We start from the raw sequence: 72,089 nt of genomic DNA on the forward strand, positions 1-72,089 counted from the left end.
TGTTTCAGGATCTGGTAAAATGACGACGTGTACGAAATACCCGTTTTATCATCAGAAGAAAGGGTGGAAGCCTGCTCTGGTGTGAGCGGATACGTTCAAAGCTGGTGCCTTTGATCGGTTGACAACTTCAACAACATTAGTCACTCCCATCGCCACCTACTTCGTCGCGTTTTCGGCTTCGAGCGCGTTACCTTGCGTGTTGATACCGGCGGCAACGGATTAGCGTTGCTTCGAGAATGTCGAAATCCTTCACAAATCCGAGTTAATTTTTTTAGATCTGCGCTGTTTTTCGGATCTGAAATTGGTGAGAGATTGTGCGTCGATTCTGGATTTGTAACTTGAACAACGATGGTTGGTGGAGTCGAGGCCGGCTTCCCCTTCTCCTTCTGTGGTGGATCATTCTTGTTTGAGTCGTCGGGACTGGTGGTGGTGCGAACCACCGTGAGAGGCTATTCGGTGAGGACGGACTTGCCATTGCAGGAGAAAAATCCCCAGTTTCCGGTGAAAGTTTCTGGATGGTGGGGTGGGATGGGAGGAAGAAGATAGGAATAAGGTTGTATTTTTTAGTGATTTTTAATTTTAAAAATAAAATAAAAATAGTTATGATTTTTTAGTATTTACATTATTTTAAATTTTAAAAGTTAACAGAAAATTATTGTTTTTAATAAAAAAAATTAAAAAATCAAAATAATTATTTTAAAAACATAAAAAATTAAAATTAAAATTTTAAAACTTAATTTATCAAAACAAAATAACTATATAAAATATAATGAATCCAAATTAATATTAAACAATTTTTTTTAAACAATGTGAAAAAATTATACAGTAAAAAAATAATGACATGTTTTTTCACATGATTTTTAACATGTTTTCAGTAATAGATGTTTTAATAGTATAAAGATCTTTTATATTATTATCTAATTAAAAATTTCTCTTTAAAGCAAATTTGTTAATTTATATAATACTTCAATATTTTAGAAATTTTCTCTTTAAAGTAAATTTGCTAATTTATATAATACTTCAATATTTCTGACTAGTTGATAGTTTAGTAAGGAAATTACATTTTAGTCCTAAATTTTGGACAAAAACATACAAACATTTTATTAATACTTTTCATTATTTTTTTCTACTGTCTTTTTCTTGTTATATTGACGTATTTTCTAAAAAATAGTAATTCTTTTTTTAAGAACCATGCATGCCCTTGGACTGAACTCCCGCCCTAAATCAAACCTCAGTTCCTAATGGCGTGTCTCTTCCAAGTTGAAACAGCTAACAACAATTCTCCAAACTTGTTTTGTAGGCAACATGATCGGAGTGTGAGTTTCGAACGCCAAGAAGATGCACTTGCGACTTCGAGCAGCCACTTCCACTGCGAACCCATTCATCCCACCCGCTCACCTCATCCACTCCATCCCTCAATGGTTCTCCATCCTCCGCCACGCCATCGCCGCCTCCGACTTACCCCTCGGAAAGCGCGCCCACGCCCGCATCCTAACTTCCGGCCACCACCCCGACCGCTTCCTCACCAACAACCTCATCACCATGTACTCTAAATGCGGCTCCCTCTCCTCCGCCCGCAAACTGTTCGACACAACGCCCGACACAAGCCGTGATCTTGTTACCTGGAACGCCATCCTCTCCGCCCACGCCGACAAAGCGCGCGACGGCTTCCACCTCTTCCGCCTCCTCCGCCGCTCCTTCGTCTCCGCCACGCGCCACACTCTCGCCCCCGTCTTCAAAATGTGCCTCCTCTCCGCCTCCCCCTCCGCCGCCGAGTCCCTCCACGGCTACGCCGTCAAGATCGGCTTACAATGGGACGTGTTTGTCGCCGGTGCTTTGGTCAACATTTACGCCAAATTCGGACGAATCAGAGAGGCACGCGTTCTGTTCGATGGAATGGGTTTGAGGGACGTTGTTCTCTGGAACGTCATGATGAAAGCTTACGTCGACACTGGTCTCGAATACGAAGCGCTGCTTCTCTTCTCTGAGTTTAACCGAACTGGACTCCGTCCCGATGACGTCACTCTCTGTACTCTCGCGCGGGTTGTGAAAAGTAAACAAAATGTTTTGGAATGGCAGTTGAAGCAGCTTAAAGCTTATGGAACGAAGTTGTTTATGTATGATGATGATGATGATGGTTCGGATGTTATTGCATGGAACAAGACACTGTCTTGGTTTCTTCAGAGAGGTGAAACTTGGGAAGCTGTTGATTGTTTTGTGGATATGATTAACTCGCGTGTTGCCTGTGATGGCTTGACTTTTGTTGTGATGCTGTCTGTGGTTGCCGGTTTGAACTGTCTTGAGCTGGGGAAACAGATTCACGGCATTGTTGTGAGGTCTGGGTTGGATCAAGTTGTCTCTGTTGGGAATTGCCTTATCAATATGTATGTTAAGACTGGCTCCGTTTCTCGTGCAAGGACAGTGTTTTGGCAAATGAATGAAGTGGATTTGGTATCGTGGAACACCATGATATCTGGTTGCGCGCTGAGTGGTTTGGAGGAGTGTTCTGTTGGGATGTTTGTTGATTTATTACGTGGTGGTTTATTGCCGGATCAATTCACTGTTGCGAGCGTTTTGAGGGCTTGTTCCTCTCTTGGAGGAGGTTGCCATCTTGCCACACAGATTCATGCTTGTGCAATGAAAGCTGGTGTTGTCTTGGATTCATTTGTTTCAACAACTCTGATTGATGTGTATTCCAAGAGTGGGAAGATGGAGGAGGCGGAATTTCTTTTTGTTAACCAAGATGGATTTGATTTGGCATCTTGGAATGCTATGATGCATGGATACATTGTGAGTGGTGATTTTCCTAAGGCATTGAGGCTTTACATTTTAATGCAAGAAAGTGGAGAGAGAGCGAATCAGATTACTCTGGCGAATGCGGCTAAAGCTGCTGGGGGATTAGTGGGGCTTAAACAAGGGAAGCAAATTCAGGCTGTTGTTGTGAAAAGGGGGTTTAATTTAGATTTGTTTGTCATTAGTGGTGTTCTTGACATGTATCTAAAATGTGGAGAGATGGAAAGCGCACGGAGAATTTTCAATGAAATACCTTCGCCTGATGATGTTGCTTGGACTACTATGATATCAGGATGTGTGGAGAATGGACAAGAGGAGCATGCTCTTTTCACGTACCATCATATGAGACTTTCCAAGGTGCAGCCTGATGAGTATACCTTTGCTACCCTTGTCAAGGCTTGCTCTCTTTTAACGGCATTGGAACAAGGGAGACAGATTCATGCAAATACTGTAAAGCTAAACTGTGCATTTGATCCTTTTGTAATGACCTCACTTGTTGACATGTATGCTAAGTGTGGGAATATAGAAGACGCACGTGGTTTGTTTAAAAGAACAAACACGAGTAGGATTGCCTCATGGAATGCCATGATAGTAGGATTAGCTCAACATGGAAATGCTGAGGAAGCCCTTCAGTTTTTCGAAGAGATGAAATCTAGGGGAGTAACACCAGATAGAGTTACTTTTATAGGGGTTCTTTCTGCGTGCAGTCACTCTGGTTTGGTATCTGAAGCCTATGAGAATTTTTATTCCATGCAGAAAATCTATGGTATTGAACCTGAGATTGAGCACTATTCTTGTCTTGTTGATGCCCTTAGCCGTGCAGGGCGGATACGAGAAGCTGAAAAGGTGATATCATCAATGCCTTTTGAAGCTTCTGCTTCAATGTATAGAACACTGCTTAATGCTTGTAGGGTTCAGGTAGACAGAGAAACAGGAAAGCGTGTAGCAGAAAAGCTTTTGGCCTTGGAGCCATCTGATTCAGCTGCTTATGTTCTTTTATCCAATGTTTATGCGGCTGCTAACCAATGGGAAAATGTGGCGAGTGCTAGAAATATGATGAGAAAAGCAAATGTGAAGAAGGATCCAGGGTTTAGTTGGGTAGATTTGAAGAACAAGGTGCATTTGTTTGTAGCTGGTGATAGGTCACATGAAGAAACTGATGTTATATATAATAAGGTGGAGTATATCATGAAGAGGATCAGAGAAGAAGGATATCTCCCTGACACAGACTTCGCACTTGTTGATGTAGAAGAAGAAGATAAAGAGTGTTCTTTGTATTATCATAGTGAGAAGCTAGCAATAGCTTATGGGCTTATGAAAACTCCACCATCCACTACATTAAGGGTTATTAAAAACCTCAGAGTGTGTGGAGATTGCCATAATGCAATCAAATATATATCAAAGGTTTTTGAGCGAGAGGTTGTTTTGAGAGATGCAAATCGATTTCATCATTTCAGGAGTGGGGTTTGCTCTTGTGGTGATTACTGGTGACAATTGAATATTTCCCTTAACACTACCCCATTATTTAAGTGGGCTTATGTGAGAGCCATCAGCTAACCTTCCTTTTCTTGGCTCCTCTTTGTCATTGACTTCCAAAGTAAGTACTAGCTAGGTATAGAGATACACTTGATTTCAGTCTTTACAACATTGTTGTTAGGACCGGACCAAATAGGTCGGTTCAACCAAAATTCAGTTGCTAGGCCAGTTTGATCAATCTTTAAAACTGGTCTTGTAAAGAATTAGTTCAAAATCAGCTAGAACCAATCCGGACTTGTTTGTTGAAAAAATATTTTTTAATAAAACATTTAATAGTATAATGATTGATACAATTTTATCTTAATATTATGATAATGGAGAATTATTTGAAGCAGCAGTTACTATAACTAAAAAGCTCATTGTCATTGTGTGGCCTAACGGAGAGAAATAGGGGAAGATGAAAATAAATAAGAGAAATAGGTGGTAAATATAGTAAATTTCAAGAGTATTTGATTTGATTATTTTAAAAAAGTGTTTGATTTGAGGGAAATAAAAAAGAAATTGGGTAGATAGAAATAGAAAACAGAATAAAAAAATTATTCACAATTGATTGTTTTTTAAAATACTCTATTGTTTAAAATGAAAGTTGATTATTTTTTCGTAATATACACTGTGACAATCAATTGTGAGCAAAAAATTATCAATTACTTTGATTATATTTTAGAAAATTTGTCTTATTGAGCAAGAAAATAAGAAGTGTAGGACTCTCAATTTGTGGAAGGAACCACCGATTGCATGATCATGACTGAAGGCCATTTTCCCCTACAATGTCATTACTATCATTTAAAACAAGAACAAAGTTGTTACTTGATAGGAGTACTCTCAAATCAAACATTCTTAAAATTCACTACATTTGTCTTCAAAAAGAAAATTCACTATATTTTTTTATTTATTTCTCTTCTTTATTTTCTTTCACTTTTCCACTTCTTTGTGACACACAGTGTGCCAATGAGTTTGTGTGTACAGCCTCAGACTCAAAACCTAATGAAATTATGTTCTGGCTCGACTTGATGCTATTGCCACTAGTTTGTTCAATCTGGGGGGATGACTCGGGCTTGGCTCTTGGTACAAGGAGTGTGGCCAGATGGATGCACCCTCCTCAGGGGCGGTTGAAACTAAATTGCGATGCATCTGTGAGTTTGAAATTCTTCTGCTTTCATTGCCAAGAGGTCTGAGTTGCCTTCATTATTTTTTGAAAGACATAAAATATTATTAACTGGCATAGTTGGAACACAAATGCAGCCATCCCAGCAGAAAGTACAAGCAAAAGGCAATACAATACAATCTCAAATCCTGTCCCCTTTTTACAACGTGTATAATACTCCAACCCAACCCAATGCTTCCAAAGAGAAATACAATTGAAGTTTTTTAAGTACTTTTTACAGAGGTTGAAATCTTAATGGAAAAAAATATGAATTGATTGATATTAACACGTTAAAGTTGATACAGTAGTTTTAACATTAGTCAATCACTGAAATTGGTTTGAAATGTATGCAGTGAAAAACAATTTTTAGTGGCCATGTGAACTGCTGATACTATTGCCGCTACAAGTACTTAATTTTTTCCGGCAAAAGAGGCATTTACCAGCAGCCATAGTAATCTAATCACCGGTAATAGCTTAGGATATGCCCCCTTATTTTTAATTGCCGATTAATATATTAGTGGCTATATTTATTGCCGCTAAAAGATAAAATGATTCCCATTAAAAGTCACTTTTGGTGTAGTGATATAACATCCAATGTCTATATGAGTGCCATCATTATATATTGACGTGTGGCTAATATAATGAATAAGGCTTAAAAGCTCACTTTCCTGCCAAGTCAACCTAACTGGTATCATAAATTTTCTGATGCCAAACTGAGAGAACTGTATGGAAATTAACCATGTACTCCCGTATCAATATATACCAAAGCTTCTAGTGCTGCTTGAAATTTGTGTTTCTATGCACCATGTGTGTGCTTGGACCAGTTCAAGTCAAGTGTTTGTGTACAGAAAGGAATTCGGTTTCCTTTTTGATAATGTTATTCTAAGCTTCTAATTATGTAAGCTTTAAGGTTATTATTGTCAATGGAATGCGGCCTACCATGGACGACCGAGCCCGAGGGGTGCCCTCACCCACTTTGCTTCTCATATTTGGATATATGCTTTCGATCTAAGGCTTGCATAGTATTAGAGTTAGGAAGAAATTGGCTACTTCAGTTAGCTTTTCTGTTAATACTAGTTACAATTATCATTTTTATGCGTATATAAATTTGACATCATGAACTGTCAACAGTGTGAGATATCATTTTCTACAGAATATTAATAGTGTTTTCTCTCTCTTATTGGTGTTTCCGTTGTACTCGTGATATATAACATCAGCTGTGTGTGGACAAGCTCGAAGTGAAACTTGTTGGCATTGATGGTGGGGTACGCTTTTTGTTGTCACAAATCAGAGTCAGGGGGTTGGGTATTTATATTGGAGAAATGATAAACAAGAGGAAGAAGGGTTGACAAAGAAGCTGAGAAAGGGGGTACAAGACAAGGGCTGAGGAAAGATAGAGAAAACAAAAGGCTTCACATATTGCGTCAGTATTAAAAAAAAGTTATTCTTATCTTTCTAAAATTAAAGGCTAAAATAAAAAAGAAAGAAAAAAAAAACTTAAAAAGAAAAAACTGGAAAGGAGGAAAGAGAAAAGGTTAAACAAAAGTAGTGAAAGTACCAAGTAATTAACAAAATTAAAATGGAAAGAAAAAAAAATAAAGAGAGAAAATGAATGAGAGGAAAAAAAAAATCCCAATTATGACACCTGCCCAATCAAGGGAGGAGTTTATTTTCCTATATAAGCTCATTTTATTCCTTATATTTTTACTAAAATTTGTTTTGATTCTCTATTTTTAAAAATTATTTTGATGTTTATCTCTCAGATTGAGGTTAACGTTATCCTTTTAAAATTGTAATGATTTTCAAATTTTCAACTTTTTTTTAATTCATACAACTTATCACATTAAAGTCATCTACATAAAACATTTTAGAAGTCCAATTAACGTTTGAATAAAAAAGAACTACAAACATCATGAAAATAACATAAAAAATGAATCATACAAGTAACTAGAAAACTCAAAAATATAATATCATTTTTTTTCTAATTTGTAAAAAATCACTTTTCATTGTAATTTTCAACTTGCTTACAATCTTTTATGATTAAAACATTAGTTGGGTTCCATATGCTTTATGAGGGACTTCTAATAAAACAAGTATCATATCTATCTTAAATTAGTAAAAGAAAAAAAGTTCAAAATTATGTCCCAAAATAAAAAAAGATTTAATTATTATACACTAACAGTGTAAATATTTTTTACATTATCAATTAATAACAAAATGTCACATTTTAAAATGTGAGTATTATCCTAATTACCTTAAAAGTCACATATATCATGAATTATGATTTATTAACTGTGTAAAAAAATCTTACACAACCGTGTATAACAATTAAACTCAAATAAAAAAGGATCACTATTTCATAAAGATAACATTGATTCAAATTGAAAAAAAACAAAAACAACAAAATGAAAATCTTTTAAAGATAAAAAATTAAAATAAAATAAAGTGAAAAGATAAAAGATAAAAAATATATATTATGAATACTATTAAAATATACTCATCATGGGACGACTACATACTATTAAAATATATTTATGGGACAATTATATAATAACATGTGAATTGTTATAAATCTTTAATACTTGAATTTGATTGATAAAAAAAAACTCATTGATCATGAAACAATTTCATACTATTTGACACTTAATACCGAGTCATTATTGTAAAAATTTGTTAATGGAATTGATATTTTATTATTATTAAGGGACTAAAATGTCAATGCATCTTTGTATTAGAGATTTGACAGCCTTGGATATTGAAATATTTTCTGATTCAAGCATACTTACATAGAAGCCAACCAATGTGCAAATTGGCTTGCCAAAGACGGAGCCTCTTCATCTACTCTCTGTTGAGTCTGGAACATTTGTCCTCCGTAGCTCTCCATGTTGTTTAGCTGATATCCTAGGCATCTCCTTTGTTAGATTCTAGTTTTGGTCTTGCTGTCTTTTATTTTCCTTCACTGATAAAAAAATAGAATGAATCTTTTAAAATATAAAATCTTAAAACAAACTTGAATAAAAATATAAAATAAAATTATATTTTAGAATATATATATATATATATATATATATATATATATATATATATATATATATATGCACAACTAATTATCATAGTAATATTTTCAAAATATAACTATAAAAAAGAACATAATAAAAAATCATATGTAATAATAAATGGGAAAAAATTATGCATAATATAAAATTTTTAACTCATTCATTATATATGATAAATTTATTGATTTTTAAAATAATTATCTCAAAATAATTTAAATGTTAATTTGTGATTGGATGATAATGTAAAAAAATTATTTTACATCGTTAATATATAAATATTAAATTTCAAATTATACATAATATATATATATATATATATATATATATATATATATATATATATATTATATACAATAGTCACACTAAGTCGACCTTAGTGAATATATATATATACATATATATATATATATAATTAAAAATTAAATTAAAAAAATAACATTAACAATAAATTGGTATTATAATATTAAAAAAATTCTCATTGATGGCAGGACACACAAGTGTGATTTAAACGAACTAAATTGAACTAGATTGATCTGTATATCCACTTTTAGTCTGCCGTTAAATTTATATGATTATTTTTCATTAAATTATAATATTTAATAATGAATTTGATGTTAAATTATAAAATTTCTAACTAATTTATCATAGAGTTATATCCATAACATAACTATCACGCTTCTTATATAACAAATAAATGACTCAATCAAAATTAATATTCTTTGAGGACATAAATTATTATCGTATTAGATTTCCAGGTATAAATTGGTTATTTTCTTCTTCTTTTTTTATAATTTCGTGTTTTCTTATAAGATTCAACAATGGGACAAAACTTATGATTATTTTACCAAACCCAACATGAAACCCACTTGAGTGAATACTTGACTACTTCACATTCACACTCACTTTTCAGTTTCTGTTCTGCGTAGGTTGCAACCTACCTAGTAATCAGAACCAAAGTAGAAAACGAATGGAACCCGATGGCGATGATTTTCCATCGTTGGATTTCGACATTGATTCACCAGACCATAGACAGGACCAAAGTAAAAAACGAAAGCATACTGATAATTATGCGTCTCTGGAATCGCCTTGTTCCAACACGAACCCCAGAGGGTGCCTTTTTTTTCTCCGTTTTTTTTTTGGGGGCAGACACTTCATGAATTTTGTATCTTCTTCATTCCCATTTTATTTGTTTGCCCCTCCTTTTTGAGTTTTGCATTTGGTGTGGTTTATGTTGCAATATGCATGCATGCCCCCATTTACGTTGTTGGTGTTTTAGGCATAAGGGTTTTTGGGAAGAATGATCATAAAGATTGCATTTTTCTTATTTTCTTGATCCTTTCTCTTCGAGTTTGATAATAAAGATTGCTTCTTCTTTTTTTGTGTTATTTACTTGGTCCTTTCTGTTCGAGTTTGATCATAAAGATTGCGTTTTTTTTTTTTTTGTTATTTTCTTGATTCTTTCTCTTCGAGTTTGATCATAAAGATTGCGGTTTTGCTATTTTCTTGACCGAGTTTGACAGATTTTTTTTTTTTGTTTCTTTTATCAATCATGCGTTTTGGGTTTTCCCTATAGCTATCAGATAGAGGTGTATGAAGTTGCAAGGAGAAGGAACACAATAGCTGTGTTGGATACAGGGTCTGGTAAGACCTTGAATGCTGTAATGCTCATGAAAGAGGTGGGTTAAGCCATCAAGACTAGTGGTGTAAAGAAGCTGATTCTTTTCTTGGCTCCCACAGTTCATCTTGTCAACCAGGCATGTTACACAGTTTTTTTTCTTCCCTTTCTGTTTTTGCTTCCTGTTAGTTTTTTTCTTTGACAAATGTGGTATTGAAAGCTTAAAGCTCTCAAATTTTTAACATAACAGCAACTAACATGGTCTTAATTTGACAAGTCTCATTGACTTAGAGGTCCTACATACCCTCCCTTAAACTGAACTGCAAACTGCAGTCAGTTTACTTCTGGTGCCTAGCAGATCTCTTTATCTCAAGAACAACTACAGCTTCAAGGGCTCAGTCATAATGCCAGCAATTTGATCTTTTGAATCACAGTGCACCAAGTCAACAATCCAATCTTTTGTTAAATCATAAAGAAGATAAAATCTTATGTGAATGTGTTTACTTCTACCATGTAAACAGGATTCTTTGAAAGTTTAGGCCCTGTTCAGAGTGTTTTTAGGTTTTTAGTTTTAAAATTTTCAAAATTTAAATCCGGTTTTAGTTTTCAGTTTTGATATTTTCAAAAAAGAAATGGGTTCAGTTTTAAAATGACCTAACACATTTTGAAAATAAACATTTTGTGGGGCACCCAGCTGGAAGGTACAAGTCACCAACACCACCCTTTCCTAAGTGTGCAACTCTCTTCAGTCATCCACAAATAGTACACATTCACCCACGCCTTTTTCACCTTTAGATCTTTCTGTTGCTGCTCCTTGATGGTTTTCCTCTGAGCCTTTGTCGGCTTAACCCCATTTGCTACCGTGAGAATTCTTGTCTCCACCAAATGCTAATACTCCTTAGATCGAAGAAGATTCTACATGAGCATAGCCCAATGGTCATAATGGCCATCAAACTTAGGTTTGGCTGGTTGCACAAAATTGCTTCCTTTTGCTGCCATCTCACCCTCCCCTATTTTGTTCACCAAATGTTTCTCTCACACATTAGGGGACCACAGTTCCTAACGTACACAACCGGGCCACTTATGTGGAGCTCTAATGCCAATTTGTTGAAAGCTTAAAACAGAGAAATCTCAGTATGGGAGTTCAAAAGCTCTATTATTCAATAACAAAACTGTGGCTCTATGCTGGCCTTACAAAACAGGAATAAAATCAAAATATAACATCCATGTTTACATTACCTAAAGATATGATAAGTAAATCTGGCAAGGAATAGAAGCTATACTAACTACTTATAACTAGGACTTTATTAACATAACAGCAATTAAGATGATCTTAATATGACAAGTCTTGTTGACATAGAGGTCCAACATGTGGCTGATGAGATGTTGTACTCTTCCTTCATAACAAAGTGTGGCTGATGAGATGTACTCTTCCTTCATAACAAAGTGTGTGGTTTATTCAGTTACAGGTTAAACTTATTTGGTGTTTGACTGTTTGTGTCCACTTTGCAGCAATTCAAGAATATGAAATTTCTGACTGATTTTCAAGTTGAGGAATACTATGGAGCTAAAGGAGTTGATACATGGAGTTTGAAGATGTGGGAGAAAGTGATTAGTAACAATGATGTATGTTTATTGTTTAACCTGCTAATTGATTGTCTTACTTTTTTTGCGGTGGCTTTTACTTTCATTGATTTGTGCAGTATTGTTTTGGGCCCAATGGCATTTACCTTAAGATCTCTTATAGTCTTATTAAAGTTAATTTATTGTATAATTATATAGCTTACATATTTTCATTCATTAATCATGGGACACAAGATATTACATAATTAAGAACTTGTGGTATTTTCTTTGCCACTATCTTGGTCCATGGCCCTCCATCCTTGCTCAACATTGATTGATTCTCCATTTTATTTTATGTGATATTTCGGCCTGAAAAGTGTATAATTAATTCAACTACTGAATTTTTTAATTGTTCTGAATTCCTAGCCTTGAATAATAGTTAATTAGTTATATCAACTGTAACGCCCTTGATTGTCGTCTTCTTGGCGGCTTACATATTACAACACTTCACACGGTGACACTTCACACGGTGACACTTCACTCAACATTCTTATTGGTCAGAACCCTCTGTAGGTAGCCTTTTTCGAGATCTCGAAAATTTGTTTCGACTGCTTTCAGGAGTAATGACTATCTTGGGAAGTTTTTCGCTGGATGTGTTCTTAAGACTATTGCTGACTGTGTTGAAGCTCTGATAGGAGCATACTATGTAGATGGTGGACTCTTTGCTTCACTTAATGTGATGAAATGGCTTGGGATTGGTGTTGAACTTGAACTATCATCACTTGATGAAGCAATCACTGCTGCATCTCTGAGTACATGTGTGCCAATAGAAAGTGATATTGCAAGCCTTGAAAAGAAAATTGAGTATGAATTTTCAGTCAAGGGACTCTTACTGGAGGCAATCACACATTTGTCTGAGAAAGAACTTGGGATTGGCTGCTGTTATGAGGTAGTTGCGAAGTTTCATATATTATTTAAGTAATTGATATTTAACTTGTAAAAGTATAGTACGATTTATTGAATTTATGGCAGAGGCTTAAATTTCTTGGTGACTCGGTATTGGACCTGCTTATCACATGGCATCTTTATCAGAGTCACACAGATATTGATCCAGGGGTGTTGGCTGACTTACGTTCTGCTTCTGTCAATAATGACAATTTTGCTCAAGTTGCTGTTAGACATAACCTTCACCAGCACCTTCTACATAGCTCAGGATTATTAGTGAGCCAGATATTAGAATATGTGAAGGTCATTTCTGAATCAGATCCCAGATCACTTCCAAGTATTAGAGCTCCCAAGGTTTAGTTTTGTTGATCATTATGGTTTATTTTTTATAATATAAAGTTACTTATATGATTGTAATTACTTATTTGAATTTCTGTTGCATTATGTTTTGAATTGGAATATATTTGATTTAGAAACCAATTACAATGCTTGAAACTCGTTACAACATATTTTACCAAATCTGGTTGTTAACTGTATTATTCAGTGTATTGGGGTTGCACCATGTATACCCAAATATGTACAACAAAAATGCTATCTAAAAGATAAACCAATCTAAAAAGTAAAATATAAACCAAACTTATCTAAAAGATAAAAGATAAACCCATCTTATCTAAAAGATAAACTACTTATCTAATTACAATCAACAACATTATTTTCCTTGATTTGCAAATTGTTTTCCATGTTTTCAACACCAAACGAAGATGAGTGAAATTCATTTTATTTCAATGACTTTATTATATTACCCATACTTGGAATGGATCAAATGGATAAACTAATAAAGGCAAAATTGTTAATCAATTATTTAAAATTAGGATTAGAAATAAATCAAATTTACACAAATGCAACCAAATTTTGTTGGTTTTCGACATGCACACAACACAAATCAAGGCGATTTACAAAATCAAAGCAAGTCCTATTTTATAAAGATTATCATTTATAAATAGAGACAATTCCTGAAGCATGTGGCTCCAAACATATACCTGGCACTTCTTTTAAGTTGTAACATTGTTATTTTTGTTATAAATGTCAGGCACTTGGAGATGTAGTGGAAAGTATTGTCGGGCCTATACTAATTGGTACCAAGCTAAGTCTTGACCAAGTGTGGAACGTTTTCTATCCTCTATTATCTCCCATTGTTACTCCTGATAAACTTGAATTGCCTCCATTTCGTGAATTAAATGAATTATGTGATTCACTTGGGCATTTTGTAAAAGTAAAAGAAAATTGTGAAAAAATGGGATCAGCAATGCATGTTGAGGTTAGTGTACAGCTTCCAAATGCCCTATTGGTTCGTGAAGGAAAGGGGCCAAATAAAAAAACTGCAAAAGGAGAAGCTGCTTTTCATTTGTTGAAGGATCTTGAGGTTTGTTGTTTAATGATTGTGTTCTGGTCCAGTCCAGTCTACCTTACCTGAAATGAATAAGATTTTTTGGGCATGAATTTTAATTTATTTTTTTATGAGGAACTTGATTTGTAAAGTTGATTAGTTATTTTAATTTTTTTTCATATTACTGCTATCTTTATTTGTATATATTTCGATGACCACTTGGCTTATACTTGTGATGCTACAGAAGCGGGGAATTTTACATGGTAGTCTCATGTCCAAGGGAAAAAGAGACAATCCTGACCATATCTATGATTCATTTCATCTCAAAAGGGATTCTAGTATTTGTTCTTCTCTAATTGAAGAACATTCCTCAGAGCCAGCATCACATAAAAGGCACACATTGGATGAAACTAACTTAACTGCATGTAAGTTGCCTCCCAAGTCCCAAAGACTCTTGCAGTGACATCTCTGGTTTTGATAGCAAGTTTTGTCTTCCCAGTGACAGTGTCCACTTCTGGGAAATTTTCTCCATTAGCTTCTTTGTATGGTTGTTAAGTGTTTTGAGTTTTTGAGAAGAAACAGACAAATTAGAGCAAATTGAAGTGATGGGTTTATTTCCATTGTCTATCATGCAATTTTCTTATTCTTTTGTTCCATTTTACCCATGCATATAATTTTGGTCTATCTAAAATTATTTATGAAGAATGGAAAAATATCAGCTATTCAGTTCTGTGAGACATCTGAATTGATCACTCCTGCTGTAGCATTCATTAACCAAATCATAGATAATGCTATGAGTGTTGTATGAAGCTAGTTTGATGGGGTTTTGTTCCTATCTCAAAGCAAATATGTTTTAATTTTCAGCTTAATGTGAAAAGAAGAGAAAGAGAGTAGAGTAGATATTTTTCTTTGCACCTAGTTAAATTGGTAGAAATTCAATTCAGATATCATCATATTTGTCAAATATAATATATTAAGGGGCTGCAAATGAAAGGATTGGTGCTTAGTGGTCTCTCTACCTTGTCTTCTTTTTGTCATTTTAAACCCGTTTATTCCCTGCTATTTTCAAATCCAAGGGCAATGAGTTAATTTATTATCTACCTATAGATTAACTTCATTTTGGATTCATGTTACACAGTTAATTGATCAATGAATATGAAAGGGAGGACCACGGACCACACTATATGATGTATGTAAGAAATTACAGTGGCCAGTGCCTGCATTTGATTCAAGAGAATATAAAGATAGGTGAGTCCGCCAACTAATTTGTACTTTTAATTGCTTGAGCAACTTTAATCTGAAAAGATTTTTTTATTATGTAGTACTACATGAAGGATTTGTGTGTGTAATATGTGGAGAACAGAATTGATCCCTAAACTTAAAGGACTGAAATCATCTAGCAAAGGAAACAATCAACTAGCTACAGAAACTGAATGAAAGAGTATTACAAAATCAAACAATATAGATCATACTCAAAATGTCATATAATATTTCTCATACTTATTCTGATTTCTGACAATCCAATGTATTTGAAGCATGGGGTTTCTTTTTTTAGGGAATTGTTTGCACCACCTTACATCATGCATTTCAAAAATTGGTTTGATATGGCAAAAAACGGATTTTAAATGATATTATTGTTTATATATGATTTGCAGATAATATTTTGTTCTAGAATCGGTAGTGCTGTGACATGTGAATCGGACAAGTTTTTATTTTGTCACAGATCTCTATTTGAATCCTGTGAAGGGCTGCAAGGAAGCAAGGGACAAAACTGTTTCTTTGTCGAAAATTACCTTGTGCATACCCAATTATGGTAATATAGAATGCAAAGGAGAAGCTAGAAGTGATAAGAAGAGCTCCTTTGACTCTGCTGCAATTTAAATGCTGCGTGTGGGCCGGGTGGACCTTTGAAGTATGAATATGGTAATTTTAGTTATTTATTGTTATCTTTTGTGTGCTATTTCTTATTTTTATAATACATGGAAGTATTTATCTAGATTTTTTATGATGTATACTATATTTACAATTATTTATGGTGTATAGTATATTTACAATTATAAAATTAACCTAGCTAACTAATGAAAAACTAGAATGGATCCACTCCAGTAAGATGTTCCCTTTTAAAACTGGGGTGTGAAGGTTTTCTCTCATCCAACTCAAGTAGTTACATCAAATTAAAATAAAGTAAAGAGTTTTCACTTTTTAAATTCTATAAATCCTTTAATATAAAATTTCTAATCTAAATAAAAGGTTCACTTTTCACTGAAGAATGAAGATTAACAACTCCAAATCTCTATTTTGCTTACCCTTTTTCCTTGTTTGGCCATTCCTCTGGGGTTGTTACGCAATAAGTACATAAGCTTTTCCATTATAGTAAGTTTAAGTTGTTCAAGAGAATTCTTTGTTCTTCCATCAAATATTCTGCTTTTTTCCATTATATTCAATGTTTACCTAGGATCAAAATTATATATTTTGTCTAAAATTGGAAGTAATTAGACCCTAGAGCCATAGCTTGTCTTGAGTCTAAATTTCATATTTTTATGCTTACTAATGAATACAACATCTTCAGAATTTTAACCTTTCTGTGGGTATTCTTTTGTATCTCTTAATGAACACAACATCTTCAAATTTGACAAAATAAACTTTCTATCCCCCCACCCACACACACCCATCAAATTTCAATGGAATATTAAGCAGTTCACAGACATCTTTTTTTTTTTTATCAAGGATTCTAACAATCGGCATGTTTTCACAAATAACTCAAATTCAATTTCTTGATCATATACTTAATTTTTGTAAAGATAAAAATGACCAATTTCTCCACATAATGAATACCCTTTAAAACAATTCAACAGCTCTCATCTTTTTAAATCGATGTGTCTATTTCCCGTACGCATTAATAATTAGAAAATTTGTATGTTCACGGTAAAAAGAAAAATAGACAGATTCAGTAAAACATTATAATTTAACCTATCTTGAAAAGAGTAATAAAATCATAATCCTATTTATCATTAATTTCAATGCACAAAGCAGAAAAATCTTTACATGAACGGAGTATAAAATATAATTCAAAACTTTCATCCTATAGTCCCTTTTATAACCCAAATATTTAAGATAGGGTGTGGTGTTGACTGTTGATAATGATGCCCAAGTTTCGAACTTCTTACCAGTTACCATATAATCTTTTACCCTTTCCTCTAACTAACATACCAAAAATAATATTAAAATATTAATGAAAATATCACCATCATTTTTCTCATTTGTTCTATGGACAAGCTAAACATTTCCCCATTTTAGGCCATTCATACCAATATGGGGAATCCTTGCAAAATAAAATTACCTTAGGCCCTAAGTAATAGCTCATAAACGTTGGAATTGTTGTCCCCAGTTACACGCTTCAACATTTCAAAACTTGTACGACTACCCAAGAATTCAACCCTTTTGAACATTACATAGCCACTTTCAGCTGTTTCCTTACTTGAGTACACTGATCTAAGCCTATCAGCGTGTCTTGAATCACTATGAATTGCAGCTTCTATTTCTTGCCTTGACATGTTCTCCTATCATAACATAAAGTATGATATAAACAGAAACCAAACTGTTAGCTAGAGAGAGCTACATAATGCATGCACATTTCCAAAAGAATAAAATATTGTACCTGATAAAATGCACGGATATGATCCAACACCTGAAGACATGTAAAACCATTATGGCTGAAAAACGTTCTTGAAGAAGGACCCATCTCAGCAAATCGGTCGATTGGTAATAGTATGGTAAGGAAATGGTTTTTAAATATCAACTCGGATTTCTCGCTGCAAAAGATTTTGAGAAAAGATTACATGACTGGCAATAATTTTGTTATATCTTTTACGTAAGGAAAAGATGTAAGACAAGCCACAGGGAGTTAACAACAACCTTTCTGTCAGAGGACGAGTGGAGTTTGAAAACGAAGCTTCCGAATCCTTGCCATCCCCTTTTGCGTCAAAAAATATTGAAGTATGATTTTCACTAGGATCTTCAACACTGAAAGAGTCTGTGTAAATGGAAGCAGTTGAAGTTGGCTCGGATATAGACCAGCAGATAGAGTCTAGAAGGTTGTTGGGTGTTATAGGACGAATTGGAGTCTGACAAGTCTGCAAAACCATGTTCAAATCAAATAAGCAATCAATCCATAGCTCCAACTATAGCAAGCAGTAGAACAAACTGATGCGTCTTTTCCACATCTGTTGACTGATCAGTTGACCCTCTATGGAAGAAATCATGAACTGTCAGCAAATGGGTATTCTATCACATTGTGTCCTCTCATACTTTCAAGTTTTAAACACTTTATGAATCAAAGTTTTCCAAGCTCAACATTTTGATGCAAAATATTGCAATATACTTTTCCTTATACCTATTTGAAAGAGCAATACCCCCTTGTGATTTCTTGAAAATACCTTTTTTAACATTTACAGTAACTCCCTTTATAGGGATACATGGTGTAATGCGTTTTTTAGGTAACAGGAGAACCCGGAGTAATGTGTTTCAACTTTCAAACAATTAAGGAGGTTACTATAGACGTTAAAAAGCAGGTATTGTGTGAAATTTAACAAACCACTGGATGTGTCAGTGTAATTTTCCTATTTGAAAAGGATGAGAGAATAAAAGAGGAGGGGATATGCTCGAGATTAAATCTTCCAATGTGGTGCCCAAGTTTCATGTTACAGACTTGAAATATCTAGTGTGAAGAAGACTTCCCTAAACTCTAACATAGTAACATGTGCCAAATTATTAACTCAAAACACATGAATAGCAAACAACTAAAAGCTTCAAACTTAGAACAAGATTTAGGAACAAGAAAAATAATAGAACAAGATTATGTTTTTTTATTATATAGAGGACCGAACAGGTAGAGTATTCAGGGAAAGCTCCACAGAATAAACAGGAGTGAATAAAAGGATGACCTGCATTCGACGACCACGGCGATTTCTGACTCCATTTTTGGCAGAATTCACAATTTGTTGTCTTTCTTCATAGCTGACTTCACTTTCAGTATCCGGAAGATTGTTAAGGACTTTTTGCTTTATTACTTCCTGATATTTTGATAAAAACTCATCATAATTTCATGACAAGAAGAGAACCTAGGGCATTAACACCTTATAGCAATGTTTTAAAAACTAGATTGAAAATGTTTTACTAAGCTGGAAAGCACAATAGCAAAAAGAAAAAATGAATTTCCCAATTTCAAATGAGTATATTGAGACATTACCTTTCCTGAAATGTCATTATGGATGTCTTCAAGCATTAGGCCAACTTGCTTTGCCAAATCAACGGACATGTGAACAAGCTTTCGCACATATTTCTCCTTAGCTGTTTTGAGAATCCACAGAGGCTGAGACATATCATATACAAAAAACTTCATTGTGATATAAATAAAACAGTAGAGGCATACCTAGTGTGCCATAATGAATAACATATTAATGTTTTCCAGGAGTGGTGCTGGTACAGTTAAAAAAGCAAAATAGTAGGACAAGCAAAATGTCTGAGCTTCAGAAAGTTGCATGCTTCCAAAAGTTTTTTCTCAATGATAAAATAAATATTAAAATATGATGTAGGATCCCTTACTGTAATGAGGTTACTAGAGTATCCAAGATATCTTTGGATTGATGTCCCTTCAGTTACTACATGACTAACACTGCAGCCAACAAACCATTGTTCAACCAAACTAGCACCTTCTCTTGAAGCAGTCTCAATAACCTATCAAACAATGCAAAGCAAATAAATGTCTTGGCCAAGAGCACTGGAATCACACACTAGCTTAACCAAAACAAGAAACTGACACTGACTATTGTTCAACAGACTCCGTATCATGTGAAAGACTTCACATATAGCTAGTATGATTACAAAATATCTAGGTATTTGTTCTCAGATACATAACTTCACCTTGTTTCGCAATTCAGATGAAATGCCTGGATCAACATAGATGGAGCAGCCAGACAAAGTTGAGTCCGAATTTCTGTTAGACTCTCTTCCAGTGAATCTTTGAAGTTCTTCAACACTATTAGCTTGGTTGCTTTGGTGGATTCTTGCAGGAAAACAAGAATTTTCAGCATTTCTATACTCAGGAAGCAGTCTAAAATCCTCCAAACGTGTGTTGTTATCCCCGTAACTCTTCACTCTATAATGTGATTCACTCAACCTCACTGCAGCAGATACAAGAAAATGTATTCAGGTTATAACAACTACAAAAATATCAACAAGCATAATTTACATTCATACATCACTCCGGCTACAACAGTTCAACTATGCTGTTTAATTATCATAATCAAATCAGAGAGAGCTAAAGATGTTGAGAGAGAAAATTACTCAGCAAAAATGAAAATTTGTATGACCTTAGAGACCACAGGATGTGTGTTCCTTACTAGATTATTTATGATATTTTGATCAAGTGCAAAAATATGCTATTGATAAGACAAACCCAATGGATTCTTTTGATTTAAAAAATAAAATAAAATGAAAAGGTATGTGTAACAATTTAAGCTTAATTACTCGTTCTCTGAATGAGCAGCAGTGTGTAGACAGATAATCACCAAAAACAGCACTGCTGACAGTAATCACAACAAGAATGTCTAGTTTGTTAAATACAATTAGACTAATACTTCGAGCGCTTCAACATGTGGTGAAAAGATGCAAAATATGAAAGTCGTATCAGGTTCCTGTATCTCTATAACATGAGGGATGAATCATAATCACCAAGAAAGCTAACCAAAATATAAAACATGTCAATTGAAAACAGTTGAACTCAATTACCAGTTTTCCTGACACTATCCACAAACCAACCCAGTGTAACAACAAAGAGGCCATTTTTTGCTCCATGCTTCAGCGCATGCTCAAACTTGCGTCCACCAAAACTGTACTAGATGTTAAAGATTTCATGACAGCACTGAACCAATCAACACAAAATGTATTGAATGAATGTGAATGCTATGATAATGGACAGCAAGCAACCATTATGATCATATCATGAGAGATCCACTCTAACATAACGACATATTTCTGAACTCGGTATAAATAAATTTAAATAAAGTGGAAGAATTGATAAGGTACTAAATTTTGTTCTGACACAACCAAGAAATTTAAGAAAAGATTTTTCTGAATTGTACAAAAAAATTTCCATTAGTGTAATCAGTGTATAACAGTATATGAGAATTGCATCTTCCTACTACAGCATCATGCTATTGCTATAACTATGTAGGAAAATTCATATAATTTAAGGAGAAAAGGATATCTGAACCACCAAATGGGTACATTGAGGATGCAAATTGGGGCTATACTGTCCACCTAATCTCTCTGTAGCCTCCATGACCTGATTCCTTGCTTCTGCCAAAACACCAATCCAATGAAAACAACACAACTGTATGAATATCTCTTCAACTTGTCAGAGAGGAAAAACAAAGATATCACAAAATATCTACCATCAGTTCCACTGATAACTAAAACTACACCTTTTTAGCCTCCTACATGAACAGTTTTATGCCAAGAAGAAAAGACAAAATAGAAAAGAACAGATGAAGATAGATTTCATAGAGAACATGCACTAATCACTATCAACCAAACAGATAATTCAAAACAGGCCCCTCTCATTTCTCAACCCTTTCTTCTATTTGCTCACTGTTAAAGATAAATCAGAAATGACAGATAACAGAAATCTAAATTCAGAAGTTCAAACATGTGTTATTTGACATCTTATATTGCCAAGAAGGACAACCACCATCCACCCATTCCCTCTGTCATGAATCATCAAAAAAGCTGAGAGAGGAGAGAATCAAGGTTCACTTTCTCAAAAATAAAATGTTATGAAAACATTCATGTAAAATTAAGCCAATGGCTTGAAGTGAAGTAATTGACTGATACAAACAGAAAGGTTAGTGGAACAAAGAAAAGAAAAAGCAATACAAAGTGTCAAGCCATGACAAATGAAACTAAATCCAACCAACCAACCAAAGATGAAAAATTGAATAGATGAATGATGAATCCACACCTTTAGATAAACCAGTAACGCATATGACAAGACCAGCAAAAGGAGCAGTTGATGATGGCACTTGCAAAGGAGACGAAGCAGGAGACATTGGCTCCAATGGTTGCAAACCTCTGAATGAAGGAATTGAAGATGAAAACAGCCTCGAACACCCCTTGCCACTCACAACTTCAACTCTACCATCACCACCCATAACAGCCACAAATTTTTATCACACAGAACTTTTAAAACAAAAGCATCTATCTATTCATCACTCAGCAATTGAAATTCATGAAAACGGATTTCTGATAATTCAATAGAAACAATGAATGGATGAACTAAAAGGGGAAATAAAAAAAGGTGTTGGGTATGGGAAGAGCTGAACTTTATATGGAACAAACCCAGATCACGTGAAGGGATGAAACGATTCCAAAATTGAAATTTACAACAAGTTGAAAAGGCTGTGAGGAAGAAAAAAACGGAATCTTGAGTAAAGGGGGTGGGTTGTTGTATAGTTGGAGACAGAGAGTGAATTTTTAAGATGTTTTTGGTTTTTTGTTTTGCAGAGGGAGAGAGGACAATGAAAAAAGGGAATTTTTTTGAATGTGGTGCTCTGCTCTGCTCTGACGAGGAGTCACAGTCAGAGTTTTCACTCTTCTTTTTCTGCGTGAGTACGCAAAAGAAAAGAGTGCCCCCATACCATTATAGTTTCTACCTGTTATAGTGCTTTTTTAAAAAAGAAAAAAAAAACGCTGCTTTTGTAAAATTGCAAAATGCATGTGATGTCTGAGATATAAGTGGTGGGATGAGAGAGAGAGAGAGAATAAAAAGCGGGTCAAAGTAGTGAGGAGTAACGGGAATCACACCTCTCAAGTCTAAAACTTAACTCAACCCAAATTGAATAGAAAGAAGAGAGAGAGAGAGAGAGAACAGGCTTTTGTTTTGAAAAAGTTTGGAGGATTCCCCATTTCTTAAAGTGAGCGCAATGCAAGGAAATGTGAGTTAAAGATGGTTGGGTTCGTTCGTAAGAGGGAAGGGACAAAACTCACCTGGGTTGTGGTTCAACACTTCAACTAAGGACCGTGTCGCTCGCTCGGGTTCGTGGTGATCAGAAACAGAGTGCTGTGTGGTCCGTGTTGTGTACATATGTGGGCAACAACAAGCCCAGTGATGAAACCTTCATTTTAAATTCAATGTCGTCGACTCATCCGTCCAGGGTCCAGCCTTCCTATTACTATTAAGACAATTGTATTTAGAATTTCATTTTTGTGTAAGTATTAAAAAATATGTATCAGGAGATATTTCTATCTTCTTATTTGATACTCGATCTATTTTTTCTCATCCAGTCAATATAAAATGATATTTTCAGGTCTAATTTCATATTCAAATTAAAATTCAAATTTGAAACCGTGTAATTAAGAAACATAAAATATTAAATTAGTTAACTAAACAACTTTTTGTCACATTTAGTCAAGCATTCTAGTATTTTGCTATGATCTCAACCTCTAACTTTAGGGTCTTTGAGATTCGGACGTGAATAGGTTTGATTTTTAAAAAAGTTTAAATCAATTTTTATCCTTTATATTTTTTTTTTTCATTTTGAACACGTTCCTTAAAGTATATTTACTAACATAAATTGATCTTTTTGTCAATTTTTATTTTAATGTATCAATTTTTACTAAGGTGTCGATGTTCATCTTGCATTACATCTATGTATCATCAAGTTGAGCGTTAGTGAAATAAACTAACTTAAAAGACTAATTTAATTTAGCCTAATAGAAACATTCCATAGTAAAACTTTTTAAATTTAAAAAAGTAAATTGAAACAAAAAATTTAAATAAGACATAATTTTAGCCATTTCTAAAATAGTAATTATAATAAAAGTCTAACCAAATTGAATGATAGGGTAAAAACACTTTATATTGTTGATGTTAAAATATTTATTCTTATATTTATAAACTTGCTTTTTATTATTTTTTCATTTTTTTACAAATTTTATTATTTTATCATATCACTTGTGATATTTGTCATTATTTTTTTTTCTTTCTATCCTGGTTTTTTTCATCTCCTTACATTCTAGAACGAGATATCCACTCAACATGTTCCTTATTATTATATACTTTGTTCTGTAGGATTAAGACTTTATTTCGACATATGGCATCTCCTCTTTTATTTTTACCTATTGGTGTTACACGTACGGAATCCAACTCTCTAGCAGTGTTTTTAAATGGATAAAATGTGGTATTTGTCTTTATAAATATAATAATTATTTAATTTTAATTATCTAAAAGTTATTTTATTTGTTTTAGTTTATATAACCTTAGAATTTTTTAAATGATGTCTAACATTATTTATTGATAATATTACATTTATTCAAATTTCTCATATTAAACGATATCTTAAAATAATCACTAATATGACATGATCAAATACTTATTACATCATTATTAAATAATTACATTTTACATCATTATTAAAAATTTAATATTTATGATAACTAAAGCAACTTATTTTTTTCGCTTTCTCTTTCATTTACCTAAATAAACGAAAATAGTTTTCTCTATTTTTTTTCTTTTTATTTATTTATCTAAGTAACACATTTTTCTTTCTTACCGTGTTTCACGTTTATCTTTCTTTCTTTATTAACTTCTATCTTCTCTATTTTAGTATTTCTTTTGCCCAGCTCAATATCTCACGTTTAAATTTTAATCTAAATAAAAAATTATTCTCTGAATTTTTAATTTCTTATTTTATTTCGTCATCTCTTGTCTTATTTTTTTATATTTTTTCTATCTCCCTTTCGTTTATTTTGTCAGCTCAGCAATCATAATTCATAAACTTTTGAGTTTGGAAAATTATTGCTGCTTGAATTTGTTGCAGTACTTTGAAGACATTGATCACTGAATTGACAGCACAAAGAAAAATTTGTGATTTTTCAAAGAATCCATGATGTGTGAATTATAGTTTATGATTATTATTTTTCAAAACGATTTTTTTTGCATGTATAATTGCAATTGCTGAAAAATAAATTTTAAAAAATGGTTATTACAAATTAAAACGTAAACAATTGTGGAAATAATATTTCTTGTATTATACATAAAGAACATTATTGAAGGGCGTGCGTATCAGAATAAAAATTATAAAAAGATTGGTAAAACACCACATATCTAATTGTTAGAAAGCAATTTAAAACTATATTTTAGTTGTCATGCATCAAAATCATAGATAGCTGCAATATTAGTTCAACAGTCTTAGCCACCACTCTGTCCTCGTAATTTTTTTAATTAAGCTCATACATTTAATATTTTAGTTTAATTACTCATTTAATTCTTATAATTTAATGACGATTCATATTTTTTTAATCATTATAGTTTATATTCTAATTTTTTTTAGTTCCTATAATTTATATTTTAATTCTCTGTTAGTCCCCTATAGTTTAAAAGTAATTTTTTTAGTTCTTATAATTTGTATTTTAATTCTCTTTTATTTCTATAATAATATTTTTAGTTTATATACTTTATATTTTAATTCCATTTTAGTCCTTACCATCAAAATATGAGTAATATTATCAATTACAATTAACTACAAAAATATTAGTAAGTAATTCGTAACTAATTTATCGCATGATAATTTATAATAAAAAAATAGTTGATAATTTATAACTAATTTGTAATAAATTATTTTTATATTTTTTTTAATAAAAACTAAAAGGTAATTAATTAAAATATAAATTATAAGGATTAAAAAAATTATTTTCAAACTATAAAAACTAAAGAAAAATTAAAATACAAACTATAAAAATTAAAAAAACTACTTTCAAACTATAAACACTAAAAAAAAAATATAAATCTTACTACATCACAACTTTAACCTAATTATTTAATATATCTATCATCCGGATGAAACTTGGGATTTTGGGAAGACGGTTGATGGGATGATCTACACCTATATTCAACACCTACATGCCAGGTAACCAGATAGATAGTTAACCCATTTGCTTAAAATCAATGAATGAACAATGAGCAATGCCCACTACTATATATACTCTTATACTTTCAAAATTCTTACCACTAATGTTTGTCACAACCTAATTTTTGTAACCTAGCAAAATGTATTATCGCAATCGTTGTGCATGAAATCCTCTTTGCACACATGATGCGTCTTTGTCACGTAGTTTTGAGGCCATGCATACTCCAAGAAATGCCACGAACTTGCATAGAGAGGTAAACATTAGGTTACAGGACCACCCTCAACCTCAATAGTGGTCACTGAGGTTGCTTGCAGTTGGCAATTATCTCGTGACTTGACTTCACCCTCGTCTTCTTCTCACGGATAACAATACCTTTCTGCGCCTTTCTCAACATGGCCCCTTTGCCTACATTGAAATCTACCATGACTATCTGTTTGTTTTATTAATCTACACATAACAAATTGTTGTGCATCACAATTGAGTAAACAATAATATAGTTGACTTCAAATTTAGTTGGAGGACACATAATTAAAGTCATGATTGTTTGTGGTAATAAGATAATAAGTAATAAAGGTTTTTTACTCTATCATCCCAAAATAAATTATTATGATCATATAGGTCAATCATGATTGATAAATCTATTGAGTTTTATTTTACATTGATAATATAGGTCTATTGAACTCTTAATATATATATATATATATATATATATATATATATATATATAATGCATAAGCCACCACACGCATTCACACAACAAATTTATGTGCTGCCAAAGCTAGCTAGTGGCCTAATGATAATGGATGGAGACATGAACGGATCAAATCCCCTAGGTTGCAAAAAGGAGGGAATTAAGAAGAACAATAAAGAAAAGGTAGTGGGAGGGCGGAGTCAACGAAGGTGTTAACCTCCACTTTGGAGAATAATGGTAAGAAATTAAAAATATTGCACAAAGAGGATTAAGCTGATTTAACCAAAATCCAAGTTCAATAACATAACATTACTTTTGTCTTTGGATTTCGGTGAAGAAAAAAGATTGGTGGACGCCTTAAAGTTAAATGACACTTAGAGGAAGAAAAAAAATAAAAGAAAGAAGAGTGTATATATAATATGCGATATAATGTGATAGAAAGAGAAAAAAAAGAGTTAGAGAAATAAAACATGTTAGATAGACATTTGTAATATGAAGAATACTAATAATACTTTTTAGTTTTTACAATTAATTAAAATTTACTAAAACCTATAAAATAATAAAATAATAAGTGTGACTCGTTAAATAAAAATAAAAATTTACACAATTTTATAATTTTTAAACAAATTTCATCGTCTAACAAAGAATATATATATTAAAAAAAAGCAGTAAGAAAGTGTGTCAATAACATTTTTCTGGAAATATAAATTATAGATATTGATGTATCATTGTTGTTGAGTACATGCTTGTTCAATATGCACTGTTCCCACGTTACAGTACATGCTACATTCATATATTTTAACTCTAGCTGATTTCGACAATTTGCAGGCCTATACAAGTCTTTTTTATTCTTCTTTTTGGGTAGAAACCTATACAAGTGTCTGAAGTATTCAAAACAGAAGCTGCACAAATTAATTAATTATTTTAATTCAACTCACGAACATAAAGGGTGACAAATTACACTTCTCAGTTCTCAAATCTCAATAGGCTAGAAGCTGCACAAATTAATTAATTAATTTAATTTAACTCACGAACATAAAGGGTGACAAATTAAACTTCTCAGTTTTCAAATCTCAATAGGCTAGCTCATGGCTTGGATCATTCTTTAACCAGCACGTACATCTCACCTGGACATGCGTGGGAGTAGAGCCACATGCTGTGAATCAGCAAGGCCAACGTAATATGCAGTTCAAGTAAGCAACATAATTCTTCTTAATAAAATTAGTTTTATGTTAATGAATTAAATAGAAAATGTAACATAAAAGATAAAAGTATTTAATATTAAATTCTAAAATTAAGATCATTTAATAAAAATAATTATATTTTAACATGGCCCTTAATTATACTTGTTAAAAAATCATTTAATATTATTGTTATCCATCACGAATGATAATTACTTATAAATTTCACGGCACGATTATAAAAAATTCTGTCATAAGTTTGTTCACATTTAACGTGAGGAGAACTGCCTAGACTCTAGAGACAAGTGACTTGATTTTCTTTCTTTTTTTTTTTTACGATTTATTCATTTTATTCACGTTTAAGAAAAGAAAAACAGTTATACCTCAATCTATATAGACAGTTACATAATTGTAACTGTCAACTGACTCTAGTTAGTTAGTAGACAATTAACTAACTAGTTATGAACTCACTATTAAGTACAGTTAAACCTTTACACAACAGCTGAGAAAAGAAAATTATCTATCGAGTAAGTATATTCCTATTCCATGTGCCTATTTTTATATGGCTGTTAACAATTTAATTCTCCTTTACAATAAACCCAGATCAATTGTAAAAACAGCAAGTCCAGGTTGCCTGAGTGATGAGAACCCAATTTGGATCATAATTTCAGCATCATCAAATCTTGAATTTGTAACAAAAAGGAAAGAAAAATAAAAAAATGGAAAAACAAGAAATAAGAAATGAGGCCACAAAGAAAAATTTATTTGATGAGAATCAAAAGATTCTAATCCAAGAACCAAGAGAGAACTTTCACATAACAAAGTTATTTTCTGGTTTCTTCCAAATCTGATTTCATTCATAACTTTCTGAGATACATATAATTGTCATATGTCATACCAAGAGGCTAATCATAATGAAATCCGAATGACAGTAATTATTCAAGTTAGTGAGGCAACAGTCACTTTTATTATGTCTCACTAAATATTACAAACTTTATTTAATAAAAAATTAGTCTTCTTCAATTTATTTATTCCTTGTTTGATCCTCATCACCAAGCAAAGAAGTTAGACAGATATAGTTGATTATTCACACCTCTTCCACTTCCAAGATATTTGGAAGCTTTTGAGGGACCTTCTCTTTTAGTTTTAGGTTCATTATCCGCCTTCAAGTGTGTGTATGATTCAATTGTCCTTCGCAGACCCTCCTGCAAGATAAATTACAATCTCATTATTATGGGTGAAGCACCAAGAAAGAAGTATGATTAATGTATGCTCACTGCAATAGATGTAAGAACCTTGGTGCACTGAAATATCACCATTTAAGAGTAACATCTCATACTTGATTTCATGATATATTAGATAATCTCAACTCGTTATCATCAGTGATTTTGGTGGCCTTGAGTTAGCCAGCTTCAAAGTATGAAAAACACAAAGAATGTCCATGATAAAGCATATAATATATTATTACGTTTCTAAAACGTCATAGAACCTGTAGTGTTACGATGGGTGCATAGCCAAGGCGATCCTTTGCTTTTGAGCAATCAAAAGTTCTGCTGCAAGATATGAGTCTTATTCTCGAAGGAATTAACTGAGGCAGCTTCATCCCATATGGGCCTAGCAGCTTATATATCCACTCCACCAAATGTGCAATGGGCATGATAACAAAGGTGGGGATCTTTATCCTTGGCCTGCAAGGAACATGACTCAGATAACAAAGAAATGGCATTGATAATGCCATAATAATGTTCATGTTTGTTTATCTGAATGAAAAAGCATAATAATGTTCCTTATTTATTTTAAATATAAAAGCAAGAAACAGAAATACTTATGAATTATTGATTAATAATAGGAAGCCAATATTCTAATTTACATAAAGAAAAAGTCATCATTACGAATAAAATAGATAACAAATAATAGCCACCAGTCACGATAACAAGACCAAAAATTCCATAATCCAACATCCCAAATTGACACAACTTCAGCCTAATCCTGCTGATGAGCACAACTTAAATTTGCATCCTTCATACAATTTTACAAAACAAAGAAAAATGATGTATAAATTTGCATCCCAAATGTTTACTGAGTATAATCACATAGCAATTTTATTTATAATCTAACTTCCAAACTGCCACCCATGGGTGATGCAGACTAAGCATAATCTCATATTTGTTATATTTAAGTTTTTAAATTTAGGAAAATTTTCCATATCTATAGATAGCTTCTATGTTTGACTATTGGTCCATTCTAGAATTATAAATACTACTTTTCTGAAATTCAAATTGGTATTTCCTATAAATTATTAATTATTAATTAAAAATAAAACTTTCAAATTTTTGCATGAAACTTATGGGTGTTTTGAATCTTGGTTAACATCTAATGGTTAACAGTAGATAAGAACCTACCTTTCATATCCAAGACCTTCCACTACCAATGACACGAACTCCCAGAATTTCATAGGCTCCATATTTGTTATGAAATATGCCTACAAAACAAATATTTGTTAGCAACAAAATACCACATCAATTGCTAGGTTTCCTAACTTGCAAATCAATTCCCCAGTATACACCTGTGAAGAACCAACAACCATTCAACAATGAAGCTGCCCTGTCCAAACCTTGAAATATATCATCATCATTATCCATGTTTGTATGCCTTTTAATTTTCATTTACGAACACAAATAAACAAAAGATACTAAGTAATAACAGAATCTTTCAGTGGTACCTCTCCCGCAGCTTTTTCTGAAACCGGTCCTTCTGAAGCTAGAGCTCGATCAGCACATATATGGGCATGAGCCACATTTTCAACATATGTGAAATCATAAACGTTATTGCCATCACCAATAAGAAACTGGTCAAGAGAGAAATATAAATAATATAAATATAAATGAGAGGAACAAAGAAGGTGGATTCTAATATGAAGTCGTAAAACACTTCCTCAGCGCTGAGGAAGTGTTTCTTACCTGTTACAACAGGTTCGTCACAGGAAAAAAAAATCAAAAAGCATTTTTTATTAAAAAAACGAAATTATATAAAAATTATTACAAAATATTTTTTTATTCTCATCCTTTCTCTTTCGTTTCCTCTGTTTTATTTTTCTTTTTCAGATCTGAATTCTCCGGCGACACCCACCCCACCACGCCAACGACCTTCCCTCTGCCGTCGTCAACCATGCCTTCCGCCACCGCTGTCCTTCCTCCACCTCACCCGCATCGGAACCCTCCCAACCTCATCTACTGTGCGAAAGGGAGCATAAAAAAAAAAAAAGATATCTTGTGCTATGTTTGCACCAACAACGTGCGAAAGAGAGAAAAAATGATTTTTTTTTTTGCATAAAAAAACCGTGACCTTGGTTCTGTGTTTGAACCGCCGTTTGGTTACTGAGGTGTGAAAGGGAGAAAAAAAATGAGATCTTACGTTCTGGTTGATTGATTCGTGTTTTATGTGAAAGGGAGAAATTAAATGAGATATTGTTGGTGAAGATAAGTAACTAAAAAAGCCACCGCTGTTTGATGTTGGTGTTTGTGTTGTTGGCGAAGGAAGAGGAAACAGGGGATAGTGGCGGCAGTGCTGCGACACAGTGCAAACGGAAAATAAAAGCCACCGCTGAACTTCACGGCGGAGGACGGGAGGTGGTCAGTGTGGTGGCTAATTACGATACGACAGCGTCCATGGAGAACTCACTGGTGCATATCTTTAAAAAATCCAGATCTAAATAACATCCAATTGTGAAGACTCGGATGAATTTCATGTGGAAGAGAAGTGGAAGAAGACAACAAAACTGTTTCAAATTAATTGGTTAATAAATTTAAATTTAGCAATTGTTTTCAAATTATTAATTAAATTTATAAAAAAATTAATTATTAATAAATTTATATTTAACAATTGTATCTTACCGGTAACTGGTAATCAATCTGAATCGTCAAATTTTAAAATATTATATCCTACGGTCACTTATGGTTCCTCACAGGTGAGGAAGTCGTGAATTTCACGACTTCATATTAGAATCCACCAACAAAGAAAAGTTGAAGAAAGTTTCCGCTAAGTAGTTAAATATGCATATGCTTTGCAACCATTTTTGTACACATCCCTCCCAATGTGATAAAGCAAAATGTTTTTCTTATCAGTCTTAGTCCAACTTCATTCAATTTGTGGATAGTTTCTCAATCATCAAGATGTTCCCAAGGTTAATAAATATTTCAAGATTACATTGTCATTAGGGTTCAATTAGTTATTTACCTAGACTCCATATATGCACAACAAAATATAACCCTTAGCACAAATAGATCCAAGAATCAGCACCACTGAACACACCATACATCAGTCAAATATGCTAAAAAAAAACCAGTCAAGCTAATGGTTAACTTATATGTCATTACACTCAGCCGCAAGGCACGGGATTTAGAGCATAAATGCAGATCCAATACAAAAGCTTATTTTGAGTCATATGCAATACAATGACAAATTTCATGCCTTCTATAGGCCATATTTAGGTTTCTAAATAACTTGCAAGGTATAACAATGATGCCAGATAATGAAGTTACATATTTTACATATCAACAGGAGCAAGAACAAAATGTACCTTAGATTCCCCTTTTCTGGCAGCATCAACTAGTGAAGGCACCGACAGCCTATCACCAGGCCCAAAAATGCTGCTAGGGCGTATGCAGCACGTTAGGAGCCCATTAGTCCCATTAGCTTTAATAACCAATGCCTCAGCCTCGGCTTTCGTTGCTGAATAATGATCATTAGGCTGAAACAAACCGAATTCAGCTCAGGACTACCCCAATTCATCTAATAACAAGATAAACATATAATGCTAGCCCCAGTTCTCACAGACTCGTATATACTATTCTCAAGTAAAAAGAGAGTTGCTAAAGTGTGTACCGAATGCGCATAAGGCATTGTTTCGTTTCCATTATGAATTCCATGAACATCGTCGAAGAAGACGCTGGGAGAGCTGGTGTAAACGAGACAGCTAGTGTAAACGAGACGCTTCACGTTCAGCTCCACGCAAGCATCGATGACATTATTCGTCCCTAACAAAACGAAGATCTAAGCAGCCGGATTCAAACATGCAGAAGAAGAGTGAGTGAGGTTTTTACCTTGCACATTGACGGAATGATGAAGCTGGTAGTTGTTAATGGAAGAGTTTGGAGCAGCCATGTGGAACACCACCTCAACTCCCTCCAACGCTGCACTACTCATGTCAGAGTGAGAAATGAATGTATGTTGAGAGAAGAGGTTGGTTGGTTACCTTTTAGAACTTGGGCCTTGTTGCGAAGATCGAGGGAGACATATTGGGCTCGGCCAGAGTGCAGGGCCTGGCCGAGAAGGCCTAACTGCTCGGCGGGCTCGAGAACAATGCTGACTTCCAAATCGGCGATGCGAACGCAGTACTCCTTGTGACGAATTAGCATTTCCACCAAAGACCGAGCAGCGAAGCCGCGACCTCCGGTCACCACGCACCACTTATCTTTTGCTTCCATAGTCAAGCTAACTCAAACACAACGCTCACCTCATTCCAACAAGAATCGCAGATGAGTGTAGTTTAGAAGAAAGCAATACACCAATAAAGCAAATATTTTTTATAGAAACTAATAATATATAAATATTTTATATAAATCTTGTGAATCCAAAAGAGGTTAAGATAACACGTGTCATATTCCGGAACACACATATCATCTCAGATGACATGTGTCGTGTTTTGATGTTTCTTACAAAATTGATTCAGTTACGAAACATATAAATTATTAAATTAATGCATTAATTACCTTAATTTATGGAAATTAAGGACATTAATAAATTTAAATTTGAATTTATGTTTATATATATATATATATATATATATAATTTGTGAATCTAAATCAGATTAGGATAACACGTGTCAACCCATTTGGGCTTTTAAGATTTAAAATACTATGTCATCTACGTAACGTCTCAATGTCACATGTTGTATGTTTCATAAAAAATTATTTAGTTACAAAACATATAAATTATTAAATTAATACATTGATTAATTATCTTAATTTATGGAAATTAATGATATTAGTGAGTTTAAATTTGAATATATATTTATATCTAAATAAATCTGTGAATCCAAAATTGGTTAAAATAACACATGTTAGACCCACATGAGCTTTTAAGGTTAGAAATACGCATGTCATCTACACAGTGGTTCATATGACACGTGTCGTATTGTGATGCTTCTTTAAAAATATGTTTGATTATGAACCATATAAATTATTAGATTATTACATTAATTACCTTAATTTATGGAAATTAAGACATTCGTTAGTTCAAATTTGAATTTAATTAGATGTTCAAGATAAGCTAGGATAACACTGTTAGATATGAGCTTTCAAGGTTCGAAATACACAATGGTTCGAATAACACATGTAATGTTGTGATACTTCTTAAGAAATTTGTTCGGTTACAAACTATATAAATTATTAGATTAATCAATTACCTTAATTTATGAAAATTAATGTCATTAGTGGGTTTAATTTTGAATTTTATAATTTGGACGTAATTTAATGCTATTATAACATACAGAATAATCAATAGTAAATTTGGATTTGGACGCAAATTAATTAAAGAATCAATCAATTTTATAGTATAAACATTAGTAAGCATGAAAATATCATTAAATAAGACCTGTTATATTTAATCGAATGAAAGCAATTTATTTAACTAAAGAACTTATGTTCAATTCCTATCATAATTTAAAATTTGTTTAGATCAACAACAGAAATTTCAAGCAAAATTAATCACTAATCAATGGATTAAAAGACAATCATGGTGTTTGACATAAGGAAAAAAAATCACTCAAGCAAGTTTAGTATTTTATTTTTAATATATAATTAAGGTAATTGTTTTTTATTTTGATGAAACTTAATTGTGAGTAACTAATATCTAAATTCAGCATACTTTTAATATTGCACGAATTTGAGAAACAGTGTATATAGCAAAGTCAATATATGATTTCCGCCCTTTCAAAAAATACATTATTTCCGCTAACTTGATTTAATTTTATATTTTATATTTAATTAATTTATTTATTTTTATCCAATATTTCCGCTAACTTGATTTATTTTTATATTTTATTTATTTATTTTTATCCAATATTTCCTCCCTTTTAATATTTATTTAAAATTTACCGTTAATTTTTTAAACTAATTACCGTTTATTCTAAGAAAATAAATGATATTCAATTTTATAGTTTCCAATATAATAAAAGGAGATATTCCATTTAAAAACTGTTTTTATCTCTACTTTTTTTATATGAACATATTTTTTTTATTATTCTAAAATTTCTTATTATTTCTTTTTGTAATAAAAGGATACAAATGGAAAAACAAAATTAAGTAGAAATCCAAAAAAAAGTAAGTATCTTTCATATATAATCACCCATAATTATCCATTATCCATGATCTTTATGTTGAATTCTAGAATCTCACAATATACACATTGACTTTCAATTTATCTCTTCTCTCTCATAATATTTTCTTTCCACGAAATAAAAAAATAAAAATAAAAAAAACTGTAAATTTCTATTTTTTCTCTCACTTTTTATTTAACCACTCGCATAATTATCTATCTATATACATATATATATATATATATATATTATCCTAAACTACCCACAATTCTGCTACCAAACATAGACTGCTCACAAAAGCAAAATAGAAAATAAAAATAAACCAACATATTGATTTTATAGTTTCCAATATAATTAGCACTGTGATTTATAATTAAGATTATTTGAATACAATTTTAATTGAATTTAATTTCAACCAAATCAAATAAAATTCCTTTTTTGTTGCTTCTCTCTAAATTTGAATGTTTTTTTTTTCCTTCTACCTTCGTTCTAGCTACATTCTCTTTCTCAGAGCATGAGAACATCATATAGAGCATGTGATTCGGATTCTTCCCCTCTTTTTTTACAAAGAGTAATTTTCTCCTTAATCCCCTATAAAGTAAGCAAAGGTATTATTTTTTTGATAACATTGTTTATACACCAATCTTTTTTAAATCAATACATAGTTTACTTGCAGTCTTTCTTCTACTGATCTTCCATTGAAAATCATTAACATTTACAAATTGTTTTTTTTCCAGTCATGATAAGAGTTTGTAGAGAAAACTCTTTGAGAAAGAAGGTCAATATTTGTTTTACATTTTATTGAGATTTGTTTTATATTTTACAAATTTGACAAAATTAATTTAAATTTAATTATATTTTTTTAGTAGTTATTAAAACAATTTAAAAATAAAAACATCATTGATGAATAATCAATAAAAATAATTAAAATAAGAAAAAAAATCATCTATAACGAATTTTCATGGCAAAAATAATAGTAATATGGTGTTTTTTTTTTGTTCTCACAGTGTCCTCCTTCAAAGACAAATCTTCTGTAACTTTTATAAAATTAAGTCAATTGAATGAATTTAATTAATAATTGAATGATTATTAAATGCTAAAGCTAATATGTAATTTTAAAATTTACTATTATGAATATTTTTTTAGTAAAATAGGATACTTCTCAACTGAAAACTAATAATTAATCCCTTCAGGTATTTATGGTCTCCTTAATTGCATATCAAAACCTCAATTACACACACAAAAAAAGATTGTCATCATTAACCTATGTTTTCAGTCTCCCTCGATCTGCCCTTCCTAATTTATTTCTTAAAACCTTGATTACATAATGCACACCTCCCTTTATCGTTCTCAAGATTCCAATCCTAAAACATTTTTCACTCTAGTTTTTATAGTAAGTTTTAATTCCCTCTCTTTTACGTACTATTTATCTCTTGTTTTCATTGGCACTCCTACTTGTTGTTCAGGTTAAATCATTTCGGATGAATTAAAACTTACTATAAAGCAAGGCGTCAATTGGATGAATTAAACAAAAGACCGTCTCCACTGCTTAATGCTATTTATAACAAAGTATTTCTGTGTTCATAGAATTTAAGATTTTTTCAGGATAAAATATTAAGTTTATTAAAATAGAAAATTGCCAATCACTATAATTATAGGCAATTTGTGATTGAACACAAACTAATTGCAAGAAACTGAAAATAAAATAAAAAAATCTCAACGAGACACTCCTTGGAGGTTGAATATTCACTGCTCCAAAACTTTGATCCTGTCAAGTATTCATCATGTGATGAGTATCATCATCAGAGAATTGATCACTAGCCATGGGTTTGTTAACAATTCAAATTTTGATTCCTCGCACTACAAGTCTCAAGACTGCATTTTTACAAGCAATTATTATACTTCCTGAACCAAAAGGTAAGATTTGAATATGAAAACCAAAGTTAATTTTAGCCATATACTTTGAATATGAACACCAGAACTTTCCACCAACAGCTTAATAATCAATTAAAAGTCAAGCGCTGTGATTTTGGGACAATAGCCAGTTGTTATCTAATTATTGTAAGGCAGATTTTAATTACTGGGATTTTGGCAAAAAGCTCCGCAATCTTTTTTATTCTTGTGCAATTGAGGACATGATTTTCATCTAAAGAGAACAATCAGAACATATTCAGCTTAAGAAATCACGTGCCTCATTTAATTAGTTTAATTAGGACCATTAGATTAAATCAACAGATGAGAATTGATATAACTCTATAATTACATGGATATAATTTGATCTTTCCTCCCTCTTTATATATTATATTTTATATGTATTTTCATATAAAATATAATAATATATATTTAAGAAGCATTCAAAAATTTTATAGTGAAAATGTAAATTGATATATTAAATATATAAATATATGCAGTCATCCAAAACTTTTAATTTATAAAGTTTATTATAAAAAATTATAATGTTCTTAAAAATTTTAATTGATAAAAATGATTTATATATATATATATATATATATGTTTCACGTTAATAAAAAAAATTTAAGTATTAATAAAACTATTTGAAAAAAATAAAATCTTTGACCATATGACCAAATTAAAAATTAGAAAATATTACAATATTTTGCATCTTTATTATATATTTACAATTGTATAAAAAAATAGTAAAATAAAGTTTTATTGGGTTTGGGCCGGGACCTAGAGTTGAAATTGTGGGTTTGGCCCGGAGTTATATAGAGTGCTAGATATTTTGATTATTTTCCCTCCAAATTTTTTTTATAAGCGCGTCGTCTTGTTTCAACTTTCAGGCGCAGAGAGAGAACTGAGAGAAGAGATGATTTCCACCATGAGTTGGGATGAGAACAACGATGAATTTGAGATCCCTCTCACTCAAACGACAACGGCTTTTCACGCGGCTCTTGCTTCCATTGATGATGATAATAATCAACGGCCGTCGAAAAAACCTAAACGCAAAACGAGCGAGGGTGGTTGCGAAATTGATAACTGCTGCAGCTTGGATTTCATTCCTTCCACCATAGGTTGTGTTTCTGCTTGCAGTGTTCAACCGTTGGGAGAAGAGGACAGTGTTTCTCCTTCTTCTTCTACTGCGTCTTTGTCGGAGCTGAAAACGAAGGGGAATTATCTTCGCAACTCGATAGAGTCGAAGCTGGTGGTTTCGAGAGCCAACGCGCTTAACCGTGCAGATGCAGACTCTGATTCGGAGCTTGATCTGTTGATGAATTTGTGCGATGAGTTGGAGGAAGTAGATAGTTCCGTTCGGTGTCCCCTGTGTGAGGTTGATATTTCGAACTTGACCGAGGAACAGCGGCATCTTCATACCAACAATTGTCTTGACGACGTAAGATTCACGCGCTTAACATTCCTCCCTCAGTTTCATTACTTAGTAAATTTCGTAAGCTAATGCTGTAAGTTATATCAATGTTATGCAGGTTGCGGTGGTTCCTGATGATAACGAGAAAGGTGCTCAACAAGTGCCTAAAGTTGCTTCTGTGGTTGATTGGCTACGCGGGCTCGGCTTAAACAAGTATGAAGATGTTTTCGTTAGGGAAGAAGTTGATTGGGACACCTTGCAGTGGCTCACAGAAGAGGTTAACCTGATTTCATTCATTCCATCAGTTTTAGGTTCATTGATGCTTTCAAGAATTGTTTGTTTAATTTTCAGCTTTAAGTTATGTTAGAAGATATGATAATATATTCTGATTTTATATAGTTGTTATAACTATTAGATTTATCTTTAATCATATCTTTAGCTATTAGGTTTATCTTCAGTTTTATAGTTATTATATCTATTAGATTTATCTTTAGTCATATCTTTAGCTTGTAATCTTGTATATAAGCGAATGATGCTTAATGAATTAGGGAAGGAAACAATTTCTTTCAAGTTAAAATTGGAACTTACATTTGTTATTCTCCCTCACTAATGGGATAAATAGTTAGTATTTTGCAATTTGGCTTAGTAGAGTGTTCATGGAGCTTGACCTAATAGCCTAAGTTTTTAGGAGATTACTTAACTTAATGAGGTTGTGTTATTGGAAATATAAGGATGTGTTTGCTTTTGGTTTTTGGTACCCCAAATTAAAAGGAGAGATGGGGGTGTAAAACACTAATGGACTACTGTTTGTGCTAAGTGTCTTCCTATTTACTTTGTTAAAGTTTCGTGTTAGCTGATTTTTTTTTCCTTTTTTTCTTCTGTATCTGCAGGATCTCTTAAGCATGGGTATTGCTGCACTTGGGCCGAGAAGAAAGATTGTGCATGCCCTGAGTGAACTTAGAAAAGGAGATGCTGCTGCAAATGAGAAACATGAGGATTCTTCGGCGGAGCCTAGAAGGATTAGAAACCAGAAAGTCAAATTAAAACATGACAAGTCTGAAAGAAAAGTTGATGGCACTGGTAAACCAGTGGCAAACAAATTAATCACTGAATATTTTCCGGGATTTGCTTCCAAAGAAAAGAAAGTTTCTGCCTCTCCCGGAGAACCACAGGAAAAGAAAAACAGTGGCTTGGATTCTGGTCGTAAGCACAAATCAAAAAATACGCCAACAAATAGAAAGCTCCGTGATGTTCCCAAATGGTGTGCCGTCCAAGGAACGCCTTTCCGAGTGGTAAATAGCAATTTAAAATTTTAAATGATACATGTGTATTTGATTTGTGTTAATGTAAATTCCCTTTATGCATTCCTTTTGGACTGTGTGTGGAAATATCTTAGCTACAAGGAAAGCTTTTTATGGGGAAAAGGGTTTTTTTTCATGTGTGGTGCTTGGTAACTGAACTCCATATCCATTCAAGAAAATGCTTATTGCCAGTTGGACGACAATTCAAACTGAGCATGCACATCAATCACGTTTCATGTTGACCTGCTGAACTAGGAAAAGCAAATTGAATATTCATCCGCAATTAGCTAATTAATTATGAACGTCAATATCTAAGAAACTTAGGCTATTCTATCACCATTATTGCCCCATCTTGTTTTAATGTAGGTCCGGGTGTTTGACAAATACTTTTACTATATGCAGGATGCTTTCAAATATCTCAGAGGAGATTGTTCTCACTGGTTTCTCACACACTTCCACTTGGACCGTAAGTCTACCTCTGCATGTTAACATTCAATCTTTATCGTAAAAAAATTTCAGTCCTGAGTCACTGTTTTCTTGCAACACATGTGTTTATGTATTATTATTATTATTATCTTACACTAATATATAAATTTAGATTGATTGTTGTGTTATATTGATGATTTGTTTAAATCTGGTTAGCCTTTAATTTTTTCACTCAATTTTAATTACAGTTTAGAATATAAGTTTTGGCTTTAAGATGAGATCTATGTAGTTGGCCAACGGATTGTTAGCTCTTATTAGTTTTGACAAACACATCTCCATCAAATGGTTAGCTTACTTTTGAATAATTGTTTTGGCATGTTTTCACTACATAATGCTTGACTTTGGTCATACAATTTGGATATACAATTACCATGGAAATCATATATTCATATTGGGAGATCAAACATGTGCATAATTTAGTAAAAATGTAATTTTGGTGCATCCTTGATATATGGAAGTGATTAAATGTGTCACTATCAGGAAAACATTAGAGTTCCATGTCATCTTAAAACTTATTAGAGACATTAGTTCAAAACTTTAAACTAGCAAGCAACAAGTAAATAAATAATGGAGTTCTTTGTTCCAGCTCCTTGTAAGCAGATTTTTACAATCGGAGTCAAACTTCTTCTAGTCACCTTGGCTGTTTGTTCTCATTTTTTAATGCAGATTATCAAGGTCTCACCAAGTCATTCAATCATGGAAAGATCTATTGCTCCTCAGTTACAGCTAGACTTGTAAATATGAACATTGGAATTCCATATGATAAATTACATGTTTTGCCTCTGAACCAAAAGGTTGAAATAGCTGGTGTTGATGTGACTTGCTTGGATGCCAACCATTGTCCAGGTTCCATAATCATACTCTTTCAACCTCCAAATGGTAAGGTGTGGCTTCGATTGACTTATTGGTGAACTTAACTATCATTGTTGTGTTAGAATTGGCTAATGACTAGATGTTTTTCCTCCATTTAGGCGGTGCTTCACACGGGTGATTTCCGCTTTAGTGAAGAAATGGCTGTCAATCCTTTAATGCGAATATGTCCTATCAATACTCTGATTCTTGATACAACATACTGCAACCCACAGGTGAGTCCACGTATAAATAATGGAGTCATCTCTGTCAGATGACATGAACGTATAAGTTTTTGCTTTGGAACCTGGGCTCCATAAGTTTATTTTTGTTTAATAACTTATGAAGTAGGACATTATAGTCCAGATACTCAAGAGATTGAATCAAAATGAACTGATTTTCATTTTTCTATCTAATTGTGATCAGACAAGTTTTCTATAATCTATGTATATATAGCTTGTCAGAGGCCTTGGAGTCTGACAGCCAATCTAAAATGGTCGACTTGGCAGTAGCAGCATGGAGAAACATCGTAGTGCATGTTTGATTCAGTTATGCAGGAGAATTTTGCTAGCTTCTTGAAATAGCTTTTGAAACATGGGCAGTAAATTAATCTTTTACCAAACATGTTTGTTTTCTATAAAAAGTAAAACTGGGTTGGGTTGTTTTTCAAATAGAGAAAGTTGCTTTGTGGAAAAAAAAGTTCATTGTGAAAACTTGTACTAAAAAAGTTTATCCAAACACACTGATGAATGCTACAATTAGTGGGCCTAGTATTGCTTTCATTTTAATAAACTAGCAGCATACGTGTATGCATGTGTGAATTAGACGGCCTTGGTAGTTTACTTCAGACAGAGATCAGTAGTAATATATTCTTATTAGACGATCAAGCACGCAAGCTTATGCTTTATATTATAATAATAAAATTTTAGCATGACAGCTTGTTTGTATAAGAATGGTTTTATAAGTAAAGGAATAAGTGACAAAACGCTTTGCCTTTTCGCAAATCTTTTCCAAAAAAACAAATTAGTACAATGTCACTTTTCCAATGACCTTTGCACCTAGTTCTTACCCTTACTGAACTGTAGTTTGTTAAAATAGTTCATATATTTCTTCCCTTTGAATTCTAGTAACAGTCACTTTTAATATTTGTAATATTTGTTCTCTGTTTCATTGCAGTATGACTTTCCAAAACAAGAGTCTGTAATACAATTCGTTATTGATGCTGTTCAAGCAGAAACTTTTAATCCCAAGACCCTTTTTCTGATCGGCAGCTATACAATTGGTACAGTTTAATACAACTCTCTTTCTGGATATTGATATTGATGCTACATAATGCTTGTCTTTGCCATTTTTTATATGTTTGATAACATGTTGTAATGGGGTAATAATTAGTAGACAGGCTGCTGCTAAAATGTAGGTTTGGGTAGAATTGTGTTTATCTGGTAAGTACTACCAAGGAGAAAAAATGAACAAATTTCAAATATTCTCCTTCCGTCTCTATTTTCTTATGTTTTTATAGGCAAAGAAAGATTATTCTTGGAGGTTGCTCGTTCGCTTCGTAAAAAGGTTCACGTTACTGCTGCGAAGTTGCGTATTTTAAAATGTTTGGAATTGAAGGAGGAGGATATGCAGTGGTTCACTTCAAATGAACATGAAAGCAACATTCATGTTGCCCCTATGTGGACGCTGGCGAGCTTCAAAAGATTGAAGCACATATCAAGTCAATATAAGGTGAGTGTTGATGCTTTCTAGCACACATGTAGCAAGAAACATATCCTAATATATGCATAGAGAAATACATCTAAGGCACTAATGTAATATTTTTTTTCATACTTTGGTCAAATGCTTTGTTTGAGAACTGTTCATGAGATGATTGAATAAATTGGTGGTTGGATTGTGCAGCTTTCGAGCATGATCTTTATACTAACACTAAGTTTGTCTTAACTCTTTAGTTCTACATTTCTAATCATCATATGCCTTTTTTCTTTGATTAGAGTCAGTACAATCTTATAGTTGCTTTCTCTCCCACTGGTTGGACGTTTGGCAAAGGTAAAAAGAAGTCAACGGGAAGGAGATGGCAGCAGGGTACTATTATAAGGTGGTGTTTCAATTTCTTTTAATGCTGTCTTAATTGATCAGATCAGATTTTTTTTTTCTAGTTGTGGCCATAGTTTGTTATACCAAGTACATTCTTGAGTTATATTCACTGGACTATTTAGTAGGTGCTCAATGGGAGTTTTCCTTATGTATAACTATGAACTAATTTTAGTTTTCCATGTTATCAGGTATGAAGTGCCATACAGTGAGCATAGCAGCTTTACAGAACTCAAAGAGTTTGTAAGAGTTGTATCTCCTGATAACATTATACCAAGTGTGAATAATGATGGACCAGAATCTTCTGATGCAATGATTTCTCTGTTGTTATCTTGATTTGTTCACCAAAAGGGAGTTTAGTCTACTGTTGTGATGTGTGAATCTTAAATAAAGGTTTAGTGAATTTTGCCAAACTTCTTCGCATTTAAGGGTGAAAAGAAGACAAATTGAAAACACTCTAGCAGAAGTGCTCATCATACTTATAATCCAATTTCTATTTGGGAATTCAAGGTGAATTCTCTTATACGGGAGAGCTGAAAATAGGTTGCATTGAACTAGGTTTTACTAGGCTTAGGTCTATTGAAATTAATTTCTCTCACTCTCACATGATGAAAATAAGTTGTGTTCAAGTAGGTTTTGTTAGGCTTGCATCTGACCTTAATTAAAAATATATTTATTGTCTCAGTATGTTTCGTTCACTTGTCAGATACTTATTTTAAAAATTTGAGTTTGAATTACATAAAAGTTTGACTTGACCTATAAGCTTGTTTAAGAATTTAATTTGTAATGATTTTTTAATTTTTAATACCAAGATAAAGATAAAAATATGTATGCCAAGATTTATAATTGAATTTAACTTATTTATGATACAAACATATTTTAAGGTTTAATATAACATTCATGTTAATTTATTTAAAAATATATTTTGCAATAAATCATTTAAATAAGACATAAATTTATTTTTCAATGAATTTAAATATAAATTTTAGTTTGACTCTTTATGAAGATTAATATTTAAAAAGAAAATTAAACTTAAGATTTTAATATACTATAACAAATTAAATATAATAATGATACTAGCAATGAATAGTTATTTATGGTTTTTTATAGGTTGGTTTGTTAGGATTAAAAGGGTTTGGTCTTAAGCTAAATAGACTTTAATGATTATGTTTGAGAAAATGAGTTGAAATGTTAGTTGAAAAGTTAATTTATTAAATTATAAGTAATTAGTTATTAAAGTAGTTGAATAGTGTAAAATAACAAAAAAAAAATTATGATTTATTTAAAAAAGGCAATAAGAAAAATAGATAAATATATTAAAGATAAAAATAAATAATTAAAAGTTAGAAATTAATATTTTGAAAAATATTAAAAGTTACGAAAAAAAACTTATTTATTAAATAATCAAATAAGTTTTTTAGTTAATAAAAATTAATTTAAATGCCTTGTCAATAACCAATATAAGACTTTTACTTACTTTTTTTTTTTTTTAAGTTTGTCATTATCTAAGCAAGATATAAATTAGGTCATATCCTTCTATCTAGCCGCTTCACCTATTTTCACTCTTAATATTATTGACTTCCTAAAATTTTATTTTATCTAAAACGTAGAACCATATGCTGAAAGTGTCACAAGTGTATGAAAATTGGTTGCGATACTTTTTTTTAAGGTAAAATTACATTTTTGGTCCTTTTAGTTGTCTTCAATTTTCAATTTTGATTCCCTTTAAAATTATTCACACATTTTGTCCTTTTTTTTATCCAATCAGGCAATCTTGGTATCCAAGTTTAGATTTAGACGTTAATTATTACAAATAAATGTTAACTGTCATGTGTTACATTCTAATTGGACGATGACTGACACGTGTTATATTCTGATTGGATATTGACTCTATGGATGATGAAATATATTGTTGTTATCATTAGCTAATTAGAACATGATACATGACAGTCATTATTCAATTAGAACGTAACATGTGACCGTCAGCATTCATTTGTAACCGTTAACGTCTAAATCTGGACTTGAGAACTAAGATTGCGTGATTGGATAAAAAAAGACAAAATGATAATTTTAAAGGAAGGTCAAAATTAAAATTAGAGACAACTAGAGAGACTAAATTTACAATTTTATCTTTTTTCTATTATTGTTTAAGTGCCCAACTGGTAAAGTACTTCGAATTTTTAATAAAAAATTTTATCACAATATTATTGAAGGGTTAGATGTATTCATTTGTCGTAATACTCCATCATTGATAAAAAAAAAGTGTAATCTAATTTCTTATTTAAAATTAACATATATTATACAACATCTATAAATCCTATCACTACTTTTGATGAAATTAGCAACTCATTACATCTTAAACGCCCTCACAACGTTAGACGGAGAAAAAGAGTTAACACATACTATTTGACAATGAATAAATTTGACTTATAAATTTTTTTGAAATAAACAATAAAAAAAATGAAATTGAAACAGTGTTAATCTTCTTTTATCATCTTTTTTTTTCTTTATCTTCGTTTATATATTGTCCATTAACTACTAAACTAATAAAAAATTAACTGTTGTAATTCAATTATTTGTTGCCACTGTTTTAGTTTTTTGCTAGTTGTGTTTCAAGATATGCATCAAACAGCATTTGGTATATATTCAGCACCTGACTTTCTGGCTATCATGCCTACTCACCTTCGGTTGAAACTTGAAACTAATTAAACATTGGGAAGTTGACATTATTTGTAGTATACTGCCACACAAATATGAAAATATAATTAATTCATTGACTACTTGTGAACACACCTTGTGAAACATGCTATATAGTAGTATCCAATTTCGTCGTCAACATTTTGTGTGGGAACGTTGTTCAAAGTCCACTCTCCTGGTTATGTTGTTAATTAATGTTCTTAAAATTCCGCATTAATGGGAGAACACAAAGAAAGGGAAAACACCCCGTTTTTGACCGTTGAATTTGCCGAGAATGGAAAAAGCCTAGAACTCAAATCCAAAGAAACTGAGAAAAAAAAACTAAGGCCAGATACAACCTAGAACAACTTCCAGATTACAAGTATTAATATGAACGGTTTATTTAAGCTTTTGAAAAAAATACCTTTATAACATATAAAATATTATTTGTTTTTTAGAGATTTTGAAAAGAAAATAAAATGTAGAAGATACTTTTTTCATCTACTTTATAATTATATAAAAGGATTTTTATTCCAAAAGTTAGTTATAAATCCTTTTAGTTGTCTTTTGTGTATGAAAAAACATTTTTATTTTGAAAATAATTACTTAAAAAAGTATTGAAATAAAAAATTCGACCCCATAAATGTAAATGTAAATGTTATTTCACAAAAAGTATTTTCTATTTATGAATACATATGTTAACAATTGATGCATATAGAAAATTTTATATACACTTATTAATCATAATACGTTTTTGTTTTTGTGGGTAATCATATATAACAAGTATTTTTTTTTTATCATAATTTGATCATGTTTTATTTTCTAAATTTTACAAAAGCGAGATTTCAAGGAATTTTACAGAGTATATACAGCAGAAGAAGAAAAAATGTTTTTATTGTGTGTCATTAAATTTGGAATAGCAACTTATTAGTTATGGTCTCGTTTCCTAATAAAATACTATAGGATATATAATTTATATATTGAATATAAAATAAAGCAATAATTTATTCTTAGAGTCAAGAGAAATTTTTAGGAAGATGATGAAGCAAGGCTACACACATCACACATCACACGTGTGACAAAAAAGTCAACTTATCAGACGACTGAGACGCGAGACGCCTCCGCGCGGTTTACACGACACGAGCCATTCAGTCAGCGACCACCGACTAATACGGACTACGGAGTATGTACAAATGCAAAATTTTGTTTGACTCTTCTCTCTTTTATCAACAGCTTTATTAGAAAAACTAATAAATTCTCTGATAATATTAAAAAATAATGGAAATGATAGATCAATCATTTTTTCTGTCATGAAATTGCTTACTGCTCATTCACTTTTTATTTTGCAATACATTAATGTTTCTTGTGTTAAGAGGGATATATATAAATAGAGGTATTTCTAAGTACGGTTAATCTGCTAACCTAATTTAATTCAAACCAACTAAAATATTTTGAATTGTTTTTTTTAGTGTTTGGGGTAAATCCAACTCATTCTGCTCAATGAATCGGTTAGATGACGGGTTTTAAATTTTAAATTTAATATAAATGTTTAATTTTATATTAATATATACAGGAAAAACATTCCTTTTTCTTTAATAATTATTTGTTTATTTAATATTTAATTTCTATAGTTTTAATCATTTTACATATTTCATTAATTTTTTACCCAAAATTTGATAAATATATATACATACATATATATATATATATATATATATATATATATATATATATATATATATATATATATATATATATATATATATATGTATATATATAATAAACAAGACTAAATTATGACACTTGGTAACACTATATAAGATCATAAAAAGATTAAAATAAACAAAAATAAGGAAAAAGATAGAAGTAAAAGAAAAATTTGAATGTTATGATATGGAATGTATTAATCTAAAAGTTAAAAATAATTGATCGAGTTATTGGGATAATTCATATTGAAAAAATATGAATTTAAAAATCAAACAACTTATCGTTGGTTCGGTTCAAATTTGAAGTAAAATGAATAAATTAACTAAATCAATTTGATTAGCTTGGTTTGAATTATCAAATTTATCACCAGGTTAATTTGATATATGATAAACACCTTTAGCTTCAACTCCTTTAACAAATGAAAATTCTTGGAATATAGTATTTTTTTAACCCTCAAAATATTTGAAAATTTAATTTTAATTCCTATAAAAATCTAATACATTTTTAGTTCTTAGAATGTGTTTTATTAGAATATAAGAACTAATTTTTTTTAATAAAAGCTAAAAATAAAATTTTGATATCAGGTTAATTAAATTTTTATTCTCTTGACATTTTCAGATTCTATTTTTTAGTCTTTCAATTTTTTTTAAACTTTTAATCTTTTATTAATTTTCTGACAACAATTTTAGGCCTTCTAAATTTTTTGGTCTATTTTTAATTTCTTGTTTGTTTTTATTGTTAAAATTAGTCTCAAATATAAAATAAAGGAATGACTAAAAATGAATAAACATTTTTAAAAGAAACTAAAAATACTTTTTACAATTTTTTAATTATCATAGTTTATAGGAAATAAATGAGCACATTTACATTCTAAAGGATAATAAACGTAAATTTATTAAAATTATTTGTTTCTTTTCCTGTTTTTAGGCAATTTTTTATGCACACGAATATCTCAGTACTTAAAAAATAGCCTTAGAATCTTGTTGAAAATATAGGCATAATTATGTTTCTATGCATACAATTTATATTATTTGCATTTAAACAAATTAGAATTCTCAATTATGTACGGCGTCTCGTGGATAAAATATTTTCTAGAACAAGTGAATCACAATTATCTTTTTCTTCTTTTTTTCTTGTTATTTTTTTTATCTCTTGTTCTTGTAATATATTTATCACAATTTTTCTTATTAACATGAATTTTTCTAGTTTTTTTTTAATATTGTATTTAATTTTTTCAATAATTAATAAAATAATAAAAATAATTAATAAAATATTGTAAATAAAATAGAAATTTATAGTTTTTCATTTCTTCCCAAGTTTTTTAGTGTATATCATATCAATTCCACAAATTTAAGCTTGAATGAATCACACCTTTTGAGTTATCAATAAAAAAGAATAAATAATTTTCGTTCCAGAATGTGTAAATCGTGAATAAATTCGTCCATGAAAGATTAAAATTAAAAAAATGAGGAAAATTTATCCTAAAATTATATTTTACCCTTAAATGAAATAAAATTTGAGATTTAACAAATTAATCTAATAGAAACACATTGATATTTAGGTTCAACAAAAAAAATTAATGACATTTACATCAAATAAAAATTACTAACATTAATTACTCACATTTTGATACAATTGACCATGTTGGCCCAATTTTGTGACAAATTCGTTCTTGTGTGTCACGTAGACTATTTTATTAACGATAAAAGTCACGCTTTTTACACTTTGAGGGACTAAATTTTGAAATTTTAATTTTTCATAAATGAATTTATATAATTTACATATTTAGGGACAAAAATTATTATTTACCCTAAAATTAAACTACAAATAAAAAGTCGCTAATTCAGCATCATTAATTACTGTTGCTTATTGCGATTTAATGCAATCTTGGAACCGTTGTAACGATAGACATTCCCACAAGTAAAAAAAAAAAAAGGAAGGAAAAGAGTGCTAAATTGATCACAATGAGAAATCAAAATATTATCACACAACATATTGATTTTGATTGCACAAAACGGATAGATGGATATATATGCATTTACTTATGTTGTCATGTGTTTGTGAGATTACATATTTGTGTGTTCATTTATATGTAATGAGATCACAAATTAAGATCGATCGACTATAAATTGTTCACAACTGAATACTCTCTAGGTTCCTTTTCAATTTATCAATGACATATAGTATTACATTTTTTTCTCTTGAACTCTCAATGAGTATATTGTTGCTATATTTATAATAAATCACTAATCAACCAGGAATTACTAACAAAAAATAAACCCAATACTTAACAGTGCTCTCAATCTTACAAATTAATATTTATTGTCATATAGACAACTCAACTTGATGTTAAAACCGGACATACCCTTTCATTGCGAATTTGCGAGTTAAGATTCACCGCTTTATTGCTCAGTCATTTACTAACACAATATAATTAATTAACGTGCCCAATTAATAATTAAAAATCATTAAGAACGCTATACTTACTGTATATGCTTGTCTAACGAAAGAAGGCTTCTGAGACAGAAATACAACAACAATAACAAGATTGCTGGATTCGATTACTCTATCCAATTATAATAAACCTTAACCTTTCTTTCTAGACAAAAATAATTCAAAGACCGTATCCCAAGCAATAACGTACCAATCTTTTAATATTCTTCTTGCGTGTGCTACATATCCTTGTAAGTAACCATATTATAAGTTGTTAATGAATAGATGGAACTGGACTATCATGCGACTAAAGAACGATAAAATGATACATACTAGGTTTTCAACTATATATCGTTGGAATATAAAAATAAAACTTGTAGGCTTGGGCCCTTAGGTAAAAGGATTTCTAACTTTCTGTGTGGTTAACAATTTATCTAATCGTACCCAGTGCCGTTCCCATCCAAGAGTCAAATTTATAGTTGGCCACATATTCAATTAGCCCGTTTAAGATGCCTCGTTTCTAAAGTAAACCATATCAATAATTGGTGTTGCCAGCTAAATTGATAGAGAAATAAAAATTAAGATATGTTGTTCTGTTTAGATATTAATTTGTAACAAATTAAAAAATAATAGTTATTATTGGTAGTATTTAACTTATAAGCATTTTAATCTGATCTCTATCTAGTTATTATATGAAAAAAGGGGAGCTCGATGGTGCATATATATAGGAACATATAATCTCCAAAGTAGGAAACCCTAATTTATGCTTGAATTTAAAAAAATCAAAAAAATCATCTAACCTACCTTCAACATACTTTCTCAGGCTAACTTCCTTTTTCCCAAGCATACTGGTTAGATGTGTTCTAAGTTAGTATTTGTGGGAACTAAATTTCATTTCTCTTTTAAAAATATGTATATGCTTGTTTTCCAGCAGTTACTCTGAACTGCCATCTAGATCTAAGAAATTCGAGAATGATATAACATAGAAATATAACAATATTGAAGAAAGAGTAATTAAGTCATATATATTATACGGTTAATTTATACTTATGATGACGATATAAATTCCCAATGTTCTTGAAGCTGCTTATTACCCTTTTTATCCACAAATACTAACTTAGAACACACTAAAATCGACTACTTTAGAGCTATAGCACATTTGTGCACAAGAAAATTAAGCACTGCAAATCCACTAAGATTTAATTTTACAGAGAAATAAGGAAAGGAGAAGGGATACATGTCACAGATCAATATATATATACTTAGGTATAAATATATACTTGAACCAGTATACATAAAACAACCTATAAAGTACAAATATTTTATTGCCAAGGGGAAACATATAGTAAGACAACATCTATCGATCGATACTATATAGTTGGTAGCCTGTGCTAATCTATGGAATAGATAGCACTAGAAAAACCGAGGTCACTAGCTAGCCATATAGCTAGGCATATACTTAATTATGGTAAGGAATATATATATGGTCTGACATAGCCTGTGTCTTGTCTTGTCCTTGTTATTGTTATATACTTGGAGACAACACCATATACATATCATATATACAAAAGATCAAGGATGCTTTATTATATATTTAGGCTGGGGCAAGTAATTTTAACTAGTAGTCATCATATTCTAGCAGCACATGCAGTAGCGAGTGATGATATGATGATCAAAAGTTCCAATTCCAAAGGAATGATTGGTGAGAAAAAGGATCATCATCATCATGATCAGCTTCAATTAATTGTTCGTAACCCTCAAAAGGAGTAGAATACAATAACTCACCTGAATCTGAGTGCATCTTGTGTAGCTCAGAATTATAGAGATCATTATAGTCGGATCCAACAGCAGGAAGCACCACCTCATTGGAGAAATCAAAGACGTTCAAGAATGTCCAATCCATCATGTCCCCACGGTCCACTTGCTCCGTTCCATCACATTCGTACATAGTAGCAGAACATGACGAGGCAGTGGTGGTGGGGGTACAATTAGTAGTAGTACTAGTAGTACTACTCTCTGCTATGCTGTCTGATTTACATAACAACTTTGATCCAAACGATGAAGAATTAGCACCACCGCCACCACCATCACTACTACGTTGAGGTTGAGGTTGTTCTTGAGGTTTTTGTAGTAGCGGGGACACCTGATTTGCGAACTTAGCAGCAACCTCTTGAATCTCTTGTGGGGTAAGAGATTGGTTAGGAGGAGCATTGGTAGCAGTGTCCATGTTGCAAGGTGTGTTGGGGAAATTGAAATTGGCATGGCGGCCACGTAGACAGTAAAGGGCAGCATCGAAGGCTCGTGCTGCCTTTTCAGGAGAGTCATAAGACCCTAGCCATATTCGTTCACGGCTATTGGGAAGCCTGATTTCAGAAACCCATTTCCCCCACTTTCGCTTTCTCACCCCTTTGTATAACTTATTGTTGTTGTTATCATTAACACAAGAAGAAGATATTGGGGTGGTGTGATCACTAGTGTTTGAATCACTACTAGCACCTGCAGCCATGGCATGATGATTATTGTTCTCCATGTCTCTGTGTGTATGTATGTATATACGTACATATAAATATTTATGTGTGTGTGATTTATAATTTCAATCAAATGAAATTGGCGGCTGTCAAAGGAGGATGAGCAAGTGTGTTATATATATGAATTAGGTTGTGGGGGTGGTATGAGGCAGGTGCAAGATTTTGATTTTGATTTTGAACGAGATTGAAGGTCTAAGCTCTAAAACGTGTTGATCGCAAGGAGCGTAAAAGGAGTGTGAGAGCACGAGGCATTGGGATTACAGTGCATCATGCCTGGTATTGGTATGAGACGCGGTAGGGTCAGCTAATTTACTTTATTGTACAACTCTAATCGAATTAATAATACTAATAATATTTTGAGCACGTGGGGGATATTGTAAAGTATGACGTTGACATGCAAATTAACATGGCTCTTCCTCCTTTCGGTTCTGAGCTCATGTCTCGTTGGTGGACCACACACTAGACAGTTGACACAACACAATCACACTAGCCACTGCAAATCCAATTAAATGAGAGAGGTTTTTTTTGTTGTTAACCAAGCATTAACTCTTCAAATTAAATTAATATCTTTCAACATATATTCTTTTTTATAGGTATGATTCAAGAGTCAAATATATCATTACAATACTATTTTTTATTGATAAATATTTATTACTAATGCTTAGTTTTTTGTTAATAAAAAATTCATACTCATAACTTATTTTCTCTCCCTCCTCTTTTTCTTCCCTTAAGTCAACATTAAATCTTCTCCCACGTACGTGACACTATTAAATTATTAATTCACTTGCCTGCCTAGTGCTCGTGAATATTGTGCCATTTATCCATTATCTCTGCAATCACTACATCAATGCATGGCGGCTACAATCCATTTTGTTCTTCGGTTATGATTGAACAAAACTTTGAATATAAATTCACCATAACGTGTATAGGATAACTAGCTAGGATAGTATATAGGTGGAGGAGTTATTTTTATGATGACAGTGAACTTGAGCATGTAAATTAAAATTTTCAAGGTCGTGCATGAAACGTCTTCTTTCAGATCAATGGTGCGGGGATTTTAAATCAAGAAAGTGATCGTGGTCATTAATGACAAGAGACTCAAAATGCATGAGAACAAATTAATAGTACAGTGCAAATGATATAACGTCAAAAACTTTTGATCCACTATTAAATTTACTTATATAGATATTCATAATTTAATATTGTGACTTATATATTGGTCGGTTCAGAAACATTGAGGGCATATTAATACTTTCCCGTTGTCGTTAAAAGATAGAAAAAGTCAATACTTAATAGTTCTTGATTAAAAAAATGCTTTCAAACAATCACGGAAGCTTGTACACTCGTTGTCTTTTATCTTTTTTATTGCACCACTTTCGGAACGTGCTCATAATAAAATTATTTGACCCGTTTAAAAAATTAAAAAAAACTGGACTGACATGTTCGAGAACTTATTAAAAGTAAAACGATATTTTTTTATAAAAAAAAAGAGCTTAAATAATTACTTAAAAGAGAAATACTTATTTTATTTGAAAACTAACAGATGTCTTCTATCTCTTTTCCAATCTCTCTTCCAAACACACCACTTCCTAATGGGACAGGAAGTTAGGCAATCGTATGTGATTTAAATTAAGGGGTGTTTGGCTTGAGTCTATAATAGCTTCGCATATAAGTATGGGCTTGGCTCCAATAAGCAACTGCTTCATGTGCATTGTTTGAGATATGAAAAAAGACATATAGAATCTTCCACTGAGTGATTATGGAGGTTTAAATGATGACAACTGTTATATTGATCATTCAATAGTGTTCACAATTTATTTTTATCATTCAGAAAAAATAGTGTTCGCAAATTAACACAACAGTTTTGTGACTGATCGACCAAACTGAGTTTTTGTTCGCCCAACAATGATCATGGAGTACATAATGCAGAATTTATGATGGCAGATTGGTTGAGGATAGAGGTTTGGGTGCGGGAGATAGAGATTTTTTTTTTATATTTTAGTTGCAGAAGTTATCAGATAAAAAAAATATTTTCTTTTCTTTTTATTTGGTTTAAGGCCAATTTAATTGAGTAATGCTCAATATTCTTTTATTTTATTGTTGTACTTAAAATGATAATTTTTTTATAAATATGATCTAGAACAAAAGTGTTTATATTGCCATCACTATAGCATTAAATTTATAATGGGATGTATAATATATATGATAATAACTAATCATATATTATATATAAACATGTTAATAATTAAAAACTATCACTTGACAAATTTATCGTTGTACATAAAAGTGTTTCAATTCATAATAATTCATAAATCACTAAGGGTGTTATAAAATTGATAACAATAATAAAGGGTCTAATTCAATTGGTGGAATAAAATACCTAAATTATTATAAATCTTAATAGTGTCTTCTACTATTCCTAATCCTACTGACAAAAAAAATTGATAGCAAAGAATAAGAATTTATAGCAAGAAAGAAAAGAAGAAGAAAATGATGAAGGGTAAGGTGATAATTAATTTATAAAATATTGATAAGCATGTCTAAGCATATAAGATAGAAAAGAAAAAGACAAATTTGTTAACTTTTAAATATTTCAAATGATAATTTATAATTGACATAAACATTAAACTATATTCATAATTTGAAAGGATACTTTATGCCCACACACTATATGTGCTATCTAATGACTAGATTCATCATTTTAATGAATTCATCTAACAAAAATTGTGTGGTTTACGGTCTTTATACATGTACGCTATTTTGTCACATGCGTTTCTCTTCTTCTTTTTTTTCTGTGAAATCATTTTTAAATTTCTTTATTAAACTAAGTTAATATTTTCTCTTTAGTTAATTATTTAATCAAAGAATTTTTTATTTAATATTCAATTTTTTTTACCAACATTATTAATAATTAATTGTTTACAAATTAATATTAAAATGGTGCTTTGTCAATTAAACCAAATTTTAAGAATTGGAATTTTAAATGTTGATTTTTGTATTTTTTATTATAAAAAGAATCTTCTACCAGATAGTACTAATATATACTTCCTTAAATATTTTTAATTCATATTTTATATTTGAGTTATATTTTTAATTAAATAGTCATACAATGTCATGAAAAGTAATATGATTGTATTAAAAAATAAACAAGATAACCCGTAACACTTACGACAACTTGGCAGTCTTTTAGACATAAACATTTTAGAGTAATGATAAACTTTTTGAATTGGAATAGAAATAAGAAATAAGAGGAGAATGAAGAAAAGCTAGTCTGAGAAAGTAATATACATGTGATAATTAGAAAAGAAAAAAAATAGAAAATGAAAACGAGGTAAAATCGAATTGTAAAAGCTAGAAAGCGCAAAAGAAAGTGTGAGTATAAAATCTGTTTCGATAAACTTGTTTGTAAGTATTTTTTTGGAGAATAAAATAAGAATGAAATATTTTTTTAAGGTAAAAATAAAATAAGTTAGTTTGTAAAATTTCTTTCATATTTACTTAGCTTTCCCACAATAATTGATTTCTAACTCATGCATTGATTAATTTTTAACTCATGAAGAATCTTATTTTGTTTCTTCTTTTTATTTTTTTCTATAAATATTTATGACAAAGTTTAGATTAAATGATTATTTTGATTTTTTTTATCTTTTTTCTATTGAATTTGATATTTCATTTTATTCATTTATTTTGTTTAAAAGATTCGAAATGATTTAAAGGATGTGCTTTAGTATCACATCTTATTTAAAAATTTTAAAATAATCTTTCAATCATTTAAATATATTCATAATGTTCATTTGTCTTAAGTGTTATTCAAATAATAAAGTTAAATATATTTAAATAATTGAAAGATCATCTTGAATATTTTAAATAAAATAAGATACGAAAGTAGCTTTTTTAAAAGATAAATAATTATTTTGAACTTTTTAAATAACATAAATGATCAAAATAATTTATTTAAAAAAAATGATCATTTTAAACAAAATAAATAAGATAACCGACTAAAATGGTTATTTAACCAATTAAGATATATATATTAAATATTTTCAAGATTTTATATATAGGAGTGCTAGCAACCTAGCAACATTTTTTTAGGCTTAATAACATATTTTATCAATCCATTATCATTATTTAACAAATTGTAAACTTTTTTTTTAAAATTTTATCATCAAATTTTTCAATTTTCATGTATTTTATCATTATTTTTTTATTATTTTTGTGCATTTTATTATTATGTTGATGATAATGATAATTATAAATTTTATCATTAAAAAAATGATAACAAAGGAATTTTATTTTGTTTTTTTAACTTATTTTAGTCAACATTGATAAAAAAAATTTAAGATAGTTAAAGTAAATATCAACAAATATATTTCAATTTTGTAGTAAATGATAATGTGAAAAGATTTTATACTTTTATTGCATATATTAACTTATGCTAAATTTTATGAATAATTTAATTTACATGAACAAAGTCTCACACTCAACGATAAATATAAGGACTAACATTAATTTTTTGGTTAGTATATATATAACAGTTATTTTGTAGTAATAATTCAACAAGCTTTTAAATAGATAAAAAAATGTTATTAAAGAGTGATCAACAAGGCATTTTTTTACAATATTAATATTCTGACTTAAGTACTTAACAATCTCATAATACTTTCTCACTTAAAAAAGTATTGTGAAAATTTTAAGTGGTGTATATAATTTTCCCTAAATAAAGGAACACTTCCGCATGTAGTGCCTTCTTATCCTTCTTAATTTGTTCACCTTCCACCTATATACATCCTATATATTCTAGGAGAAAAGGTATCGCCGCTTTTGCTATAGTTCCATCACTCTTTTATCATTGGATATATATTCGCTAAATTCATGATTTGTTAATTTTGATTGATCGAGACAACAAAAGTATGTCCAAACTTATGCTGACTTCCAGCCAATATTGTTAATCTCCATATCTCGGTGATACCAACATATCAAAAATCACTAACAGAGAAATCTAGACATGTGCCCCAAATAAAGGTCACCAGTGGCAAGTGATAAACTAACAGACAAACGTGTAGTAAATCGAGTTCTATATACGAATGATGATTAGTAATTCCTATTAAATGTTTTAGACATGTGTTCATCACCAATATTTTAATGATGTTGCATTAGATGCATAACATGTTACTAATATATTGCCGTATACGTTGTCACTGATAATATGTTCACATGTCAAATTTAAGGATTGCTGAGTTTCTCTATTTGGAGTTCGGGCCGGGGCCTTCTAAAAAGGTACGTACACTGCTTTATTCTATCTTAAATTCTACGAAATTAATGTCTTACAAAATAAACTAGTGTAGCTATAGCTATAGCATGAAAATGACGTCCTGATCCACTAATTAATTTTTTTGTTGATCTCTCTTGAACTAGTTTATGCTATAACATCATATTTATTATATGTTAGTATCCTAGTATCCTACAACATAGTAAGATCAGAATTAAGTTTCTTCCTGAATCATGTGTCATATAAGTAATCTGTACAGTACTATACTGCTCACATTTTGAAAACAATTTATGAAAGCAATTTCATAATTATATATATAGCAAAATTAACGTTTAAAGTAAATAGTTTCAATATTGGGATTAGAATAAATTTTACCAATTAACTGACAACATGAAAATTAAATAAATTGGCATTTGGAAACATGTGACAAATGACACAATATTGAAAGGAGAATCGAGTGTTTATTCTATAACACCAGCAAAAGTATCAACAACAATAAAATGACAGTATTGAATATTGATGCCAATACTTAATTTGGTATTTCTCTTAATACTCGTTCTAGGTATGTAGTTTCTTCTTAAGGGTTGAATGGTTGATGGCTGCACGTATTTACTTTCTTTTTTTTAGAGGTTTCTAGGTTCTTTAATATATTTCTAAACAAAAAAAACTCGATAAGGCTAGAAAACAAGGTCCGGATGACATGTGTTGAATAAGATTAGCAGGAAACAAGAATCATCTAGAAAAGCATGCTGTAAAAGATTACAAATTAACATCCGAGCCAAAAGCTAAGTTCAACCAAATTCCTAACAGAAGTACGTAGCGTGAAAATGCAGCACTTCGCATCTGCTTCCAATATAATATTGACTTGAATATTTTAATTGGCTCAAGCGAGTTCCATGCAAGTTAATTTGAATCACCCTCATAAGAAAAAACAACATAACCCGTGCTAATTAAATGTTGAGCATCATTGTTGCAACACTAAAATGCCATTATCATGCTGTATGAAGAACCTATATCCTCCACAAAGCACATATATATTATTGATAATTCGCCCACTCAATGTACACCACTGCCACCGATTTTGTTCCCCATACGACCATGCCACGCCCCAAAGCACCATGTTGAAAATAGTGCGCCCCCACGTAATTCATTCAAGAGGTCTATATTGAACATATATTATTAGTATAACTCAACTTCTCTTCTTTTTTTAGATCAGCCAAACAAATATATTAAACTGGTACCAGTAGTACTTAGAAAGGATTACAAAGAGAGGACTAAAACACCCCATACAAAAGAGTCACCCTTCCCTAATTTGGCCACATCAAACAGTTGTAATCCCATGCACATACATCAGAACACGCATATCCCATCATATAAACACCAAGATCAGCCACATCAAGAAACCAACCCGTGGCCTTAATAGCAAAACATCCCATCCCAACATGCTCACCTTCGCTGCCAATTTAGTCAATTTCTCTTCTGACATTAAGAATCAAATTAAATGATAACTAAAGCCTCTTTCTGAATGATAAAAAAAATTAAATGATAAGAACTAAAGTGAGAGAATAAACTGATTTATACTTTCTAAATAAAAGATTAATTACTTTATTGTAATATTAATTATCGAATAATTAAGTTTAAACATGATGAGATTTGTATAGGTGTGGTTTGACACAAAACAGCAAATCCATCTCCATAAGAACATTCATTCCCCAATATTATGTACAAACGCTGAACTTTTCTTTGTTTAATGGTGCCAAATACACACTCATTCTATAGATCATTAAATTAAGGAAACGATTCACGGCAAAAGGAGGCGGTGTATATTGGAAGAGTGAAAATGGCTCCCGGTCCATTGATCAGTCGTATAAAAGTAAATAAATAAAGAGTTGCACAAGTGATGAGAGGTAATCCACGTCTATAGTATGGAGAAATTATTGTATCTTTCTCGGACCACGTCTCTATGGCATCTGTTGATAGATGAGTTTCATTAACGTTTGTTTTGTGAATTGTGAATATATGTGATACGGTTTCGAACAATACAATAATTTTTCATATATGTTATGGTTGAAAAAATAACACGACAAAAACGAGATGAAAAACATCCTTAATTTAAACCAAAAAAAAAATTTAAAAATCACAATAGCACTGAAGAAAAAAAGTGTTTTTGGAAAAATCATAATAAATGGCTCTGCCCCTAGTTATGACTTATGAATATAGCACAGGAAAAAACATTAAAGTCAAAAGGTATGCACGTGGTGAGAAAACATGAATTCGAGATGCAAGCATAAAAAAAGCGACACTCAAAAATTAAGGAATAATATTCTAAGTCATGAAAACATTCTGTTAAATTATTTTTCGATCGTGTCACGAATTTGGTCCTTATGAGATGATAAAATGGCTTCACTGATTGATAGATGACCTATAATGGGGTCTAATATGGTATAGACTTTCTAAGGTGTACATTATACACAGGAGAAATATTGGCCGATTCCATCTAAAATTAACATCTAGCGAAAGAAAACAAAGATAAGTATAAATATAATAGAATTTATATATATATATATATATATATATATATATATATATATATATATATATATATATATATATATATGTCAATACTCAATAGAATTAAATGTATATATTTTTTTATCGATAAATATTAATAATTTATTGTGTTAGAGTGCTGGTGATAGAAATTCAAGTTCACGATTTATTTCCTTTCATGTTATATAACTCTCTTTAATAATAAGTTAACTTTATAATTTCTTGTATGATACATAACAATGTCCACATTATTATTATTCTATTAGTGCATGGTGATATGGTGTGAGAATGTAGCATGTGATAATAGCCAATAGAAGAATAAATTATCAAAATGTTAAAAAGGATAACCCTACATCTTAAATTCCAACAATAATACTTAATCATTAGGTTTATAATGAGTTTCTTTGATATACAAATGACAATTATAAGGATAACATATGTTTTTATTTTCTGTATTTTTGGTAAAATTTGGTATTAATTCATGTACTTTGATCAAGTTAGTCTTAAACTTTAGAAAAATAATGAATTTTGTCATTTGTTGCATATAATTTTTGTTGTAAGAAATGTTGAAAGTTTAATTATAGGGCTTTGTGAGAAGTTAAAGGAGATAATATATTTTATTAATCTATGCATAAGCTAATTTTAACATGAGAGAAATTTAATTTATTTTACTTTCTTATTTTCTTCTCTTATAAGTGTTTATTCAAACTTTTATCCAAACAAGACCTTTTGTATTTATGTTTTTATTCTTCTTTTATTTTTCTTATATTTCTCTTGTATCTTTTAATTTCTTTTATTTTTTAAATTAAGTGAATTAACTCGCTTAATCTAACAACTCATGTTGGATTAAGTTGAATTAAGTTGGGGTTATATTTTTTAGCTCATAAAAAAGAAGTCATAATGAACCAGTTGAATTGGCACAATTTAACACATTTCTCATGATAAATTACAAAGTTATATAAGTTTCCTCAACTATTACAATGGTATATAAATTAAAACAAACAAAGCAGATTATGTATTTGATTAGATTTTTTTCGTGATTTTGTTAAAAAAATTCTTTTGATAAATCATGACAAGTGGCTCTGCCCCTAGTTATGTATAGCATAGGAAAAATATAAGTCAAAAGGTAGGCACGCGGTGAGAAAACATGAATTCAACTTGCACAACATCAAAAGCGACACTCAAAACGAAAAAAAAAAAATAATTGTATAAAATAAAATACTAGTTGGATATAAGGGAGCAATATATGAATTTAAAAATTAGCATTTTTTTACGAAAATAGTCATCGCTTAATAACCTATTTGCTAATGTAATTATTTTATTTTATTATAAACTTTCTAGTACTTATTTGTTTATTCTTATAGATGAAAAATGTAAGTATTTTATAATTAAGGATGCATTTTTTAAATGGAAATTAATATTGAACATAAATGAACAACTACTTTTTCGAAATAATAAATAAATAAAAACTAAATAATCAGTCCATAATTGCTAATCCTGATTAATAATTTAAGGCTAAAAGTTGCTTTTAAAAATTATTTCGAGTTGATATCACAGATGACCTAATCAGAATATTTTTGGTAATACTTGACTTTCCATCATGAAGACTAGAAGAGGCAGGAAAAAAAAAGATAAATTTCATTCTAGGACTGCGACGTATATATCCGACCACATGGCGCCTCCAATAACTGAAGATTCTTAATTGTATAAAAAACACAATCTTTTAGTTCCCATATATAATTTCTGTCAATACATATCATATGATTGGAAGTGATCAATAATCTAGCGCAATGAAAACAACTACAGATAAAGTAATTATTAAACATGTATCCTGCATTTTCTTTTTTGAGACTTCTCGATCTTCACCGGCCTTCTTTAAGTGGCACTTACGGTGATGGACATCATAAGAATTAGACTAGTCCACTAATGCATCATAAATTTTATCTTTCTAGAGCATGTTTGAAAAAATATTTTTTACTAAATTTTTCTCATTATTATTATAATTATTGTCTTAGATTATTTTACGGAATTTTTTTTTAATAAGAAATAAAATAATAATAATTTCATAAAATTAATTTTATCATTATTAATTTATTTTTTTAGTTCATATTATTAATTATTAATATTATAAGAGACATAAAAAATAATTAATATTACACTAAAAAATTAAAATACTAATTATTTTAAAATAAAATTATTTTGTTATATGACGATTATTATTGAATGGAAGGAGGAAGATTTTAGCTATTTTTGTTGTAAGACAGATGGAAAATAAGTTGTGTGTTTTACGAAAATAACTTAATATTGTAAGAAGATTTTTATGAAAAAATCAATTATTTTTTTAATAAGAAATTTATAGCTTATGATTATTTTCTAATAATTTTTTTTCTGGCAGCTGTTTTCATATTCTTTTACTATGAAAAAATTAAATTTTTTGTTGCATTCAAAATTTCAAACAAAACTAATCATCTTAAAATTACATTTCAATTTACTTTTTCAAACAAAAATGAATTCTGATTATATCTTTTTAATAATAATTGATTATTTAAGTAATTTAACTATTTTAGCTATCTCAAACATAATTTTACTTATTTTTTTTTCATAAAGATTAGTCCACCGATATACCACATATTTATCTGCTATTGTATATATTTTATATTCTTTCTCAGCACTTATTTACAAGTTAATTTTGATTTTGTAATTTTAAAATATGTCATACATATGATTTGGCAAGTCCTCCGACCTCCATCTACGCTGTTAACCAGATAACCTCGCCGGTCACATCATGCTTTCTGCACCGGTACGGTGTCAAATATCTGTTTTTGCCTTATTAGAATAATTCTAAATTCCAAACACACCTTAGTTGCTGTTGGTCCATTGAGCAATTATAGTAAATATACAATGTTTGACACTGAGAGCAGTTTCATACGGACCTACTAATTATTGATAGGTTGCCTAAGAGTATAATTGATGCTTTTTTCTTACTTTACTTCGGAGACTTCTTTTTCTCTTAATCTTCTGATTTATTAGAAGATATTTTTTTTATTAATTCTAAATTTAATTGAAATATAAGTAAAGTCTAATCCATGATGATTAATATATATATATATATATATATATAGTTATATTTTTGGAATAATATTTTTAAAGTATTTCACAGTTGCAAAATTTTAAAGCATTTCTACCAGTTTAAAACACATAATTATTTTACAAAACACAAAATAATTATGATGAGTATTTTGTGTGAAAATCAATACTTATAATTTTAGATTGACTTTTTTTGTTTAATAAAAGAAGATAGCATATTTAACGGTTAGTGAATTATAAATAATTTTTCACAATAAAGAAAGATACACTACTCATTTAATCATGATTGAATGTTTTAAAGGAACTAATTATCAAGGTTGACAAAAGATAAATACTATAATATATTATCAATGATCAAATACAACTATAATCAACATTACGATCATAAATGAGAGAGGAATAATTGATGAGTGCACTAAAATCTAATTAACAAAAGAAAAATATAATAATTTTTTTATTAGTAGATATTCAACACAAAAGATTTATAATATTCATACACATTTGTTAAAAAAAGAAAAGTGAGAACTTCAAGAATGATGTTATGAATTATGCATTTTCCAGTTTTAATCAAGATAAAGCAATAAGCATTCAACTTTATTTACTCGAGGCGATTAAGTTAATCCTAAATAGAATTTAGAGTGAGCCGTAGGTTTTTTAAAAAGAACAAATATATCTACTTTAGAGGTGTACATATAACCATTTTCATCGAGTACACAACAATTTACAAATTTAACCAAACATAACCTATTTTGCCTGGATGCGAACAAAAATGACGAAATGGAGATTAATTAAGACAACACAAAATTCATTGATGAAAAAATTGATGATATTATAAGAATACAAATGTCTTAAGGAGACTTAAGTCTAATTAAGAGAGAGATTTGAAACCAACAAAGATTGGTCTAATTGATAAGGAATGAACCCTTAACACACAAAAAGATGTGGATTTAATTTTTGTTATCGATATGAGAAATTCGTTGATAAATAATATATAAGTATCTAAGCATTTTTTTAACTTAAAAACTTGCCCTTGATCCTGATGAATCTCTGGGCACAATTCATCTAAATTTTATATATATATATATATATATATATATATATATATATATATATATATAAAGATTTGAAAGAGTTTAATATTCTTATGAAGAACACATGTGAAATGACAAAGATACAACTTCAGGATCACAAAGAATTATGCAAAATAAAAGACACGAGCTGAGAGTTTAAGAAAGACATGCAAAAATAATCAAACTAACCATTGGATAAAACTTGTTGTTGGACCATATATACTTCTAATATTTATAATTTGAATCATGTCACTTTATTTCACTATCACTTATTAATTATCTTCAAAGAGACTTAGTAGTCTCTTATTAATCATCTTCAAATAGACTTAGTAGTGCATATTTAAAAATATTTTCAACGTAAGAATAACCATAATATTATTTTGTAGGTTTAGCCGAATCCCGCAAATTATTATTATATTTCTTAGAATTTTTTTAATTATAAATTAGACCAAAGAGTGCTCGCACAGCTAAATAATATATGATAGCCTTAGGTTTAAGTGGACAACACATTCGATTTAGATTTTTTTCTGAATAAGTACAGTAATTTAATAGGCTCTTTAAGCTTAAGATGGGAGAAACATATAAATAAAGGAAGTTATTATACAAATATAAAATGAAAAGCTTAATCAAACATTCATTTATTTAAATCTTTTATAAAACATGGTTGGGAGGAAAGATTCATTATAGGCGGATCAATTAGATTTTTGACAAAAATTAGTTATTAATAAATTTGATGGATATTTTACAGGTATAACATTGTAAAAAAGAAAACATGCATTTGTTTATATAATTTGCAATTCCAATAGCTACCAACTTGGTTTTAATTAATTCATTTATTATATTTGTATAAGTTATCTATTATAAATTTAAGTTTTCATTTTTAAAACAAAAATGTATGTTATACTATTTTTTTCTTTTTATAACATGTAATTTTATTGTTATTTAACACTTATTTTTCTCTTACCAAATTTTCAATTATTATTTATTTTTAAAATTTATATTTATGTTTAATTCATTTACGTATAATTTTTCTCTAAATTTAAGCTTTTTAATTCTTAAATCTTAACTTTAATAATTTTAACTTCTTATATTAAAGATTTATATTTTATCTCAAGCCTTTTAATTACTCATTTTAAAATTATTTTATACTCCAGGCCTAACGCAGCAATTGAAGGCCAAGGCCCAATAACGTTGGTTCTGGCCTTACTTCATCTGTTACTGTTAGCAACGCCTTCGAACCTTGGCAAATTCTTGTTAATGTTGTTCTCTTGTTTCTGGTCTAAGTAGTGTCGTGCCCAGGTTGGGTTGGTGATGGTGATGGGTAATTGGTGGTTGATGAAAAGGTTTAGTTTTTCAATGGTCTCGAGCTCATTGAAAAATAAATGGTCATGAACTCATGATGGTTTGATCCAGAGTTATTTTCAAGTGGGGAACTTTGCATGTGAATTGAATGCCTTGCCTTGGATTACGATAATTTTTTTAATTTTTTTTTTACTTGGAGACGTTTCTCAAACGGATATTGGAGAGATTAATTACCTATGCATATCAATTTTACCATAGATATAATTTTTTCAATTTAAACTTCAAAAGGTCTCAGCGGAAGGTGAAATTGTACATCTTAATGTCAATCAAATTTTGAGGATTGCTTCTTTTTTTTTCCTACTTTCATCGCTAAGTAAATCTCAAAAGTAGAGTAGCCTGTATGGTGTTGATGTTTCGAAAACCTGTGACATTTTGAATGTGGGGTAATGTGTTTTCTGAACGTAACATGTTATAAAGTACTATAATAGCCAAACATGATCTCGCATCAAGTTTTATTCCATAAAAGATTATATAGGCATTTGGTTTGGGCATATATAATAAAATTAACTAAAACACATGTTAGTACAGGTTTGACTGAAGATTAAGTGTGGAGTAAAACATTACAGAGAACGAATAGATACATCTTCATCATAAAATTTAACTACTTTAAAGGTAAAGAAACTTGATCCAAAAGAATGATCCCATCTAGAAGTGAATGGTTGCATCATCATCATCAGTAGTTTGTTGATATTATATCAAATGAATTCATACATTCTGTGAGTAGCCAGTGATGTGTTTATAGAGAAATTATTAGGTCATCTTGATTGTTTTTATTTTTTTCTCGTAAATTAAATTTTTTAATATGTCACATAAATAATGATTGAGTTTATAAACAAATATTCATCTTAAACCATCTAATAATTTCTTGTTTTCACGGACATATATATAGTATACGAGTTGTTTTATGCATATTATCTGATGTGCTTTTGTTAAACTCACTCATTGGCTGTTTATATTTTGAGCTTGTATGTTAAGTAATGTAAGTTTTTGCCTTTTCAAGAGAGACATGATTTGCCATTTTAGGTTTGAATATTTATGTTAATAGGTGGTGTCTACGGTGGATTAGAGGATGAATGATCATACTAGAGTGCTAACTCATCCTAACTTGTAGGGATGTACAAAAACTAATTCAGTAACAAACTAAACTAAATTAATTTTGAATTGTTTTAATCAGTTCAATTTTATATTTAAATAGTCGATCGGATTTAAATAAAAATCAGTTTGGTTAATCGAAGTGATTTTGTATAAATAATTCAGTTAACCAAATTGATTTTATAAAATAGTACACTTATTTTTTTTAAACTACTTTATTTTGGTTGTTGTTTGATGTCTGGGCTCTCCCATTTCGGAAGGAATTCCATTGTGGCTGAAGCACTTAAGTGAAGAGTTATAAGCAAAATGAACATTTGACCCTTAAGTCAAATAAAGTATTACACTAGAATAACATTGTTAAAATAGATGTCTATCTTAAATAGTAATGTTGATTATATTATTTACAAAAGCTTATAATGGACAAGCTCATCCCATAACATGATGAAACATCAATAATTGACTATCCTCAATCCTTAACCTTTTATCATATATTAAGCTTTCATTTTCTTTAATTTTTACCTTACAACAATTGTCTGCAACCCGAGGGGGTCATTCAATCCATTATAGTGTGTTAAACATTTAGAGTATGTTTTTTTAACGGCCAAAAAATTGTTCCTTAAGAGTATGTTTGATCCAATTTATTTTTAGTTTAACTTCTTAAAACAGAAGTTGGGCAAAACAGATTTTAAACTAAGTTCGTAAATTAATAAGTAGCTCTTTTTGTTCTGAAAAAAAAAATGACTTAAAAGAGCTTAAAAGAAAGCTAACTTAAGAATCTTTTTATGGCTTAACAGCTTAAGCAGAGTTTTTTTTTTAGCCACTTTCGAATCCCAACATCCATAATTATTAATATTTTAATTAATTTTTTTATAACATGCTTCAATGCTGGTTCGTAGCTGCTATTGTTGTAGCAAATGTTAACACGTGCCTTGCTAGTGTGCTATCCAGTAGTATAGCAATTCATGATTTTCATAACCAGCCTCACTTTTTAGTTAGGGCCGGGATTATATAACTTTATCTTAATAAAATAATTTTAATTTTTTAAAAAATATTATTGAAAACTAAATAGAAGTTTTAAATATTTTATTTAGTTAATATTATATATAATAAAATATTTTCAAATATCATTATTTTCTTATTTATAATTAAATTAATTATCTTTGATTATCCGCCATATGTTCATCAAGCTGTCTGTCACTATCAAAGTTGATATATATGAAAGAAGATTAGTGTTTCTTCAAGGTAGATGGATGGATGTATCCCCAAATCATTAGTATCGTATCTGCCTTACCCCTTCTTTTAGAAGACAATGTTTGTTGCATCAACTTCTTAAATATGTCTGTGTTGGACCTGCTTGTGTAATATATTTCACATGACAAGTCGAGTGTACGTTCTTGGCCAAACCATTATTTTATTTTTTTGTTAAATTTGAATACTTATACGAGTTATACTAAAATACTTAAAATAGATTATTTACAAAATAAAATACTTAAAATGGCTTGATTAATTAGGAGTTTCATCACCATTCGCTTGCATGTCCCTTAATTAACATATACTATACATTAATACCAGATTTAATTAGTTGCAATGTGTCAATTTTGAATAAATGTACTGGGAGTCATTGTTCTCCTAGACCGTCCTTTTTGGTTACGGTTATATATCCTCGATAAATAGAGAACAATTATACACCAATTACTTTTTGAGTAATGATATATACTTGAAAAAGTATTGTTTCTAGTAGTTTTTTTAAAAGTAAAGATAAAACTTGTTAAGTTCTATTCTTCCAAACAAAAATATCCTGTTAAGTTTTCGGTGTATTAGAAACCTTATTTTTTATTAAATATTTTTATTTTAAATTTTTAGACCAGTATATTTGGCCATTATTCCCCAGCAAAACCTAGATATCATTTGTGGAATGTAACAATCTCTTGTAAATTAGAGGTGATAATGTAATCTATTTAATCAATAATGACATAACATGATTGGTAAATAATTTTATTTTGCACGTGATCATGAGTTTGATTTTTGACTCGTGTTTATAAAAAAGATATACTCATTTTTATATGTGGCTTTTTTATAAAAAAGATATACTAATTCATCAAATTATAAAAATAAAATTTAATGGCCTGATTACATTGGATTCTAATTTGTTATTGGATGGATACTAAACTATCTAATATAATTTGTAATTTATTGGACCAAATAATCCAAAGTTCATTGGTTAAGCATAAATCTTTAAGGAATGGATCCTGAACTCTACGGTGTTTGTGTACAAAAATATGTATAAGTATTGAAATTTATTTTAAAAATAATATTTTTCAAAATAAATATAATGTTATTTAAATGAATGGATCGGACATATTTATCACTTTATCCATAACAATGGATAATGATAATAGATGTGAATTATATGGCTTTTTTATTAAAAGGGACATTAATATATTGAATTAGATCACTTTATACATATTTAACTGTTCATAAATATATTAATACTTTAATTTTAATATAATCATTAATTAGATTTAGAAGTCATCCAATTTTTCTTTTTAACAACCTGATGCAAAATTATTGTTATGTTCACGATTCAACTGCTCCTTGAGCTGTTAAGGACAAAAATATTGTTGGCACTTTTGTATTGGGCCTGATTGAAAACTCACGGACTCTCTTTATAAAAAAAGTTTTTTTTTTAATATTTTGTTTTAGTGTTTTTTTATAATAAGTTATTTTTCAAAGTTTTAATGTATTTGTTTAAACTTTTGGGGAAAAAATAGAAACTAAAAAAGAAATTAAGTTTTTAATTATTTTAAAAAGTTACTTTGATGAGTAACTTCCAAAAGAACAGAAATTTTAACCCTCTTTCGAAATAAATGTTTTTTTTGTTGCAAAAAATTTGTCTGGGCCCAAGAGCACATGAGAATTTAAGGCATATGGGTTATGCAGTTGCAATCATGCTTGTTTTCCTCCCTTCAGTTAGCCACTTGTCATGTTGGATTGTAAGTTGTAACATGAAAAAGTTTTTTCTTCAATACAGGACAGTAGTAGCCAATACGTACACTGAACAACTATTTACGCATCTGCATCTGCATCTGCAACATAACCATCATTGTGTTATGAGTACGTGTATGGTACCCACACCACAGAGTCAGTAAAAATCACATGCATCACCCATGGATATCTCCAAATAAATGGAGGTTGGGTTTAATACTATAGAGAGACTAACATTTTACAACAAATGAATTAATGTTTGAATTTTCATTACGAAAGATATTGTATTTAGTAGTAGTATTTAATTATATTTAATATTTGATCAAACTTCAAACAGGACTATTTCTGAAAAAAATATACTTATGAAAAAAAAAGATAAGCCAAATATAACATATAATAAATTTCTCCTTTGCCCAGCTTCTTAAAGACGCATTGTTTTACATTACAGGTCACTTTAAACTGTCTGTGATGTCACTGATGTTGTCAGGTTGGGGTTATCGTCTGGGCCTTGCTGCTGCCCTCTAAATTTTTCATTCATTTATCTGAATACTATATATCCTAAGCTTAAGCGTGATATCACATATATTTTACCAATATTTTTTTGAAAAAAACTTTACAACTTTTTCATTGATGAATTAATATCTAATAAATATAATTATTCATGGTGACCAACTGACCATTACTCCATCAACATCTTATTAACTTCCAATCTCAACCGTGTGACTTTCATTTCATTCTCTTGCTGGCGCCATTGAATCCCCCCTGCATCACCACCATGAACATTTATATTTGTGTCACAACCTCTATTTTTGTATACACTTGTTGTTCTGCATTATATACAGTGATTTCAATTGTCCTAACAATATTGCTTATTTTCTCTAATTAATATTAATTGCTCTTCATCTAGTGACCTTAACGATCAGTTTATCAAACATTGATCTGAATTCTTTTTCACAATATTTATCAGCTGTGGCAATCTGCATGCTTAGGCAGAGAAAAAAAACAAACAAAACTAGTCAATTGCTAAATGGGTTCAAAAGTAATGTTTGTAACATACTCCATACGTCTCATTTTATTTGATGTTTAAAGTTAATTTTGACATATATAGCTAGTATGTCATACGCAGTCTATTATATAACATCTTAATATATCTTTTGTGTTTTATATTAATTAAGTTCTCTTTCATCTATACTCCTTTTTCATTTTCTGACTCTACAATAAAATGATTAAGGATATTAAAACATGACAAACAAACGAAATAATTTATTTTCACTTAATCATCAAACAAAATGAGATGGAAAAAATATTTTTTAACACACTTTTATCACGTACTGAAATTTATTGAAATTCATGCGATGTGATTACATTTCTTATTTATTTATAACTTTGTGATTTACCATAATTTTAAGTGATAATATATAAAGAGTTTGTTAATGAAGTTATAAACACAAGAGAATGTTGTCAACATCTTTGATAAGTTCATTTTTTTTTTTTTTTTTGCATAAATTTAACCATGACAGAAGGCAGTTAAACTACTGTACCAACTGCATGTACACGTGGAGAGCCAGCTGGTGTGACCAATTAGATCTAACATTCATTGTTCACGCAAGAGAGTAGAGGCACAAATATATCGTCGATATAAATGTAAATTTCTTTCCTAAGAACACAAGAGAGAGGAGGATGCTATTGCTATTGCTATTTGCTAGGGATAGAAGAGAAAAAAAAGTTAGAAACAGTGCACCCTCGTCTTTTAGGACTATAACTCATGCACCCACTTACATTAAATGAAGAAATTAAGGCTGTTGGAAAGTTTCAACTACACAAACATCAATTAGGTACTAGCATTAACTGATTTCCACCCACCTGGTGTATTATCAATTTGGTAGTATAAAAATATGTACCCAATCCCACACACATTGTGAGTATCAACAAGAATACTCATAATAATATAGTGGCTAGCATAGAGCTAGTAATAATATTAATATTGTTAAGCTAGCTCTAAGCCATGGCTAATGAACG

At 30.6% G+C, this 72,089-nt stretch overlaps 7 protein-coding genes across 12 annotated transcripts in view; 4 read left to right on the forward strand and 3 right to left on the reverse strand.

Annotated features, from left to right (window-relative positions):
• Positions 1–415: 415 nt before the first annotated feature.
• Positions 416–4,350, forward strand: LOC102661570 (pentatricopeptide repeat-containing protein At4g33170). The gene is made up of 2 exons (XM_014777281.3): positions 416–553; positions 1,301–4,350. Exon 2 carries the CDS (start codon positions 1,339–1,341, stop codon positions 4,282–4,284), a length of 2,946 nt encoding a protein of 981 aa, XP_014632767.1. The 5' UTR covers positions 416–553; positions 1,301–1,338; the 3' UTR covers positions 4,285–4,350.
• Positions 4,351–9,354: 5,004 nt separating this feature from the next.
• Positions 9,355–16,019, forward strand: LOC100814732 (endoribonuclease Dicer homolog 3a). 4 transcript variants are annotated; one of them, XM_041016284.1, is made up of 8 exons: positions 9,355–10,283; positions 11,657–11,770; positions 12,326–12,656; positions 12,740–13,006; positions 13,743–14,075; positions 14,284–14,464; positions 15,178–15,287; positions 15,763–16,019. In XM_041016284.1, exons 2-7 carry the CDS (start codon positions 11,766–11,768, stop codon positions 15,183–15,185), a joined length of 1,125 nt encoding a protein of 374 aa, XP_040872218.1. In that variant the 5' UTR covers positions 9,355–10,283; positions 11,657–11,765; the 3' UTR covers positions 15,186–15,287; positions 15,763–16,019. The 4 variants fall into 4 exon arrangements, with proteins under 4 accessions (XP_040872218.1, XP_014632768.1, XP_014632769.1 ...); XM_014777282.3 differs by having other exon boundaries at positions 9,355–9,639; positions 10,103–11,770; XM_014777283.3 differs by having other exon boundaries at positions 9,355–11,770; positions 15,695–16,019.
• A 1,247-nt stretch (positions 16,020–17,266) lies between these two features.
• On the reverse strand, positions 17,267–23,242 carry LOC100815253 (uncharacterized). 2 transcript variants are annotated; one of them, XM_014777285.3, is made up of 11 exons: positions 23,085–23,242; positions 22,060–22,232; positions 21,307–21,398; positions 20,829–20,931; positions 19,962–20,221; positions 19,644–19,775; positions 19,288–19,410; positions 18,983–19,111; positions 17,955–18,172; positions 17,698–17,851; positions 17,267–17,599 (listed from the first exon to the last, which is right to left on the reverse strand). In XM_014777285.3, exons 2-11 carry the CDS (start codon positions 22,145–22,147, stop codon positions 17,381–17,383), a joined length of 1,518 nt encoding a protein of 505 aa, XP_014632771.1. In that variant the 5' UTR covers positions 22,148–22,232; positions 23,085–23,242; the 3' UTR covers positions 17,267–17,380. The 2 variants fall into 2 exon arrangements, with proteins under 2 accessions (XP_014632771.1, XP_006581319.1); XM_006581256.4 differs by lacking the exon at positions 23,085–23,242 and having other exon boundaries at positions 22,060–23,018.
• A 5,463-nt stretch (positions 23,243–28,705) lies between these two features.
• On the reverse strand, positions 28,706–33,454 carry LOC100815785 (3beta-hydroxysteroid-dehydrogenase/decarboxylase). 2 transcript variants are annotated; one of them, XM_003527716.5, is made up of 8 exons: positions 33,133–33,454; positions 32,981–33,070; positions 32,763–32,914; positions 32,458–32,628; positions 30,601–30,726; positions 30,281–30,360; positions 29,368–29,566; positions 28,706–29,083 (listed from the first exon to the last, which is right to left on the reverse strand). In XM_003527716.5, the coding sequence occupies exons 1-8, from the start codon at positions 33,362–33,364 to the stop codon at positions 28,928–28,930; spliced, it is 1,206 nt and encodes a 401-aa protein (XP_003527764.1). In that variant the 5' UTR covers positions 33,365–33,454; the 3' UTR covers positions 28,706–28,927. The 2 variants fall into 2 exon arrangements, with proteins under 2 accessions (XP_003527764.1, XP_040872219.1); XM_041016285.1 differs by having other exon boundaries at positions 30,601–30,666; positions 33,133–33,447.
• Positions 33,455–38,027: 4,573 nt separating this feature from the next.
• LOC100816321 (DNA cross-link repair protein SNM1) lies at positions 38,028–43,834 on the forward strand. Its single transcript, XM_003527717.5, has 10 exons — positions 38,028–38,608; positions 38,700–38,858; positions 39,472–39,873; positions 40,285–40,348; positions 41,035–41,252; positions 41,340–41,453; positions 42,394–42,499; positions 42,737–42,948; positions 43,212–43,315; positions 43,503–43,834. Exons 1-10 carry the CDS (start codon positions 38,084–38,086, stop codon positions 43,645–43,647), a joined length of 2,049 nt encoding a protein of 682 aa, XP_003527765.2. The 5' UTR covers positions 38,028–38,083; the 3' UTR covers positions 43,648–43,834.
• A 7,356-nt stretch (positions 43,835–51,190) lies between these two features.
• LOC100817386 (ethylene-responsive transcription factor TINY) lies at positions 51,191–52,760 on the reverse strand. Its single transcript, XM_003527719.5, has one exon. It carries the CDS (start codon positions 52,655–52,657, stop codon positions 51,800–51,802), a length of 858 nt encoding a protein of 285 aa, XP_003527767.1. The 5' UTR covers positions 52,658–52,760; the 3' UTR covers positions 51,191–51,799.
• A 19,214-nt stretch (positions 52,761–71,974) lies between these two features.
• LOC100818799 (3-ketoacyl-CoA synthase 10) overlaps positions 71,975–72,089 on the forward strand; it is a 4,983-nt gene continuing 4,868 nt past the window's right edge. The window contains exon 1 of the mRNA XM_003526038.5: positions 71,975–72,089. This exon is cut by the window's right edge and continues 397 nt beyond it. Coding sequence (XP_003526086.1) covers positions 72,076–72,089 — 14 coding nt within the window. The 5' untranslated portion in view covers positions 71,975–72,075.

This window comes from Glycine max, chromosome 6 (genome assembly GCF_000004515.6).
Source record: "Glycine max cultivar Williams 82 chromosome 6, Glycine_max_v4.0, whole genome shotgun sequence".
Taxonomy (NCBI): Eukaryota; Viridiplantae; Streptophyta; class Magnoliopsida; order Fabales; family Fabaceae; genus Glycine; species Glycine max.

What these genes read in the sequence shown, in the direction of transcription:
- LOC102661570 (XM_014777281.3), top strand. Translation starts at nt 1,339, where the DNA reads ATGCACTTGCGACTTCGAGCAGCCACTTCCACTGCGAACCCATTCATC.
- LOC100814732 (XM_014777283.3), top strand. An exon ending in CAAGTATTAGAGCTCCCAAG is followed by an intron (nt 13,007 to 13,742) that starts GTTTAGTTTTGT and finishes TATAAATGTCAG; the next exon opens with GCACTTGGAGATGTAGTGGA. An exon ending in ATTTGTTGAAGGATCTTGAG is followed by an intron (nt 14,076 to 14,283) that starts GTTTGTTGTTTA and finishes GTGATGCTACAG; the next exon opens with AAGCGGGGAATTTTACATGG.
- LOC100815253 (XM_006581256.4), bottom strand. Translation starts at nt 22,249, where the DNA reads ATGGGTGGTGATGGTAGAGTTGAAGTTGTGAGTGGCAAGGGGTGTTCG. An exon ending in GTACCCATTTGGTGGTTCAG is followed by an intron (nt 20,932 to 21,306) that starts ATATCCTTTTCT and finishes AACATCTAGTAC; the next exon opens with AGTTTTGGTGGACGCAAGTT. An exon ending in ATAATGACATTTCAGGAAAG is followed by an intron (nt 19,112 to 19,287) that starts GTAATGTCTCAA and finishes TCAAAATATCAG; the next exon opens with GAAGTAATAAAGCAAAAAGT.
- LOC100815785 (XM_003527716.5), bottom strand. Translation starts at nt 33,364, where the DNA reads ATGGAAGCAAAAGATAAGTGGTGCGTGGTGACCGGAGGTCGCGGCTTC. An exon ending in CAATGCCTTATGCGCATTCG is followed by an intron (nt 32,629 to 32,762) that starts GTACACACTTTA and finishes GGTTTGTTTCAG; the next exon opens with CCTAATGATCATTATTCAGC. An exon ending in CCAGAAAAGGGGAATCTAAG is followed by an intron (nt 30,727 to 32,457) that starts GTACATTTTGTT and finishes TCTCTTGACCAG; the next exon opens with TTTCTTATTGGTGATGGCAA.
- LOC100816321 (XM_003527717.5), top strand. Translation starts at nt 38,084, where the DNA reads ATGATTTCCACCATGAGTTGGGATGAGAACAACGATGAATTTGAGATC. An exon ending in ACATATCAAGTCAATATAAG is followed by an intron (nt 42,949 to 43,211) that starts GTGAGTGTTGAT and finishes TTCTTTGATTAG; the next exon opens with AGTCAGTACAATCTTATAGT. An exon ending in CAGCAGGGTACTATTATAAG is followed by an intron (nt 43,316 to 43,502) that starts GTGGTGTTTCAA and finishes CCATGTTATCAG; the next exon opens with GTATGAAGTGCCATACAGTG.
- LOC100817386 (XM_003527719.5), bottom strand. Translation starts at nt 52,657, where the DNA reads ATGGAGAACAATAATCATCATGCCATGGCTGCAGGTGCTAGTAGTGAT.